General features: G+C 34.3%; 5 protein-coding genes across 6 annotated transcripts; 4 read left to right on the top strand and 1 right to left on the bottom strand.

Annotated features, from left to right (window-relative positions):
* Positions 1-7,434: 7,434 nt before the first annotated feature.
* On the top strand, positions 7,435-10,347 carry LOC112288289 (glutamyl-tRNA reductase-binding protein, chloroplastic). Its single transcript, XM_024532332.3, has 5 exons — positions 7,435-8,099; positions 8,695-8,775; positions 9,062-9,169; positions 9,331-9,480; positions 9,875-10,347. Exons 1-5 carry the CDS (start codon positions 7,605-7,607, stop codon positions 10,094-10,096), a joined length of 1,056 nt encoding a protein of 351 aa, XP_024388100.1. The 5' UTR covers positions 7,435-7,604; the 3' UTR covers positions 10,097-10,347.
* A 6,186-nt stretch (positions 10,348-16,533) lies between these two features.
* On the bottom strand, positions 16,534-19,180 carry LOC112288765 (serine/arginine-rich splicing factor RSZ21). Of its 2 annotated transcripts, none has more exons than XM_024533305.3 (6): positions 18,903-19,180; positions 18,125-18,213; positions 17,583-17,808; positions 17,362-17,406; positions 16,974-17,156; positions 16,534-16,851 (listed from the first exon to the last, which is right to left on the bottom strand). In XM_024533305.3, the coding sequence occupies exons 1-6, from the start codon at positions 18,989-18,991 to the stop codon at positions 16,800-16,802; spliced, it is 684 nt and encodes a 227-aa protein (XP_024389073.1). In that variant the 5' UTR covers positions 18,992-19,180; the 3' UTR covers positions 16,534-16,799. The 2 variants fall into 2 exon arrangements, with proteins under 2 accessions (XP_024389073.1, XP_024389072.1); XM_024533304.3 differs by lacking the exon at positions 18,125-18,213 and adding an exon at positions 17,977-18,065.
* A 2,213-nt stretch (positions 19,181-21,393) lies between these two features.
* Positions 21,394-27,599, top strand: LOC112288793 (uncharacterized). Its single transcript, XM_024533360.3, has 13 exons — positions 21,394-22,343; positions 22,505-22,604; positions 23,579-23,635; positions 24,252-24,307; positions 24,452-24,686; positions 24,950-25,036; positions 25,278-25,352; positions 25,490-25,573; positions 25,699-25,763; positions 26,016-26,280; positions 26,521-26,609; positions 26,890-27,004; positions 27,148-27,599. Exons 1-13 carry the CDS (start codon positions 21,685-21,687, stop codon positions 27,187-27,189), a joined length of 1,929 nt encoding a protein of 642 aa, XP_024389128.1. The 5' UTR covers positions 21,394-21,684; the 3' UTR covers positions 27,190-27,599.
* Positions 27,600-29,334: 1,735 nt separating this feature from the next.
* LOC112288695 (importin subunit beta-1) lies at positions 29,335-34,537 on the top strand. The gene is made up of 5 exons (XM_024533166.3): positions 29,335-29,624; positions 30,387-32,189; positions 32,611-32,847; positions 32,971-33,392; positions 33,700-34,537. The coding sequence occupies exons 2-5, from the start codon at positions 30,420-30,422 to the stop codon at positions 33,896-33,898; spliced, it is 2,628 nt and encodes an 875-aa protein (XP_024388934.1). The 5' UTR covers positions 29,335-29,624; positions 30,387-30,419; the 3' UTR covers positions 33,899-34,537.
* Positions 34,538-38,342: 3,805 nt separating this feature from the next.
* On the top strand, positions 38,343-46,501 carry LOC112288778 (NAD-dependent malic enzyme, mitochondrial). Its single transcript, XM_024533327.3, has 20 exons — positions 38,343-38,599; positions 39,316-39,539; positions 39,907-40,003; positions 40,125-40,243; positions 40,372-40,539; positions 40,789-40,917; positions 41,231-41,291; positions 41,411-41,514; positions 41,775-41,858; positions 42,108-42,214; positions 42,560-42,674; positions 42,908-43,024; positions 43,223-43,288; positions 43,721-43,793; positions 43,942-44,028; positions 44,160-44,214; positions 44,513-44,584; positions 44,966-45,028; positions 45,370-45,490; positions 45,730-46,501. The coding sequence occupies exons 2-20, from the start codon at positions 39,363-39,365 to the stop codon at positions 45,802-45,804; spliced, it is 1,890 nt and encodes a 629-aa protein (XP_024389095.1). The 5' UTR covers positions 38,343-38,599; positions 39,316-39,362; the 3' UTR covers positions 45,805-46,501.
* The last annotated feature ends 25,187 nt before the right edge of the window (positions 46,502-71,688 follow it).

The following is a 71,688-nucleotide window of genomic DNA, read 5'->3' as shown; positions in this document are numbered from 1 at the left end:
AGTTTTTCAACATTGATTTTTTCTTGAAGAGAGTGGATTTTTTTTAATGGAAATTTTTATTTGAAATTAGATGTTGTTAATTATCCTCCTCTAATTTGACTTGTGGATTTGTTGAATTTTTTGAAATAGAAGAAAAAATCATGGATGTTATACTTGGCAAAAGTGAGAATAAATTAACAACTATTGTAAATCTTTATAAACTTGTCAATATTCTTTGGATGGAAATTTTATGCATCACTTGTACCAACTAAAGAAATATTAATCCTACACCTATGGAAGAAATTCAGAGTTTGCATCAAGCAGTTGTGTAATTAAAGGAAACAAGTAGATTGACCTCATAACTAAATCTAGAAAGTTTTGTTTCTATAAGTATAGTGTGGACAAAGATTAGTATGCCTAAGAAGTTTGATGGAACAAGATCAAAATTTTGAGGATTTTTGCAACAAATCAAGTTCTATCTAAGATTGCAACTCTTGTAATATCTTGATGGATTTACTCAAGTTGAATTCATAGGTGTACTTCTATATGGAATTACTCTCTCTTGGTTTGCACCTTTGATGGAAAAGGATTTATAACTCCTTTATAATTTTAATTCATTACTAAAAGTGTTTATGGCCACATTCAAATAAAGTGGTCGAGAAAGAATAGTAGAGATTAAGCTCTTATTTTTATGACAAAGTTCATAGTCAGCCACCATATATGTTGCTAAATTTTAAAATCTTACTTGCCATGTGGACTAAAATGACAAAGCCCTTATCAATCAATTTTGATATGGATTGAAGGAGAATGTCAAAGATTTATTATTAATAATGCTGAAAGCAAAATCTTTAGAATAATTTATTGCTCAAGCCATTGCATACAATAATCAATTATTTGAAAGGCATCAAGAATAAAAATTTGGTTGGAAAAAAAAAATCAATTAATGATAGTAGCTCCTAAGTTTTCAAAAACTTATTCATGAAGGCCGAAACCAATGCAAATTGATATGGTATATTTTATACTTCTTATTAAACAAGAAAAGACTCTTGGTGGTCAAGAAGATTTTTACTTATATTATAGAGAATCCAAGCACACTACTTAATATTTTCCAAAGAAGCAATGCAATCACAAAATGAGGAACATGATTGCCAAAGAGGACAATGTCTCAGAAAATAAGTCTCTCTAATTATAATAGAAACTATACACATGGAATCTTATGCAACTGTTGGTAAAGGTCTTATTTTTTTCTCAAATCTTTTACCTTGTTTTATAATAGTAGTTTGATTAGAATCAAAAAATTACAAAGTCTTACCTTTGTTGGATTCAAGAGCCTTGGCATGTTTTATAGATAAAGGCTTTTGTTAAAAAAAAGATATATTCTTAGATAAGAAAATCAAATCTATATATGTAGAAATAATAGATAAATATTCATTGTCTTCTAGAGATGTTACATATAAAACTATTCTTGTAGATGTAACAACTAGTAATTATAATAGTTTAAATGACATCTTCATTTACTCTAAGAATACAAAAGAGCATGAAGGTCATATTTGTCATACTTGAAGGCTATAAGACAACATTTATTTCTACACCAATCTTATATTGTGACAACTTTTTGAAGGCAATCTTTATAAAAATAGATGCATCAGACTTTGCTATGAATGTTGTCTTATCACAAATGGGAGCAGATAACAAGCTCCACCCAGTAGATTTTCATTCTAAGAAATTTTCAGCAATCAAAATTAACTATAAAATTCATAATAAAGAGCTTTTCATAATCATGGATTCATTTCAAGAATAGCATTATTATCTAGAAGGCACTTCTAGTCTAGTCACTATATATATGGATTACAAGAACCCAAAATACGTCATGTCAGCATGTATTTTGAAGCATCACCAAGCCCATTAGAGCATGTCTTTATCAAAATTTTATTTCAATATTACTTATCAATCCAAAAAAATAATAAGATTTATTAAATATTCTTTTTAAATATTCTTATCTTGTACCAAAAGAAGGAGATGAAACTTTTGATGAATAAAGAATGATTCTTTTGAAGCTAAAGCATTTTTATCTTTGAATAATAAAATCAACATTGATTATTGATTCAACATTTGCCAAGCAAATTCAATGGAGTATGTCTTTTGATCTTCTCGTTTATGACATCAAAAATAATTCTTCTAAACTTCATAATACTTCTAAATTCAAGTCCAAAAATAATCTATTCTATTTCAAAGATCAATTATATATGTTAAAAAGGAAAGCATGATTATGTATTCTTTAAGCTTCTCATGACTTTCTAATAACCAAATATTTTGAATACAAAAAGACTTTAGAGCTAATATCAAGAGATTTTTGGTGGCTTCAAATATAGAAGGTAGTTAAAGACTTTATACAATCATGTGATATTTGTTCAATATCAAAAAAACTCTTTGTTATTGATCTTATGGACTTTTTTAGCCATTACCTATTCCAAAACAACTATAGTCTTTTGTTATTATGGATTTTATCATAGATCTTTCAGTCTTAGATTTCTATGATTCTATATTTGTGATAATAGGTCATTTTACCAAGATGGTACATTTTGTACCATGTACAAAATCTAACACAAGTGAAGAAACTACTAAGTTTTTTTTTGACAATATCTATTGATATCATGGATTGCCCAAAGATATTGTATCAGATGGAAGGATTCAATTTATATCAAGATTTTAGAAAATTCTTTTTAAGATTCTAAAGATGGCTATAAAACTTTCTTTGGCTTTTTATCACTAATCTAATGAGCAAATGGAATAGATGAATTAAGTATTGGAGCAATATTTGAGGTGTACTATCAACTATCATTAAAATGATTGGATAATTCTTTTGCCATTGGTAAAGTTTACATACAATAATTTGATATATCTTTCTATTCAACAAATATCTTTCTTTGCTAATTATGGTTATTATCCATAATTTGATATTTTTGACTTTTCAAAAGTTAATAATCCTACGGCAAAAGATTTGATAAATCATTTGTCTAAGCTACATGCAACAATAAAGGTGCAATTAAAAGAAGCTCAAGAATAACAAAAGAACTATGTAGATGCCTATTGCAAAAAACAACCACAATTTAGCATAGTTGATAAGGTATAGCTACTTCATTATAATATCAAGACTACTTGTTTTTGTGACAAGTTAGACTATTATCTACTTTGACTTTTTTCTATTAGTAAACAAGTCAATCTTATTGCTTATTGACTATATCTATCAAAGTCTATAAAGATCCAATGTATATTCTACGTATTTTTTTTGAGCCATATAAAATAGTGAATATCTTGGGAAGAAGAAAAATACCACTTCTTTCTATAAAAGTAGATAATAATCAAGAATTTAAGATAAAAGAAGTCTTAGATTTAAGGTGGCACCAAAATAGATTAGAATATCTTATTTATTGGCACAGATATGATATTAGTGAATGCACATGGGAGCTAGTAAAGAATCTTGCAAATACAACAAAAAAAGTTGAGACTTTTCATTAATAACATCTATCAAAACGAAGATGAAGAAGAACAAATCTTTACTACAAAAGAAATAAGATCTAAGGAAGATAGCATTCTAATTTTTATTCTTATTTATAAATTTTGTGTATTTGTAATGCTAAGGAGATAGAAAATCAACAACTAACAGATTCAATTCAATAGCTATGACTTGCTGATTTAATAAACAAGACATTGTAATTATTACAACTTTTAAGTCAATATAATCAAGATGAAGATCTTCAAGATCAACATGTCTTTCTTTAAAAAAATGGTGAGATACAACATGTTTGATATCACGACCTTAAAAGAGACTCTTGATGTTTGGTGATTTCATTAGAAGTAGAAATAACTCCTAACAATGTTTCAAATATTTTATTTGAACGAAGTAGCAAAAGCCTCAACAACGATCAAATAATAGGGTGGTTTTTTTGCCTTGGTATGGGATATTATCAATGGTTGAGCGGACCTATCAACCATCTTCAAAGAAAACAAAGATTAAAATATATAGCAAACATAATTTGCCGTATCTTAAATTTTTTCAACATATGATGACTACTCTTTGTGAAACTAGTTTCGAAAAGAGGAGACAATGTCATGGATATATTTATATATATTTACTCTAATATTTACTTATATGATTAAGTAGAAGTAAATAAAAGTAGATTTATTTCATAATTTTTTCTAAAAAAACTATGTAGAAGCTTTATAGATGCTACTTTGACTTAACATGTATTTATAGTTAATTGGTAGGTTAGAATTTTAGTTAACAAGTTAACCAAGTATTGGTAGCTTGTTCCATAAGCTAATTATATAGCGCACATATAAAAAACTTATCTTGCAAGTTAAGATATGTATCTTGCAAAGTTAACATGTTTTGGAGGTCCTATAAGACATCGCCACATAGTTCCTAGTTAAGAATATATATGGAAGCAAGAGTGAAGCCTTCTTCACTCTTTTCAATGTTTTTTTAGTCTTGAGTCTTATTTCAAGCCTTTTTAGTCTTCTTGTCTTTAATAATAGCTATTCTAATTCAATATGTTATCATCTTTAAGTGACTTTTTAATCATTCGAGTAACACAAGAATGTATTGAGTTTTCTTTATTCAAGATTCATTTCCTTAACAAGTCCATGCTTAAATAACATAAATTAATTAAGTTATTGATTTCAAGATTAATTTTTATTTGTAATTGGCTATTTAATATATTTAACAACATAAAATAGAAAGAAGCATTACATACATCAAGTTTACAATTTAAACTCTTTAGTCCCAAAAAATTAGTTGAAGAATTATTAAACAAGATGTATAAAGAGACGTAAGAAAAAATAATATCTCTTTTAGTACATTCAATAATATTACGATAATTTATTGACAAGACAACAAATCCAGTCGAAGGCAATGTTTTCAATGCAATGACTAATAATTCATTAATATATTAGCTTAAACTCATGATAATAAATCTATTACATTAAATTGCTATGAATATCTATAATAAGATATTAAATTTGATTAAACAATTAGATGAAGTAATATATACCAATTTTAATTTCATAATAGTTTGTAATATTTTGGGATTTATTTTCAATTCTCTAAATATAATATAAAATTTACAACAATTATTGATAGATAGTAATCTTGAATTTAATAAACAAACTATATTAATAATTGTGTATAGATGCCAAGTGTATTTATTTAACAACTTCTCACTTAATTGCTTGAGTTTATTGATTATGAAAGATATATAGAAGAACTACGCATTTATTGTAAATATGTTAAACAAAGTTTTCTTCAACTATGCTTACTTTAAAATAATTTATAGAGAGGTTTTAACTTAGAACTTGGTATTAATATTATTAAGTCGGACTTATTAAACAACCTCACAACTTATGTTCTTGCAATTGCTTAAGACTAAATAAACAAAAAAAAAAAAAAAAAAAAAAAAAATGATTTGGCTTAACTCAATAGTTTGTAACGGAGATTCAAATATTAATCTTTTGTATCTGTTGTAAGAGGTCTTAACTAATCACATGTATTTGAATAAATTGGCTTCATTATTTAAATTTATTGTGCCTATTTGCATTACAACTGGTTATATTAAAGGCAATTTTGTTCATATTTCTACAACATATGCTTGCTTTGTGACCTTAAAGCTTCCTCTACAAAATACTAATTTGAAAGATATCTAATGTTGTGAACAGCTAGATATAGGACTAGTAGAGTAAAAGCTGATATTGGATAAGTTGGTGTATTTTTTCAAACTTATTGGACATTCAATGCATGCATTGCTATTTGTTGTGGATCTGATATTTTGCAATGCACATCAGAACTTGATTTAGTTTGCAACATTGATGTAGTGCAAATATGTTGCAAAGCAATCAAATTTTTGAATTAAGAAGATTTTAGTATGAAAATATATTGTGCAAATTTGCATTGAATTGTGAACGTTTCATGAATAAGGATTATTTAAACTATCTAATTGTCAAAGTCTAACTAGATTTAAAGAGAAAACATTTGTCCTTCGTTGGCTTCAAAGATAGTGAATTTCAAGAGTTGAATGTCTTTTCAAGCTAATGAACAAGATCCATTCCATACAATGAGTTTGCTTAGGTGGTCAAGAGTACGCAGTAATGACTTAGCTTCCACTACCCCGGTGAAGTTAATACAGTGATCGACTGCATTTTCAAGCGCTATAAAGATTTCAGGTATTGATGCTTCCATCCTTCGAACTGTTGTATTGAGCTCAACTCTCCGTCGACAGAAGCCCCGTGAAACCCCTCTTCGCAAATCTGGTTCTGATATCTCGCTCAAATGCTGTATCTGCTCAAAGGATACAGAAATGCAATCACCAGAGTTGCAGGAGAAGACCTGAAGAGGAACATCCATCTACGAGAATCATCTTGAAGATGTGGATATCGTTCAAACTCCGTGAAGAGTGCTACTAGGGTCATGTTATAGACTATTAGTGGTATAAAGTGTCAAATTGCCTTCTGCACTAATTATCCCTCCAATAAGGAATGACCTATAGGAACAGTATAACACGACATCCGCTCATATGATGCCTTCGCACCATACATTCTTTCGTTTCAAAGAGCATACCTTTGCTAATAGCTATCAAACGGTTGATAAAATGCTTGAATCACACTTGCCAATTCTGCGAAACCAGCCGTTGTAAGCAAGTTCAACACTCTTTAAGAAAAAGCCTCCGACACATTGTGTAATCATATGAGTAAACCCAAAGCTGAATGTCGAGCATTTGCATCTCCAGTAGCTCCACCAACTACAATATGAGTCAATACAGTTAAGCCAAAGCATCAATGTAAATACCAGAACATTCTATGCACTTGTAAAGAAACTGGAAGAAAACTGGAACACCATGTCAAACGCCACTAATTGTTTCTCACTTTCAATCAGTTTTTCTTCTAGATTTAAAAGTCGTTTTTTTCCCAAGAGAATAGTTCATGTTCTTCAGGAAGTGACATGAAAACTGAAAGATGTAAGCAACTGGAATAGGACGAAAAGGTCAGAACCAGTCCAACCTCAGACCCAATTCAGGAGTGACATGGATAGTTTCACATGAAGACGAATCCTTTTACCATAGATCAGCAGATTAGAAAAGCACCTCCAATCAAAGATCGGGATGCTGCAGTTCCCATTTTAAATAAATGTTAGCCTCGATGTAATAGTTGTGTTGACAATGCAGACGGCAATGTTGGCGTTTGACGATTTGGATGAGAAATTTTGAAGACTGAAGACCGAGGTGATGAAGCAGATGTGGATGAATTCCGTAAACCAGGAAGGTGTCATCCAATGTACATACATCCATACATCCATTCGAGGAGTAAGAGGGGGGGGGATTCGTGAATGCAGATAGATGAGGTTCCTCAATCTGTCGGTGGGCCCGTCCCGGCACACTACTCTGCATCGAATTCCTCGGACCCACCCACAAATCTCAAACCCACTCTGCACATGAGTTTGCTCTCTGCCTGCCTGCCTGCTTGCCTGCCTTGTTGCTTGTTGTCGTTATCGAATTTGCTCTGCAGTTAGTTTCCTAGTTAGATAAGGGCGTGTTGCATTCACAATTGCCCCTGCGTCTATCAAGGTTGCAGTTATGGCCGCTATGGATTTGGTGCTTAATCCCGCCAGGTTGCAAAGCAAGCTGCCTTGCGCTGTACTATCCGTGGCAGAGAAGCAGCAGCTGGGTAGCTCCACAACGACAAGAGTGGCGTGGTGGAAATTGTCGTTGCATTCTTTGTTTTTGAGGCCGCCGAGGGAGCAATGTGGAGGAGTATGGGAGAGCGAGCGGGGAGCGAGGTGCAGGCAAACGGTAGCCGCTATGGCAATGGCTGAAGGCGTGGTCGCGAAGGAGAAGGAGGAAATGGAGATTGGAAAGTTGCTGCGGCCTACTCCGGCAGAGGCTGCCAGGACGGTGATGGAGACTTGCAAGGAAGGGACGTTGTCGACATTGTCAGAGGACGGGTGGCCTCTGGGAACGGAAGTGAAGTTCGTAGTGGACATGGAAGGGAACCCTGTGCTGCGGTTGCAACCAGGTGCACTGCATACCCAGCACATCTTCCAGGATAGCAGATGCAGTCTTCATGTGCAGGTAAATTATCGGACGATCTTCCTGAACTTTGAATTTCGGGAGCTGCCTCTGACGAAATGACCGAGGCAAGCTATTATTGATTGTGAGGAATATTAGTGGATTTTAATGACAGTGCATAATGACACCTTGATTTATGAGCTTTAGTCGACCATTGTGCAGTTTCTTTTGAAAGGGCTAACTTTTTTTGCAGCACCAAACGCTGCTACGAGTTTGCTTGCAACAGTACTTAATGCATATTTTTTGATATAAACCCTTGCTATGATCTTAATTATACATCAACTGGTCCTGAACTCTTAACTTGTGTCATTGATAGTACGAGAACTGTCGACGCTAGAGTTCGCTCAAATCACATTTAAAGGAAGGTAGAAATCGTAGAGTAACGAATATATCCCTCGGCTATCCTTGAAGCTACCTGCTGCGTGGATGCTCATCGAATCATTTCCAATGCCCTTAAAACAGTGAGGATTAAGGTCTAACAGATAGTCATGCAGCATTGGCAGCAGCTGATCAACCTTGGTATTCTTGATGTGGAGGTCGATGAAAGTGGTTGGGTTTTGTGCTCAAGTTGGTGGGGTTCATTTGGTGGGGAGGGCAGCTGGAGCAACCGGGTCGACGAAAGCCACAGTGCACATTGCAAGGTTTTATGCGAAAGGTTGAAGATATTAAGCTGAAAGAGGTGAGTTGGCTGTTGTAATGTGCAAGCATTGGCATATTTGGTATATACTCGCAGCTAAATTTTTTATCCTCTGAAATGTCATTTTTTATTTCGAATTGCGACGTGCTGCTGGTTGGTACTTGAAGGTTTAGTGCTAAGGGGCTGTGTTCCCAACGGACCGCAGAAGACCAAGTAATTTGGACTTTCTTAACGGTAATTAGAGTCCTGTGTTACTTTGTTTTTTTCATGCAGCCGGGTGTAACTAGGAACTGCAACATTTGATGATAAATTCCTATTTGTATCACAGAGGCTTGAAATTGCATGGGAGAGACGGTTTCCTTCAGAGAACGCAACGGATGACGTCTTGTACATTATGAGTGTTGAACGGTTTTTACAATCCCCAGACATGGGTGAGGTAATAGGCGACTTATTTTTTGTAACTGTAAGTTTTACGGATGTAAATGACCATGCCATTGCTATCTGAGGCATGGGTTAACTTCTGTGGGTTTGTTGATGAAACATGTTACAGGCACCTAAAATTGAAGCTCTTGTGGCTTTTTGCATCATGATCTGCAGGAGGAGATTTGGGTTTCTGGGTCACATTACTGGGCTGCTACAGCTGACCCATTAAGGGATTGTGCCAACCGCATTGTTGAAGATATGAACCGGCATCACTGGGAGGACATTCGTCGGTTTTGCAACGTGTACGCAAATCTAGATGCAGAGGTAAGTATTTCTACAGTTCTCTATGGGTGCAATAGATGACCGTCTAGTTGTGCCATAGTATCATTACTGTTGTCTCACAGTGTGACGGCTTCTGAAGTGTTGAGATCCTCAGTGCTTTTCAAGGGGTATTATTACTCACGGGGTTTGATATTGTCTTTGGGTTCCAAAATGGTTTGTTGAGTCACGATCAATGTTTTGAAGCCGCTTTAGGTGTTCTTAGGTGCTGTTATTTGTGTACCCTTTTCTTCTTACAAATAGTTTCGTATCATGCACGTCATGGTAAGGTGTCAGATTTGCCTGTTACAAGTGACATGTGAAGGTTGACACCTCTTGGTGAACTTGTTTACGATCAGAGTTTTGACAATCCCTTTTGCGCAACTGATTTTTCTTGCAGCTGGAGGAGGCAAGCATGACATGGGTGGACAGGTTAGGATTTGATTTGCGGGTACTCACAAAATCTCCACAAAACATTTTAGAAATTCGGGTCCCATTTACTCGTGAGGTTGCAGATGAGCGAGATGCGCGATCATCTCTTACAATCATGGCTCAAGTAGCTTGGAAACAGGAGCGGAGTTTTACTCCCTCCGAAGTTGTGTTGACTACTGTTGAGCTGTAGTTCTGGCTCATTTCCCACGGAAATTTGGTTCTTGAAGTGATTCTAGGAAGAGATGAAATTTTTATTACACTGTTTATCCAGCATCTCTTGAGTCTACGTTCGAAACATCAGGAGCCTTCATTATCAGCATGAGCAATTAGGAAAACGTGTATCTGTTTATGTTGTATATTTCAGATCTTTAGTTCTGTTTGCGTCACGATATCCCAATGTCCAACTCTGAAAGCAAACGATATCTTTAAATGTCTGGTTCATTTCTGTCTTGGAAAATGTGATGATCTACAAGCTCGTCTTGTTGGCAGAGTATGAAAACTAGACTGATTGCAATTTCAATGTGGTCGAAGGCAATAAATGTGGGCATGTTGGTGGTCAGCCCGATTTTTCATGCTTAAACTTCGGAGGCATTCCCTAAGATCATGATTGCACATAACTAGCAAGACAAGGAATACATCTGCCAGAAGAAGCTGTTGAAATGGTTTTCTGCTAACCATTTCCCATTTCAGACAAGCTACGGAGTTGTTTTTGAAAGTCCTAGTCCACCAGTCTCTCTTGTGAAGGTTTGCCTCTGGTGTCACTTCGCAGAATCTGTATCATGGAGGTCTTCTCCATTTTCTTAGACAAAGAGATATTCCATGTAGTTTCATCCATTTTATCTCACAAGTCTCTTTCAGCAATATCGTTTTACCTTATTTTATCAGCATCCTAATTTTCAGCAATTGCCGGAAAATTTTAGTTCGCTGCGGTTCTCCTACAAGTTTTCCCCGCATGCATTGGTTGACTGCTTGCGATTATCCTTCAAAGTTGGATAAAATTCCAAACCTTTAAGTTATTGGACAAGTCCCCTGGACCCCCACTTTGTCTAAAAACCACTGGGCATCAATATGTTACCAGCTCCAGCCGAACGTACAGGGAGGTGCTGCTACGTGATACAAAGAGCGTGACTGTTTTTCATGAAAGAGAAGCCCCAGAGATTAAAGCAGAGTATCACAAGGGGGTGCAAATTTACTCAAGACTGATCTTGACAAATAGCACGTCATTGAGGACCAGCTCTGAGGAATGAGCCACATCCATGAGAAATTGAACATTGCAGATAATCCCAAGTGCAGCATAGCAGCCGAAGATGATGTGATGCAAAATGGAAACTTGTAAAAAAAAAAAAAAGCTTGAAATCCACGTGATGGAACTCTGCTCTGCACTGCTCTGTGCGATAATACATTTGACATAATCCTTCTGTACTGGCATAACGGGCACTGTAGTTTTTAGAGTTCATCATATTGGACATAGAAGTAAAACTTTGATGGTGCCTCCTTCACAGAAGCACACAGTATGACACTTTCAACCCAGCAACACAGCAGATATGTGTTTTCACCATAGTTGCAGATCTATACCAAAAACACAAACTAGTGAAAGCGTCTTGGGTGGATGCCAACCCCACCCAAGTGACCCACCTTTTCACACCCATCGTGTTAACTTGCTTACTACAGAATTGTTTATGATTGACACAAGAAATTGTCATATTACAACCATATATCAATGTTCTCATTCACAATGACATTGACTACTGTTTTTTTGCATTTGATTTGGATTGTTTTCAGATACCCAACACAAGAAACATCAACCAATTTTATAAGACATTGACAAAATATACCTAATTGTTCATTGTAAACTTATAATTATCTTGAAACTATATCTAGGTCATTATATGTGTATATATATATATATATATATCTGACAGCACAACATCATCCATGCATTAACAAGATATCATTCCTCATTATATATGCCTTATATACAATGGTACAAAAAGATTTTTTTTATCAAATACAACTCTCACCTGGCTACCTATATAGTTCTCATTCTCAATCATCATTGCTAGTATCATCCAATAGTGCAAGTTTTTGCACTCTAGTGTTATTTGTTAGATATTGCACACTTACTAAAAAGACTCTACAAAGAAGGCATGTACAGACATTGAGAGCACCAATCTAGTTACAACCTCCACATTTTTTGTGTGTTGGATTATTCTTCTCATCTACTAATTTGAATCCAAAAGAATTTTTACACATTGAACTTTCAAAGGATTATCTTAGAATGTACATCTATGCCAAATTAAAGATTTTTTCTACCACATTAGAATCTAGTATAACAATTACTTATTTCAAATTAACTTATTGGTAAAGAAGCACGTTCTTTTGTCTTTTCTAATGTTATTGAAAAGCTCTTATAAATTTAAATTTATTATTTTTAGTAGACTTTCTTTGATAGAATTGAATAGAATAAGAATAAATTTGGATAACCACCAATACTAATAAAAATCTATTGCCTCAACTTCTCTTTCTCCTATTAATTTGATTAAAGGCATGGCACAAGATATGTTGATTTGTTTTAATAATATATTTATGCAATAATTCATATTGTCAAAGGATTATGATTTATGGTTTTCCTTGAGTATCTTTAAAAATATTTTCATAATAAAAATCTTACAATCTAATAAAAAATGTATAACAAAGAAGAAGCTATGACCATACATGATTTAATACAAAATAATACATTCTTAATAAAACCTCATTCCAAAGCGGATTCATTTTTTGTTAGGTTAAGATGTGTGATTTTTGTCTTGAAATTTCTTAGGTAGTAGCACATTTTTATTAAGAATTTATAAGTTATGGTTTCTCATATATTGCAAGAAGATTCTTTGTTAAAACTATTATCCATGTTTATGTTCTTGCATGCCTTTTTATATTGCAAGATGTTGTAATATAATCCAAATAAAGAATGTTCTTGATTCAAACCTCCACAAATATTTTAGTAATGGTGTCAATAGATGTATATTTTTTCCTTGATGTGATCTAGCACATTGCATGCTACATCTTCATAAACTTGTCAAATTGTCTATTTGATATAATTATAGATTTGACATTTGCAAGGACCTTCTTTTGCATATATTAAATCTAAAGTAACACTTTGTAATTCATCACCACTCATAAAGCAATAAAACTTTGAGAATGACTAATTATAGAAAAAAAATCATATCCTAAGCAATAGCATTTCATATATGTCCAATACAACAATAATCAAAAGTAAGTAATAATGTACTAAACACAATTAGAACATCACCATTTTTAAATTGAAAAAATTATTTGTTTATCTTATAAGTTTAATTTGAAAGATTAATAGAGTTTGATGAATATTCTTTGGCAATTCCTCTAATATTTTTTAGAATAAAGAAGAATTGGATAAGCTTGTCAATTTCATTAATTCTATTGTCATGCTTTATTTCTTTCTCAATGAAAATGTGCACCAAAGCTTTGATTGACTGCCTACCTCAAAAAGTTTTCACTTTTAATTAGTGCCTTTGGTTGTAGATAACTTGATACATTGCTAAGCAACTAGTGAAGTAGAAGATTTTTGCAATGATCTTCAGAGAAGCATTGGCTTCAACAATGTAGTTGTCATATGCTTTTAGTTGCCACAATTTTCTCATCTAAATTGTGTTAATTGCAAGCATTCACAATGTTGATATCACAATCATGATTTGTTTTTCAATTTCTCCAAAAGACTACTTGAAAGAGACAATCTATTCTTGCACTAATTGTATTGTTCAATTGTTATTCTTTTATTGCAAGCATTCTATTAAGCATGCAAACAAAGTCCATCCTTTTTAATTTTCTATCAAGACAATTATGCTTCTTCGCAAATCATTTCTTCCAAACCATGTACCATTTTCACTTTTGCAAAGTCTTTGACTACCTTTTGAACTTCTTCAAAGGTCATATAAGAAGTAAGAGGTAGAGCTTCTAGCAATATCATGTTTCAAGAATGTACAAACTCTATCTAACATCCTTCAAGCAAATTGATAGTAAGAAATTAGAAATCCATTTTCATTGTCTTCAACTCCATCAAATAAAGACAACAAGAAACTACAAATACCAACTTATTAGTTAACCCAAAGTATGTATCAAATCTTTGACTTGGCACAAATCTACAATTGTAGACAATCCTTTGGAAGTGAAACTCTTTTTAGATTTGAATGGGTAGGTGGTGACAACTTGAAGTACAAAAATTGTTGAGATTGTAACCAATGGATGATATTGATATACAAAATCTAGTGCAAATTAAATATAATCAATCATAAATTGTAACTTAGAAGAATTGTCTACCAAATTACATTAAAGACATACATGCATGTTATGTATAAATATAATCGATAAGACTCAATTAATTTAAAATAATCACAAATAGAAGAATGACATTAATGTAATCTTTATCAAGTCATATTATAACAATTTGCTAGAATAATAATACTTAAAGTGATCAATGACTTTACAATTATGTTATAATTACTATTAATAAAATTACATTCAAATCCAATTTTAATTAAGAAGTTTGGTGAATATTAGGAACCAAGATACTATAACTACTTGCTATTAATTATCATAAAAAAATGTACTTTGTTCAAATGGTTATAACATTTAAAGCACAAATAACAAAACTACATTCTAAAATCATAGAGATATGGATAAATAAGTTTTAAGTTTTGTAGTAGAAAGCAACATTATAAAAATTAAAATCAAGAGTACAAAAAAATTGATTTGAACAGCTTTTATTGTAAATCAACTTAATTATTTATAAAAATTTGGAAAATTTAAAACACTTTTCTTTTAAAAATAAAGAATCTTAATTTCTTAAGTAATAAACTATAAATTATTGAATTTGATTTTTTATTACACTTATTAAGTAAAGAACTTATATAAAAGACATAATTATAGATTTTTAAATTAGATTATTAAATAACTGCTTAACTTGATGTATTTATTTGAATTAAGATGATCTAGAAATTAATTATATAAATTCATATGTATACTAAAAATGTTAAATAATTTGTAAAGAATATATCAAGATTAATTGTTGCATATATTTCTAGTGTTTATACATGAGATTTTTAAAAATGGTCAAACATGATTTTATTGAAAAGTATTGTGCAAGGATGTTTAAAAGAGCTTCCTAATTTGTTTTTGTTCAAGTCCAATTACTAGAATATTTATTTTACATATTACAGCTAAATTCATAAAAACATATCTAATAAGCAATCTACGGATATAAATCAACTTCAAGTTTATGGACATAGGCAATCTCATATTGATTACAGTTTGAAAACCGTCAATTTTAGCACTTACGTCAGGTCCATCACCCACGTCAATAGCACAATCACAACACAGTTATCAAATCTCACGGTCATATCCTCGATAGATGGTGACACAAAAATAAGTGCACCCTGACACATCGAAGACCTACAACCTACACTTAGTAGAATTGATCCGCTTACAAGTTCCTCCGCAGAAAGAATAAAAATACTGAGAAGATGAGGGATATGGCTCCAGAAAACTTGATAGTTTTAGTGTGTTCAATATGGTCATGGTGGCTTTAATATTCCCAAAGTCAATGATAATTATAAATGAACGATTAGATTTATATTTTATTACGAATGAGATAATGCAACCTAAAGCACAGGATATGCTCCGCTAAGGAACTTGTCACTAACACATCAGTCATAACATAATGGATTGGGTAGAGCTAAAAATAAGGGAAGGTCCAAAGACAGTTCTTCGAAAACAGCAGATCTCCATTTGAACTGCAAAAAAGTAGCTAAACGTAGAGGATGCAGATGCAGATCAGTTCGTGATAACAGGCTTCAAATATCCTTCATATACACGTTTCCTGCCGTGTTTAGTCCACGTAAGAGCTTTGAGAAGAACTCTTCGTCCAGACCTATTAGTGCAGGTTTAATACATTATTAAATAACGAAACTTCGTCAGCCACAATATAGTGAGTTGAAGTAAAGACGAAGGTGAGAGGTCCAGAAGAGAAAGACGATCCATATGACCCTTACCACAGCTTAATGCTCAGATAACACAAGCTTCATTGTTAAATATTATACGTGAAACAAAACAACTTACTTGAACTGAGAAGCGAGCTGGTGATCTTAAGAAGCCACATGTTATGCAGATTTCAACAACCTTCCCAGAAGCCAGAAGCACCGACATTGCCGGATGAGCCGAGCAAACATGCGATGAAAACGATGCAGGCAAATGACACCCAAAAGACTGAGGGAAACTCTGAAGTATATCGCAGAAGCCAGGAGGAAGAGCAGAGCAGAGCAGAGCAGAGCAGAACATGCAGTATATCGTGGAAGCCAGGAGGAAGAGCAGAGCAGAATAATGTCGTGCCCTGCCGTTTCAGGCAACCACACCTCACAAAACACCAACGAATGGCACAATGCCATGGTAAGTTTATAATCCTCATGACGGGACAAAACAATTGATTTCAGACATCCACCGCAAAATATTTACGAATGTTACAGCATCTTCAATCATACGAGAACAATGTTCCATCCGTTGACAATATCAATAAAAACAACAACCAATAGAAAAGAACACAGGTCGGTGGTAGCTGAAGCTTCGGCACAGGATTGTTCTACTGAAGCAGTCAGCAAAATTTGAAGGAGAGGTCCAAAGCTTTCACATGTCTAGTATCGCGAGCTCATGACAACTCAAAAATTAGTACCAAGCCCACCTCAGCATGCGCTCTAGGACCTGCGAGGGCGTGAAAGTGCAGACAGCAGATGCAGAAAAGACTGTTTCCTGACAGACTAACTCCAGAACTTCAAGGGAGCATAAATTGCATCAAAAACTTCAGAAAAGTATCTTCAAGGACTTCTGCTCCTGCTCCTACGGCGATCCCGAGCTGCTATTGGGCTCCTACAAATGAGGGCGATTACACATAGTTAGGCTTCAAAATCACAAGAGACAGTAACCACCAATGTGTGTAAAACCATTTAACGCCATAAAAGTAGAGGAAAGGCACAGCCAGTAGCACATACCCATTAACAACTGGGGACCCACGACGGTCCCGTCTAGGTGACGCAGCATACCCATTGCCTACTGGGGAACCGCGGCGATCACGTCTGGGTGGTGGCGAACGGCTAGGGCTTCGGCCGCGGCGGGCAACAGGCGAAACACTTCTAAGGCGTGGCGAAGATTTGCTCCTTCCTCGAGCTGGTGGACTGCGAATAATAGAGTCGACAAAAATCAGAAAATCATAGCATAAAACAATCATGATACGAAACCAACCGCGGAGGAAGTCGGAAGAATCTCATTGGACGACTTGGAATCAAGTAGGCGGAGCTGGAGGATGATCGACACCAGATAAACGTAGACTTCGAACCAAGATAAAGTCATCAGAGTAATCAAATCATACGCTAGACGTACCTTCGAGCGCCGTAACCATAGCTTGGACTGCGTCGATATCGTGGGCTGGTAGAGATTTTAGACCATGGTGCACCATTAGATTCAAGGGAAAGGAGAGTATAAAGAAGAGATTGAAAAAATAGTAGCATAAAAAATCAGAAACTACTTGAACACCAAAATACAAAGTGCGTTCTCCGTTCACTGTAATATTTTCCTCGCACATATTTGGAAAGAAGAGGTACCTTCGGGCACCATAACTTGGGCTGCGACGATATCTTGGGCTAGCACGAGGGCTCTTACCACGGCCTCCAGTACCCAAACCTCCAGCCCCAATACGAAGACGACACTCTCGTGCAAAATGACCAGGCTCTCCACATTCATAACATTTCATATCATCTCCTCCACGACCGCGGGGCCCACCGCCTCCGCCTGAGCTCCGAGAAAGCTCAACTCGCCAACCATTCTTACCTACATGACGATGTACACAAGACAAAATCACAACCCCCATGAAAGTAACCGATTACGGTCTCCAAAATACCGCCTTTACTGCGAAAATCCAGCCAGACTGCTTGACGCCCTGTGCCTGCCAAGACACCTATACTCCTCTACGGGACCTCTATCTGGCTGCACGCTTACCGTCCAGAGCCCGAATTGCATCCCGAGCATCTCGTATGTCATCGAACTCCACAAAAGCAAACCCCGCCGGTTTCCGGGCTACCCAAACACTGTGTCACCAGATACATACAGTACATCAAAACCATGACAAGGCAAAACGTGAACATACCATTCAAGGCACGAATGGCATCATCTGCATCTCTTCGATCTTCAAATTCGATAAAAGCAAAGCCCGGCGGTTTGCGGCCAACCCACACACTGAAATCCATGGGTCAGACAGGAATGGCTTTCAGCAGCAGATTTTCAAGACAAAAGGAGGACAGTCCTTGCATGAGAGACGAATCACTGGGACAGAACTGTGAAATCTTATGTACAACTTGTAGACGATTCCTTCCTGACAAGTTAGACAAGTTGTACTCATCTCCATCAGTCTTTGAGATGTGGACCCTAGTTCCAATAGCCTTCATGGGAGTATTCGGGCAACAGATCAGTAGAGCTTTCAGAAATGCTTCTTCCATGCGAGTTTCTAAAACTGACGATTATTATTTCTCTAACAAGGCTTTTAAAGGAGGAACAAGTGTATACCACAAAAAAATGATAGGTTTAAGATAAGAAAAGTGGGGATCTTAGCCAAGAAACCATCCTACTGTCCGAAAAAAAAGATTAATCAAAGCGTCATCAAACCAAAAACTAAGCACATAGACCTCCACAAAAATAGCCCGCAGCCGCGTCGAGCAAATAAACCATACCTAGCACGCAGGCATAACTTACTTTCCGTAATAAATCTTGGCTAGGAAAAGCACAACACCTATCTCCAACCAAACCCTCATGACACAATTCCTTCAAGCAATTTAAGAACAAAAAACAGGTAGAACATTTCATACTCAACAAAAGTGAGTAAATAAGTAGATAAGATGAGATGAGATGAGATAAGCACAATAACAAACCTGCGTAGCACACCGTAAACTCGAAACTCATCCTCCAGCTCCCTCTCGGTAGCCCGCGGGTCCAAGTTACCGACGTACACACGAGACATGATGCACGAATCGGCAAAACGGAGGAGCCCTCCCTGCACAACAGCTAAACCTGACGAGAGACTCCAAGAAAAGGAGAAGAATAAGCTCAAGGCGTCGAAGCCGACTCCAAGACAAGACCTCCAAAGCCGACGACGACGAAACAAGAAAGGACAGATGCGTGCGGGGTAGGGAAGCCGAAAAGGATGAGAAGAGGGAGGAAGAGGGAGGGAGAGGGAGGGAGGCGCAAAAAGGGGGGGGTTGAGGGAGAGAAGGACGGAAGGAAGGAGGGAAGGAGAGCAGGAAGAAGAAGAAGAATAAGGAGAAGAGGAGGAAGTGAAGAAGAAGATAAAGAAAAAGAAAAAAGAAAAAGAAAGGAAGGGAGAAAAAGTAGAACAAGCATGCAAGTGGGGAAAAGGGGGGCAAAGAGCGTCTTGGAGGTGGCATAGAATTAACATCCTCTGTTTTTTATTCATTTTTTTATTATTATCATTATTCTAATAATAGTGCGCGGAAAACACCCTCTCTCTCCTCGCCCTCCCAACCCTAACATCATCCCCACTCCTCTCCCGAGCCTCTCTCTCTGTGTCTCTGTCTCTGTGTATGTCTCCGTCCGTCACACCTTCTTCACTTGAACTGTGCCCTAAACCCACTCACTCACTCTCTCTCTGTTTGCACTTGTGCCCTATGCCCATGTCTACTATTCCTCTTCCTCTCACCTTGCCTGGTAGCCCCACCTTCACCTCTGTTTTCTTCTCATAGACAAGTTTATCACCCTCCAAAATATCTCACTATGGTTATACTGGATAACTTTAGTCTGTTAACATATATTATTTGTATTTTTATTATTATTATACGAAGCTCTTATCTATTTATATTAATGTGATTTTCTGTATTTTCAAATAACAATATTTTATTTAAATAAAAATTAGTTTGATATCTCGTAGTAATTTTATTAAGTCATGACACCAATCTTGATGATGCAATGGTTTTAGTTTACTTTGTAAGTTTTAATATTAGGAAGAAAAATGTCTTTTCAGAATCTAATATGCATATACACATTCAGAGAGAGGTGTTCAACGATTCCGATTATTTTCCAATCATATGAAATTTGCTAATCTTATCCAGCTTTTTTCAAGAAAAACACGTGCTTGTTCAACCAGTTTTTAATTCGACCATTAGTGAGGATAAGTTTTCCATATTTGATGGATCCCATTCGCTTAAAATAAAATGTTGTTATGCTCTTAGTTATCTTAGAAAAATAATCACATAGTTTGAACGTTGAAACAATAATCATAATGTTTTTTATGAAGAATCGTAAGCCACAAATGGGATGCTACAAGTGCAATAGATCAAAAAGAAACAACTAAGACTGTAAGCGACAACCTTACTATTGACTTTCTGAATTACTGCTTGAATGAAGATGGTGCTCCTCCTAAAATTAAACTTAGTTGCAAACAGAATATCATAACAATGATTGTTTACAGTTGTGAGATAATTATTTGGTTTCAAGTCTTCATTGGATTTAAATATTTTTTAAAACTGTAGAAGTTGTTCTATCTTTCTGGGGTAGGTGTTTATTACTTCAAAATATTCATTTTTCTCTAAATCATTTAACCTGTGCAATGTAACACAACCTGTTATAGTGCGTGAAAAATAGATGAACCCTATAGTTTTTAACAAGGTGTATAAAATACGAATGTACAAGTCAATTAGTTCATTGCTCGATATCACATTTATTATTTTACATTTGGTGTATAATAGCAGTGACATATTCATTTGATTTTTTGAAATTCAATATGCTGGTGTTATGTACTTTGTGTAGTGTTTGAGAATGTAAAGTACCATTCTTCCCAAATGTTAATAAGAAACAAAGAATAAGTAGCTTTACATTCTCTAGAGTTGTGGTGCGTGTGTATGTGTGTAGCTTTACATGCATCACGGAGTCCCCTCCCTTCCCCTGTGAAGTATATGAAGGGGGGGGGGTGCCAACGGCCCCAAAAATGTTTGAAAATATGCCGCGCCAATGGAAGTTGGCCCTCGTCGGAAGGAAGGAAGGGCGCGGGGAGGAGGAAGAGGGTTGGGGCGCGTGGGACGATAGTGACTTCTAGATTGCGACGGACGCAGGAAGTAGATGGATGAGTAGTAGATGAATAGTCGGATTGGATGAATAGATAGGAGAGGGGGATTGGAACTGCCAACTCCCTTCCACGCCTCCTCCTTCGAGGGAAAGCGTGAGGCGACAGACAGCGTGATGCATCCCAAGCCAAGCCAAAGCAGGCAAACCCTTTCTCAGGAAAGCGAATAAAGAAAGAAAGAGAGAAAGGTAGAGAGAGAGGCGGAAAGAAAAAGAGGAGGGCGAGAGAGCTATGGAGCAGACAGAGAGAGAGGGAGAGTTAGTGGGAGAGGGGAAGGGAGGGTGGAAGGAAGGAAGGAAGGCAGAAGGGAGGGGGGGGGGTTCTCAGTGGGGATTCAAGGGCGACAACGCTTATGTGCCTCTCAAGACTCACTCTCTCTCTCCGCTTTCACGGATTGTGCGTCAGTCAGTCATCATCTTCCTCTCTCTTGGCCTCCTTGGCTTCGGCTTCGGCTCTGACTTCTAGGGTTTGGTTGCGGCCCGTCTGTCCCGTCTCTTGTTGTCGTTGCTGTGTGAATCACACCTCCTCCCCTGCTGCGCCCTCTTGCGCGCGGTGAATATAGGAGTGGCGGTGAAATCATGGAGTTCGATGAGTACGACTACCTGGAGAAGATGACGGAGGGCGGGGATGTCAAGGTGAACAACCATGAGGGGGGCAATGGGCACGATCGAGACGGTAGGGATCGACGAAAGTCTAGTTATAAGCGTCGCAGTGGCGATAACGATACGCACGACCACCAGAGCAAGCGTACTCGCGCAGAGGATGAGGAGCGTGAGCGCGGCGACCGAGTGGACAAGGACCGGGAGAAAGAGAGAGGCGTGGAGAAGTCGGAGCGCGATCGGTCGAGGAGTGCACGGGACGGCGGTCACGGCTCGCCTGGTCGGACGCGGGAACGAGGGTCTGAGAAAGAGAATGAGAAGGAACGGAGTAGCAGGAGCAGCAGGTCGGACAAGGGAAGAGACAAAAGCGACAGAGGTGATGGTGAGCGCGCGGAGAAGGAGTCCAGGCGTGAAGGCAGAGAGTCGAGTGTCAAGAAGTCTTCTGATAAGGGGAGGTCACGCGAGAAGGAGCGGGAAAGAGAGAAGGACAGGGAGAGAGACAGGTCTCGTGACCGGCATCGCAGCAGGGAAAAGGACCGCGAGAGGGAGCGTGAGAAGGAGCGAGAAAAGGAGCGGGAGAGGGAGAAGGAAAAGGAGAAGGAGAGGGAACGAGAGAAGGAGCGCGAAAGAGAGCACCGGTATTTTTATTTTTATTTTTGTTTAGTCACTATTGTCCTTCTCCTTTATCTGCTTAAGCATAGTATTTTGTATTTGTAGCGCCCCATGAGATTATTTCCCAAGAATGATTTCTGTCTGGATATGTGAAGGCTTCTAATATTCGTTTTTTCGAATTATACAGGAAACGGTCTAGGGAGCTCAAGGATCGCAAGGAAGAGATTGTGGCGAATGAACCTGAGGCTGACCCTGAGCGGGATCAAAGAACAGTTTTTGCATATCAGGTGGAGAAATTGAACATTTCAACTGCTTATGATTGCTTCAGCTCCTCATTTCCTACTTCAACATAGTTTTAGTGCTATTAGGGTTCTTTAATAGACCATGGTGTCGGCTCTGTGAAGCTCCTTCCTGGACAACGTATAGCCGAGTTGTTTTCCTACCTTAATGAATTTGCTGATTGAGTAGTTGTACACATCAACAGTTCGGCTCGTAGCATTATTTCATGAGCGACGTCTTTGTACGTAGATGGATGCCAGGGGAAGTAGTGTTTGTTTTGGCAACGAGTCGTTTGTACTCTAGTTACTTGCTCACAGAGCGATCGTAGTTAGGAGCACAAAATGGAAGAGAACAGTTTGAAGTATCTAATAGTGAAAGACACAACACATTTCTAGGTGTTAGTTTCCCCTTTTTAAGGCGAGCAGGTTGCCCTGAAACTGATGGTAGTGGATTATCCCCACATGTAAATGCAGGACTCGATCCTTGTGACTTTGGGAATAATTTGCGCCCGTGGTCACATTGAGTTGAACATAAGGGGTTCTTGCACTCTGGAGATTGTTAATTTAGGGGCACAGGAAAGAGACCGTGGGGGGATCTGGTCATGCAGGTTTATTCGATTGGTCAAATAATCTTAGCCCTGCTTCAGGCAGTGTAAGCTTCCGCTTCCTGTTGTATCTGCTCGAGGGCTTTTAGGAACCTTCATTGCTACACGCAGGTGCTATCTCAGCAGTTACCTGGAAGCTAACCTGTCCCCTCTTACTGGTCCGAGTTGCTAAAGTTCAACTCTGGCTTCCGTGAGTCCAAGAAGTCGCCATAATTGGCGGATATGTCTAGTAGAGTCCGGCATGTTTTATTCATAGACGCAATATCGTATGAAACATCGAAATATCCATCTACGTGGAGTCAAACGTTCATCCAGTGATATTCGCTTATCTTCCATGACCGTGGGCTGACTGGTGGCATCATCTTGTTTATGACGCAGATTTCATTGAAAGCGGATGAGCGGGATGTGTACGATTTTTTCTCTCGGGCTGGAAAGGTTAGGCCTGATCTCATGACATACCTTCTGGGCATGTAGACGTTATCATGTGAAGAGTTACAGGAACTTAAGTTTGTAAGCTCTGTGGTCATGCTGTAAGAGAGAGGCCTGTCAAAGCCCGAAGCTGTGCGCACAATTATAGTGTTGTGGTCTCTTTGGTAGATTACGTGTGTGCTTTAGAAATTTATATCTCATTTCATACCCTGCGCCACAAACTCTGACCTGGGTTTATATGGAGAACAAGGTTAAAGGTTCACTAGGATGCTGTTGCTGCCTGACTCTATAATCTTCTGTGGAACACAACGAGTTCATTGATTACACCATGAGTATGAATCAAACCCTCTGCTTCTTTGCAGTGCACATACCTGAGTTTGATTGCAATGAGGTCAGACTTGTGGCCTTCTTTGTGATTCTGGACCGGAGCTTGTGGTGAGCGCTAAACTGATTTACTTACGTAAGTAGCTTCTTTGGGGCACCTCAGCTATGCGAGGTTGAGAGGCATGAGGATGTCAGTGTAATGTCAAGATCCCATGGTTTGGATCCTTTCTACTCGCACTCTTTTCCACTTAAAGGTGTGACAGAATGTGCCAAGGTGCTAACAGTGTATGGATTCTAGGTGCGGGATGTCCGGCTTATCATGGACCGGAATTCGAGGCGCTCCAAAGGAGTTGGGTACGATTCATTCATATCATTCCTGTCGTCGACTTCCACTTTCGTGCTTTGTGATTACCCTTGTTCCGCGAGACCTTTATTTCCTATGTTCTTGGTTTTACTTGCATTAACTGACCAAGCCATCGCGGGGGTGCTTTGTTACAGGTATATTGAGTTCTATGATGCCATGTCAGTGCCAATGGCTATTGCTTTGTCAGGTCAATTATTATTGAATCAGCCGGTCATGGTAAAACCCTCTGAAGCTGAAAAGAATCTCGTACAATCTACAACTGCGGTTCCAGGAGTTACTGGTGGCTTCATCGGTCCTTACTCAGGAGGCGCTCGTCGTCTTTATGTCGGAAATCTTCACTTCAATATGACTGAGGATCAGCTTCGTCAGGTATCGTGGATATCTTCTGCTGACGTCACTACGTAGTTATTGTAATAATTGGAGTTTCATTCATTAGATTTTTTTTTGATATTGGGTATTTTAGGTTGCGGCTTTTATTGGCTCTTTAAATGGATGTCGGCACTCGTACATATGAATTGCACCAAGAAAATTACTCAGTAACATTTTGGAAATTCTGAAGTTGACATGATCAATACGTGTAATTGTGATATCCTTAAATCTGCGGATTTTCAATTATTACATGCCATTTTCAGGTTTTCGAGCCTTTTGGGCCAGTTGAACTCGTGCAGCTACCCTCTGATATTGAAACCGGACAGAGTAAAGGATATGGATTTGTGCAAGTAAGTGTTTCCATATTGTTCAATTCTTCATGCTAGTTATTGTTTCCAATTGCTGCTCAGTGTTTCTACACGTCGTGCCAATGTGTGGTTTTTGTCTTGTTGCTTGTTAGTCAAGTTATTTTCTTGGCATTCTGGTGCTTAAGTAGTTACGCTAATGAATAAAGTTATCATCTAATCTTTTCAAAATGATTTGAAGAACATAACAATTGATATGCATGTGATTGTTTGCGACGTAATTCAGTATGCAAGGTTGGAAGACGCTCGTGCAGCGCAACAGAATCTCAATGGACTGGAGCTTGCAGGACGTCCAATTAAGGTAATACTTTCCTCTTTGAAGAGTGTCACTTACGTTGTATTGATGTGGAGGTTCGTGCATGTTGTGTCATGTGCTTCAATTAATATGAAGCCAAAACTCTTATAGTTCGTTTTTATTTTTATTTTTATTTTTGTCAGGTATCAGCCGTCTCAGACCAGATTGGCATGGAAGACATGGGGGTTCATCCTGGCGAACTTGATGATGATGAAGGAGGTGGTCTGGTGAGTCTTCGATTAGTTTCGATGTTTGCATCTACTGTTTTTGGTTTTCATGACGCAACTTTTCATTTCTAAGCTTAATTTAGTGTTCTGATCTTTTTTTTTTCTGGATATAACGTTGGTTGTAGTCGTTGAATGCTCGTTCGAGAGCCCTTCTCATGCAGAAGCTGGATCGGAGCGGAAGTGGAACAAGGTAGTGCTTCACAGCGATTTTTTTCTCTAGAAATATTAATTTACTGTTGGGTTGCTAAAATTGTCTGATTACATCATGTTGGATAATATCCTATCTGTTTGTTGATTCTTCCGTACGGCTGCCTTACTACAACTGATTCCAACAATCAAATTTTGTGCTTTTTCATGTAGTGTTCCTTGCGCTCCTGTGGCTTTTACTGACAGTGGGTTTTTTTCCCCTGTTTTTTGTTTTGTTTTGTTTGGTGTTCATCAGCAATACTGGTGCTACCTTGCCTGCCGCCCCAGTGCCAGCACTTGGTCTTCTTGGAACAGCTGTGCCTACTGGTGTAACTCCTTTGGTGAGACCCCCTTTCTTCGTTCAGAACCCTCTGGTCCTAGCAGGAGCCGCTACTGGATTGGGGGCTGCTGCCCTTGGTACACCTGGCCTCGTGATGCCTCCGGTAGTTGGTGCAGTTGACGCAATTGGACAGCCAAGTGAATATCTGCTGCTCAAGAACATGTTTGACCCGAGTACTGAGGTCAGCCTTCTCTACTTTGTTTTTTCAAAAGAAATTTTATTCCCTAGTGCCGTAAGACACATAGATTCTTTAAACGAATTTTATTATCATGACTCTGGGATACTGTTTATGTTCTTATTTTGTTCTTTCATTGACATATGAACTCAATGTTCGCGGTCCCTTCTTGTTTAACTATTTTATTGAGTGAAAAGTTTGAATATCCCGTTTTCTTACGCTAACATAAATTTTGGACCTGTGCAGTCTGATCCGGAGTTCGACTTGGATATTAAGGAGGATGTACAAGACGAGTGCTCAAAGTTCGGTGCTGTCAAACATATCTTTGTTGATAAGTAAGCTAGCGTTTTTCTCCAGTTTATTTCCTTTCGAATCCTCCTCTTTAGCGGGACTAAGAAAATATTGTATCGAAGCTTATTTTCGTTATTTTTCTCAGAAATTTCTTTTGAGTTGTTCTAAAACGTCTGTGCGATTATCTCCTTTAGTTTCAATCGTTTCACAAGCATTTGCGATGTTGATCTTAAATTGTTAGACTGATTTTGTTTCATGTCAATGTTCGCTCATCTGGCATGCTTTTAGGATTGGTTGCTTAGTTTCCTTGATTGTCTTTTTCAGGAATAGTGCAGGTCATGTTTACCTGTGCTTTGAATCAACACCCGCGGCCATGGCAGCTCAACGGGCTTTGCATGGGCGTTGGTTTGCGGGTAAAATGATTACTGCAACGTACATGGTAAGTTCTGTCTCAGCTTCCAGACGTGTCACTTAAATGGCTTAGCTTGACACTTCTGCAATAGTTTACATTGGTAGCGTGGCAATCTGTTTTCAATTGCGTCATCAAGAGAGGTTTTTAACTTGAGAAACTCTTTGTTGCAGAGTGCGCTCGCATACCAAACGAAGTTTCCAGATTGCAGATAGATGAGCATCTGCTTACTCGATTTTGACTAGCTTTGGGGATGCTGAAACCACTCTCTCTTGCATTACATGTGTGGGATTCCGAGTTCTTTGCTGGTTCTGCGCCAGAAATGGGCCCGAATAGAAATGTATTTGATGTCTGTCGCCAACCTTTCAAATACACAAGTTTCACAGTTATTTTGATTATCGTGCTTGCACTTGTTTCTTGCTTAAGTTTTCCTTCCAATCTGATTAATTCTGGATCGCATAGGTCATGGGGATAAGGAATTTGGACAGTACGACGAGCTGCAGATTTTTTCGAAAATGTAATGCAAAAGAGAAGACTTCCAGCGAGAACTAAAACTGCTTTTTTCTGCATTGAGGATGCAGTGTAATTTCGGTGCATTATAGATGTATTTTTCCCCCCCTTTTAACTATTCGTAAGAATTGCATGGTTCCAAATGTGTTTACGTTTACTTTAAGTCACAAATGTGTTTCACTTCAAATTCTGATACTATCATGTCGTACATCTCATTCACAAACTTATTTCAACCTCCATTGGACTTTTCTTTGAGCACATGGCATTGATCAAAGATTATGGCAGTATTGGATAACTATGCATTTTATACTTGTATTAGTAAGTAATTATATATAGAAAATACTTGAAAAAGTACACACAAGAGAATAGGAAGGCCTGTTTCACTTGAAATCTCCTCATTGCCAAAACCATTAGTGAAACACGAAGTTATGGAGTCCTATGGCTGTTTGTATGGAAGTATTTCGACGTTATTGTAAACTTTTTAAAACAAAAGTTATTTCTTTATTTGAAAGTTTTAAAGAAAATCTGAATCCAATTATGCAGAATGCATCGAAATATATCTCGGACAACCAATATGAATCACATGTCACACTTGCACATGAGCTTGAATATATAAAACCTTCAATTAGAATGATATCAATTTTCATCAAATTCAAAGTCAGACTTTCTTTTTTTAGCTTGATACAAACTGATTTGTCTCAAAAAATTTAAATTTGGTGAGTAATAGATGCATAAGCTTTGATTAAATCTTAAAAAGTAACAAAAAAACTATATAGCACATTGATGTGATTCTCTCACAGTGACTTCTACTTAGCACCAATCTGCATATCCATGCAGAAATAGCTCTTCTCCAATTCCATTCTGTGTTTCACTTTTTGATTATTCCATTTTTTTTAATTATTTAATTGTTGGCTTATAAAATTAAAAGTTAAAAGTAGATCCTTAATTATGTCTAAGAACTCAGAATTGCTCTAGAACTCCATTGTTTTGACTATCCTTGATGGTGCCAATCTTTTATTTGGACCTAGTTCTTTGAATTAGTACAATATCCTTCTTGATTGTCCAATATCATAGAACCCAAAAGCCATACAATATAGGTGGAAAAGGTATCGTTTTTATATACAATTTTCATTTTAATATTTGTTTATAATGAATCAAGTAACTATCATGTTTGTTTGCTTGTCTATCTATTAATTTAAATGCCCGAAGGCACATATAGATATCATTGAAACAAGAATAAAAATGTCCAATAACAAAAATCAGCACACTTTGAACAAAAATATTAGTTATAGTTCTGAACATCTTTTTGAGAAGGATTGTTTGAATCATATCTGGTTGTATTTCTTCAAATATGTAATGACAAGAAAAATACATAGTAATTAAGGTTTGGGTTCAAGGGATCAGAATCTGGTGTAATTTGGTTATTAAACATGATTGGAATTTCTTAGAGAGCAAACCAAAATATAAAACAACTGGATGTAGTAGTTGGAAAGATTAGGTCGTGTTGTTTCGTCACAAACTTGAAGAATGCAGAAGCAGTAGCAGCAATATCAGGAGGAGAAGGAGGAGGAGTCATTATAACGGTGCCGTGTAAATCCAAAGTGGGTTGTAAGGAAAGGAAAAGCTAAGCAAAGTGTGGGCTGGGAAGGTCGGGAATGGAAAGAAAGGAAGGAGGATAAGGGAAGGTTGCACAAACGTAAAGATTTGATCGTTCGTTCGTTCGTTTGTGAACCCTTCGTTGGATTTGATCGTTCGTTCAATCGTCACACCAAGTCTTACTTTCTCTCCTTGGGGCACTTTCCGAATCCTTTCTTTAGTGTTGGCTTTTCCTTCTCTTCGTGTTTTCGTTCCTTTCGTTCTTTCTTTCCTTCTTTCTCTGTGAGTGAGAGAGTGAGTGTGTGTGTGTCTCTCGGACCCTAATTGCGTCCCCGCACTCTCGGCTGCTACAAAGCCTCGCTCCTGTTGTCGTCCTCCCCCCCACCCTCCCCTCCCCCCCTCTCCGCTCTCCCCTGCTCCCTCCATTCCTGCTGCTTCTTCTTCTTCTTCTTCCGCTTCCTCTTCTTCTTCTGCTGCTGCTGCTGCTGGCCTTGTTCCCTCCTCCGTCGATCGCATCGCATCGCCTAGCCTCGCTACGCCTCAGGTACTCACTCTATTGCATCGCATCGTATCGCTATGCTTTCCCTGCCCTTCTCTTCTTCTTCCTCTGCGTGTTGACTTTCTTTTACGTTCATACATTGCCATCGTCTTCCCTTCCCCTTCCGCATACACCTTTTTTTTTTTTTTTTTTTTTTTTTTTCTTCTTCCTCTTCTGACCCGCATCCCCCCCCTTTCATCTACAAGCTCTTGTCTTCGATCGCATTGCGTGTCTCTCTGGATGCGTGGATACTCCATGTTCGCATCCTTGTTTGCTTCGTATTGTATTGTATTGTATTGTATTGTATTTTTTTTTTTTTTTTTTTTTTTTTTTTTGTTTTGTTTTGTTTTGTTTTGTTTTTTTTTTTTCTTTTTTTTCTCCCTCTCTCACCCTGGCGCGGACTAGATCTGCAGCTCGCATGTTGTGTTTTTCTCTACTCTTGTGGTGAGGGATCGCGTTTGGCGGGTGAGATTTCGTTCTTTGTAGGATGTGGAGCGTGTTCGCATTGTTAACGTCTGATGCCTAGTGCTGGTCATCTCATTTAGTGAGTGCTGGCAAACGTATTTGATGAGTGGTTGTAAATTTTTAATTTGAGTGTCGTTATTTTTTTGGACAATGTTGCATCGACTACGTCTGTGTGTTTTTAACTTTGATTTTGATTTTTTTTCCCTTCTCTCTCTCTCTGAGGTGTTGCGGTCCTTTCTTATTGTCGTACAAACATGATTTTGCACGTGGTGATTTGGGACCACTGTGATATCACTTTTGCAGTGAAGGCAGGGAGATACTTCCAGCGGTGTAAAGATGGCGCTGGAGGTAACACAGATACTTTTAAACGCTCAGTCTCCTGATGGAACGGTCAGGAAGATTGCCGAGGATAACCTTAAGCAGTATCAAGAGCAGAATCTCTCTGCCTTTTTGGTATCTCTATCTCATGAACTTGCCAATGATGATAAGCCGCCTGAGAGTCGAAGGCTGGCTGGTTTGATCCTCAAAAACTCGCTGGATGCTAAGGAAAGTTCTCGGAAGCACGAACTCGTGACAAGATGGGTGGCCTTAGACTCTACTGTGAAGGCTCAAATCAAGCCTGCTCTTTCTCAAACTCTCTCCTCCATGGTGGCGGATGCTCGTCACACAGCTGCGCAAGTTATCGCTAAGATTGCTGCTATTGAACTGCCTCAGGGCGATTGGCCTGAGCTTGTGGGGTCACTTTTGGCCAACATGGGGGGCCCTCAAGTAGAGCAACCCTCACATCTGAAACAGGCAACACTAGAAGCTCTTGGCTATGTCTGCGAGGAGGTTTCTGCGGAGATCCTTGCTCAAGAGCAGGTGAATTCTATCCTGACTGCTGTGGTCCAGGGAATGAACTCATCCGAGACGAGTAACGACGTCCGACTTGCAGCCACTCACGCTCTGTACAATGCTCTTGACTTCGCGCAAACGAATTTCGAGAACGACATGGAACGTGACTACATCATGAGGATGGTTTGTGAGGCCACGCTCTCACCTGATGTTCGAGTTCGTCAGGCCGCATTTGAATGTTTAGTATCCATTGGATCTACGTACTATGACAAGCTCGCACCGTACATACAAGACATTTTCGCCATCACTTCTAAGGCAGTCAAGGAAGATGAGGAGCCGGTTGCACTTCAAGCCATCGAGTTTTGGAGCTCTATTTGTGACGAAGAAATTGAGATTCAGGAAGATTACAATGTTGATTTTTCTGGTGACTCGGAGGTGCCGTATTTCCAGTTCATCAAACAGGCATTGCCTGCTTTAGTCCCTATGTTGTTAGAAACTCTTACAAAACAAGAAGAGGACCAGGATTTGGATGAAGGGGCGTGGAACTTGTCCATGGCCGGTGGGACGTGTCTGGGTCTGGTCGCTCGTGCCGTCGGGGACGATATTGTGCCTCTGGTCATGCCCTTTGTAGAACAAAATGTCTCAAATCCATTGGATTGGAGATGTCGTGAGGCGGCCACATACGCTTTTGGTTCCATTCTTGAGGGTCCTTCTTTGGACAAGCTGACTCCTCTTGTAAATCTTGCGCTCAACTTCATGTTGAGTGCAATGAAAGATGTAAATAATCACGTCAAGGATACTACAGCATGGACGTTGGGAAGGATCTTTGAGTTCCTTCATGGACCTTCGCTTGAGCCTCCAGTTATCACCCCAACCAATCTGCCCTTGATCATTGCTGTGCTTCTCGAGAGCATCAATGATACACCTAACGTGGCTGAGAAGGTTTGTGGAGCAATTTATTTCCTGGCACAGGGTTATGAGGACGGTGGGCAGTCATCCACTCCTCTTTCTCCTTACTTCCCGAAAATCCTGGAAGCTTTGTTGGCTGCGACGGCGAGAGAGGACAGCGTAGACTCTCGGCTTCGAACTTGTGCATATGAGACTCTAAACGAAGTTGTGAGAATATCAACGGATGACACTGCCCCAATCGTTGTGCAGTTAGTGCCTGTGATTATGGAGAAACTCAATCAAACTTTGGAAATGGCCGTGCTTTCTTCTGACGATCGGGAGAAGCAGATTGAACTGCAGGCTCTTCTCTGTGGTGTTCTCCAGGTGAGCGAAAGGTTTTTGAACTCAGTTGCCGTGTCTCAGTTTTAGTTTATTTTGTTTTTGTTATCATTAAATTAAGTCTATTCCTCCTTTCGGCATACGTCGTCACTGCTTTGTGAATCCCTAAACCCGAAAACCTAAAACCTGGTCACTGCTTTGTGAATCCCTATAGTTTCTTATCAAATAAGTAGCGACTACTTACAGTTTTTCTCTTAGTCGTAGTAGAAGCCTTAGAGTCTTGGTTGGCAGAATCTTCCTCACATAGGTTAGATTGTGAACCTCACTGACATCAACTCCTTATTTTTTTATGCTTTCTTTTCTTTTCTGAGGGTTGGTTATCTTTTGAGCATGTGCGGTTTCTGCTTAATGTACGCGTAGTCCAGAGTTTTGAGTTCATGCCGAGATTTGGACTTCTTATGTGCAGGTCATCATTCAAAAGTTGGGTGCATCTGAGCTCACAAAGTACGGCGTCGTACAGTTTGCCGATCAGATGATGGGTCTGTTCCTCCGCGTCTTTGCTTGCCGAAGTGCCACAGTCCACGAGGAAGCTATGCTTGCAATCGGAGCTTTGGCATATGCAACGGGTGCTGAATTCGGAAAATACATGAGCGAATTTTACCGGTACTTGGAAATGGGTCTTCAAAACTTTGAAGAATATCAGGTACATGCATCTCCTGGCGCTAGCCATGGATACAGTTTCCTGGTCATCTGAAGTTTGGTGCACTCATCTGGAGTTTGAAAGGACATGAGAATTGAAGGAAAAAATCTCTTCGCTGTCTTGCAGGTGTGTGCTGTTACAGTTGGTGTGGTCGGGGATATCTGTCGCGCCTTGGACGAGAAGGTGCTCCCCTACTGTGATGGAATTATGACCCAGCTTCTGAAGGACTTATCAAGCAATCAGTTGCATCGCTCAGTGAAGCCACCCATTTTCTCATGCTTCGGGGATATCGCCCTGGCTATCGGGGAGCACTTTGAGAAATATTTGATTTACGCAATGCCCATGCTCCAAGGAGCTGCAGAGCTTTCTGCCCAACCTACAGCTGGTGATGATGAAATGACCGATTACAGTAACCAGCTACGCAGTGGTATTTTGGAGGCATACTCCGGTATTTTCCAAGGTTTCAAGTCAAACAAGGCGGACTTGATGGCACCTTATGCTGCGCATATTCTGCAATTTATTGAGAACGTTTATCAGGACAAAGACAGGTATGGGAAATACTAATTCAGAACGAACCGATTGTTTTTTTATTTTGCGTTTTGTTTCCCAGCTATTTGTTCAAGGTGTCTATTGTCAAGTGGTACAGTGGTTGGAGAAGCTGGTAACAATTGTGTCGTATAGCAGGTGTCCGTGGTTGAGTGCTCTGTATATCGTGATTGACGAAATGTGATCGGCATAGTAGTTGATATTTCTATGCCTTGGACGTCAGTTAAATCTGCTTGTATGACTTTTGTGTTTATTTTTATTGTTTCGCCTGTTGATCCTTTTCTAACTCATGTCCTTTGTTCATTGCAGGGATGATGTGGTGACGAAGGCTGCAATTGGAGTTATGGGTGATTTGGCTGATACGCTTGGAGCCAATGCTGCGGCTTTGTTTCAATGTACAGTATTCTATAAAGACTTCCTTGATGAATGCATTTCTTCAGATGACCAGCAGCTGAAAGAGACAGCTGAGTGGGCTCAGGGCACAATCACACGCATTCTATCTGGTTGATAGGAATGTTTCGGATTGGAGGTCGAATACATCCCAGTTGTTCCATATGTGATTGATTGAGAATTGTTGCACACATTTAGGAGATAGTGGAGGCATTTTGCGCGGTAGTCGATGATAGTATATTTGCGGGGGTTTCAATGTGTTAACGAACACAGACTCGGACTCTACGGGGTGGTTCGCGTCGTTTGAATCTCTTTTGGCCTGGGTACCTGTGCTCGTTTCGGAGAGGATATCCTTCATTGAAGCTAATGTTTAGAATGAAGAGGAGCTACCTTGTTCAAGTATCTAGTCTGGACAATGTCCAGCCAAAGTAGAAATCTTTGATTCTCAGTTGTAGCACAGGTGGAGGCAGGAGCAGTTCATTTGACTGTCTCCTTGAGGTTTGATTTGGAATTCATCGCATTGCTAATGCTAAGCATGTTCTGTACACGTAAATGCTTCTAGTGTTCGGGATGAACTTATTAGCATATTTGTGACATCCGAGACTTCCTGGGACTTAACGTGGAATATTTTGTAGCTAGGAACAGATGTCATATAAGCTGTACCTCTGAACAGGAATAGGTTCAAAGGATATGTGGCAGTTGTTTTTGTTCATACTGCGTCTTGCGTTTCAAGTAAAACCGAAGGTTTATTTATTTATTTTCCTCGTGTATGTTCTTCACTCCCGATCATCCGCACTATCATTTCTAATTCGAAGGTAATCAACTTGTTCAGGTGTATCTGGGTGGTTGTGATTGAGAAGAAGATAATATGTAAACACTGGTGTGTTACAATTTGATTTTTTATTCATTAAAAATTGAACAAAAGTGCAGGATGTTTTAATGAAGTGTTGTGATAAAAAATCAAAGGTCCTGTACTTTTTTGTTGTATCGACAATCAGATCTCTTCTGTCCTAACTTTTAAAATAAAGTTATTCCTTCAGATTAAGTAATTAGTTTATCATATGGAAGCGCAGGTACCTGGGTTTGGAATTAGGATTTTACATACCAAATGTTGCCAATGTCATGTCACCACATTTTTTGTAGATATTGCCACAATTCACCGCCCATTCAATATATATTTTTAATTACTTCAAACATAATTTGTGAATGCTAGTAATGCGTTTTACTTTTTCAAATTACATTTAAAGTAAATTTAGTTTTATTGCAAAATAATTAAAAAGTTCAGAAAAATAAATTTGTGGTGGCAATAGCAAAAATTATGATGACATTTGGTAGATTACAAATTGTAGGTATTACAATTGTGGTGGTAGTAGCCAAAATTATAGTGGCATTAGCAATATTTTACATATATTGTAATTATTATTATATTTCTTATTATTACACTTTTTTATTTATTTATTTATATATGCTTTTCAATTCTAATATCTTCATATACTACTAGGGTGATATTATTTTTTTTTCTAACATGTATCAAGATATATATATATATATATATATATATCCAATCTTGACACAACAACTACAAAAGAAAATATCATGGATCTTCAAGCACACAATGCAAAACATCTTGACATACATAACAATGTTTTATTAACACCTTGTATATTGACAACAAATGGAGTTTTTATGCCATTTATATATTTGTTAATTCTTGTAAGTCAAGAATGGAGTGACTTTATAAAAGCACAAAAGGTTGCTTTAAAAGTGAATAGCTATCAATAAAATATGTATTTCAATACCATGTTTCAATTTAACATAAAAAATCTGAAAAATATTATGAAGTTTATTAGAAGGGTAATATTCAATTAATCCTCCAATTTAAAAAACTATTTAAAATTTTTAATAGTTTTGAACCACAAATTCCTATCCTACTGTCTATTCTTGGAGGTACTACAATCCATATTGCTGAAAGAAGAGATAGATGTAACACATGATAGGATGAAGAAAACATCTAAACAAAAATAATAATCAATAGTTGTTTATAGTTAAACCAAACTTCTCATATTATCTCAAGGAGCTTCTTTATACCTTGTATATACAAGAGTTGAAGCTGAGAAGATCTTTAGTTTTGACAACCCAATTCTCGTGGCTCAAATTAAGCCTTTTGGTCTTATTCTTATGCTTTATTGCAGCTCCTTATTTGGGATATAAAGTGAATCTCTTTTGTTTCATTTCCTTAAACTCTTGGAGTCTTTTTTTACTTAATTGGTGAGTCTACAACAATTTTTTGAAATTGACATAATACAATGTTAGAGTTTGGTTTTTTTTGGATAAAAAGTAGATTATCCCTCTTTTTGATAGTACTACAAGGCTCTAAAGGTTGTGGATTACCCTCCTTTAGACTAATATTACTCTTGATTTTTCATGTATGTATATATATATATATATATATATATATTTTCTTCTTATTTCATTTCTACAGTAAGACCATGAAGAGTTCTGGTAATTAGAGTATGATATAATTTGGAAAGATGAGGGATTAGTAAGCTAATTTAATTGGAAATTACAAGACAATGTGATGGACTTATTTTTGCCTATGATTGATCCTCAATCACTCAATAAAGCCGGTTATTGGACTTCATTGTTTCTTAATTCTAGCAAACATTCTATCAAGATTATTGAAAGTAGAGACATCTTGATTTATTTTAAGACTCAAAAAGAGCATAAACAAAAGATCCCTTTCATCTTGAAAAAGTTACAAGATAGTGGAAATACACCAAGTTATATACCAAGTTATACACCAAGTTGGAGATATATATATATATATATATATTATATGAGCTCAAAATAGAATTTTTTGACTATATCATATCAAATGAAGGCTTAATAATAGTTCAAAATAAGATTAAGACCATTAGTGAATGAACAAATTTTTTTATAGAAACTTATCTTAATATAAATTTAGTTTAATAAATAAGAGAAAAAATAAAAAATTATGCTAATATATATTAAATAATATATATATATATATATATATATATATATATTTAAATATATATGTAAACATCACAATATTTTAAATATTTTAAATATTAAACAAAGAATTTTAATACCAAATAAATATAATTTATGTATTTATTAGTTTTATCTTTTTGCACTACTAGTTTATTAAAAGAAATAGTGCACATGATTGTAATAGAATATTTTTAATTGACACCCATTTTTCCTATTGTATTTTTATTTTAATATCTTGCATAGTTGTTGTCTTATTCATAAAATAATTTTAAGCTCTAAAAATCATGAATGAATTTTTTCCAATATCTACTTAGCAACAGGTAAATTATAGCCTCCAAGATACCACCATACTTTTTTTTTTAAAAAAAAAAAAAAACAAAATAAAAAAACAAATTTTTTGTGTATGTCAATATAATATAGACTAAGCTTTGATGTATTTTGATAATAATTTAATTTATTAACAATCCTATTTTGGTGCTTCTATTTTTCTTTTTCTTTAAAATTTTAAGAAGTATATTTAACAAGAATCCCAAATCGGATAATTATGCTAAGGAATAAGAAAATGTATAATTCTTAAGACAAGCTAAATTCCAGATGTAAGTTATAAAAAGTAAGGATTAAACAAGTTTTGCCTTAATCTCTATTACTTGTAAGATTATCAGAATTTTTGTCCAACATTTTCTAACTTATCACATAAGTTACAGTGTATCATTTATTCTCTAATAACCACCACCATCTAAATTAATATACAAACTTACAAAATTTCCAAATAAACATGTATGTATATATGTGTTTGAAAGAGTGGAGTGAATTCCAAAAACATATTTTTCGTAAGAAGATGTGGAAATGAGTCTCGGAAAGGACTAGAATTATGTTGCATGATCTTGAGTAAACTTCAGATGCAGCTTATAAAGAGAGTAAGTTAACAACATAGAAATATGATCTGTGGGATGAATGAATACAGATGACACTCATCCGCCTACTAGGCTGGCAGTAGGGAGCAGGGGATGGATGATTGTCCACGAGGGCAAGGAAGAGTCCAAGGCTGCCTAGCTAGGTTCGGGTATCTCCCAGCACTCACTCACTACCCCTCTCACTCTCACACTCGTTCACTAACTCACTCACTCACACACTAACTCGGTGTCCCTTTCCTACAGCGCCGCCGTCTGTTGACCAGACAGAGTGCTGTTGAGTTGACTGGCTGGGGGGCTCGAAGGGAACGGGTTCCGAGGGGGTGGTGGGAACGTGGCAACGGAGCCCTTGACTGGATAATGCTAGCTACTAAAACTGCCTCCATGAAAGCCTGGCTCCCTTGGAGGCCGAGTCCACGCGGTCTCATGAGACTCCACCCGGTGTCCGTGGGTGCCACGTCAGTGCCAGCTCAGCTAAAAGGACCGCCCCCCGCTGCTGCTGCCACCCCGGTGCTTTTACGAAGCAATTAGGAGGTGGTTTCCGTGGGCCTGTCCACCTGCCTGTCTGCACGCCCTGCTCGTCGTGCTCCTGTGGAAACAGGTCTTGGCCTTCATTTCCTCCCATTGCCTCCTCGCATCGCATGCTCGCCCACTAGCTGCCTTCTCCCCCTCTGCGTCCATGCATGCCCTCACCCTGCTATCTGCTGTAGTGTCGGGAAATTTCTGGTGGTGATGTGCGGGCCTGTGTAGGAGAGGAGACCAGTGTATGAGACGGTGACGGGGGTGGTGCCGCTGCTGTTCCTGAAGAAGGAGGAGGAGGAGGAGAAGGAGGAGGAAATCGCGGAGTTTAGTCGCGGGGGAGTGGATAGTGAGCAGTTGCCTTACTCGTACATGTAGGTTCTTGAGGCTCTCCTGTCAGTTTTGTTTGTTTAGGTTCATGTGGTTTCGTGTGAATTCGTTATGGAGTAAATGTAGACATTCGATGTGATGTCCTGGGATACTGTAGATTCGAGAGTCTTAAGCTCCGAATGTACCAAGATATTTTCATAGTGCTTGTTGGTTTCGTTCAAGTAAGGATGTTGTGTCCGCATTTGCTTACTGAGATTATTGTATTATCGTAATCGTGACGGCCTTTTCGAAGATGGGTTTGATGGAATATACTCTGTCGTTTCTGGCATCATTCTTTAGTTACGATTTGCAGTAGAATGTGGCCGACAATCATTGTCGATTCTCACCGAGCTTGTAGCTACTTTTGATGGTGAAGTTGTAAGCTTTCTGCTGTAAGCTACGTAATGGTATGGTGCTGTAGACGGTCAGATCTGTAGGAGCTTTATCTGTCTATTGCCTCGCAGCTTGCTGCAAGTTGTTTGATCGTCGTTAATAGATCTCGTAGTGCATGTGTTTGGTGCAGTTGTTTGGCCATGAATTGTCGAAGTAAAGTGACCTCATTATCGATATGCTCGTGGAATTGGGGTCTTAGGCTTAAAATAAGCTAGAAAGTCTCAGGTCACTGTGTTCTGAATTCATGAGAGGCTTTAAAATCTTTGATTTGAGTATTAACGGTGCAATGACAGCTTTTTTCACTTGACTTTTGCATATGCACATGCAGGATTGTGACTACACAGGTTAGGAATCGTTCGATACTGCATTACAGCCATGTCCCAATCCGTGCAGGGAAGTCAGCTCCGCAAGATCGTGGCTAGAGCTGTACAGCAATGGATATGGTCCCCGAGCGTGGATGTTGGCCGCCGCTCGCTTCACAAAAATGTGAAGCGGCCCGTCATTGTGAATAAGCGCAGCACAGACATTCTGCACGATCCCTGGTTCAATAAGGTACGTCTTACTATTGTTTAATTGGCTTCTTGCAGACTTGTTTATCTGATTCCGGAAATTTTAGTGTTCATGCTTGTGGGAGAAGCTTTTCAGGTTTACATTGCTGAACTTTAGATTAGGGTGAGGCTCAAATGACCAATCTAAGCTAATACAGTTGATTTTTGTGAGTGCAAGCGACCTATTGGTCGTGTAAAGTCTCGGGATGCTATGTTAAATAGTGTTATTGCCGACGGTCAGCTTGTGATCAAGTTTCTCGAAAAAGCGGCAAAGTTTCTTGCACTTAAAATTTGCATTTAGTTGGACTGTATCATTATTTATTTCCATGTGGGCATCCTGACATCTCACAACCGCTGCATGGTGGGTTTAGGGTACCGCATATCCACTCGCAGAAAGAGATCGACTTGGTCTACGTGGCTTGCTACCTCCACGAATTATGACCTTCGACCAGCAATATGAGCGATTTAGTAAGTGAAGGTCACCTCGAATTCTTTTATGATTATCACCCAAGTCTTAAGAAAGTTGTTGCTTTGACTGAAACGTGACCTCTGAATCTAACACCCTGAATTTAAAACGTGAATCTCGCAGTGGGAAACTTTCGTTCCTTGGAGAAACACACGAAAGATGGAGCTGAAGATATGACTGCACTTGCAAAATGGCGTATCCTTAATCGGTTACACGACAGAAACGAGACTCTTTATTACAGGGTCAGCTTCTCCTATCAATCAGTCTTTGGCATTTTTGATTTGTTGACGTGTATGTCTTTGGTTGATATTGAAGCTGGCGATAGACTGGTTCTTATTGGTTTGTGATGAATGTTTTATGTTTAGTGCAGGTTCTGATCAGCAATATTGAACAATTTGCGCCCATCATATACACCCCAACCATTGGATTGGTGTGTCAACGATACAGTGGTCTTTACAGACGGCCTCGAGGAATGTATTTCACCGCAAGGGATCGCGGCGAGATGATGTCAATTGTGTACAATTGGCCATCGACTCAGGTCTTGTTCAACTCTTGCCGTCTACTTTAATTGCATTACAATGTGGAAAGTAATATTTTTTTCCTGGTACAGTTACATGTTCAAATTTAAAAGTTTTGTAGTTCAATGTATTGATGTGATTCTGTTCATAGTCTATTTCTCTTCGTCACATTCCATAAAGAAATCAGAGACTAATTGTAGCCTACACATCTATTACTAGAAATTATTTGGCTAACTCTATTTACTCTATGCAACATTTGTTTCATACAGGTGGATATGATTGTAGTTACAGATGGCAGCCGTATCCTCGGTTTAGGCGATTTGGGAGTGCAAGGTATTGGGATACCAATTGGAAAGCTGGATTTATATGTTGCAGCAGCGGGCATTAACCCTCAGCGTGTAAGTAACTATTGACTTGTGACGAATCAAATCATTGAAACTTACTTTAGGATCCTTTTGAATCATATATGAGATCATGAGTCATGCAGAAAGTGATGATGTATGTCTCATTTGTTCGTTCCTTGGTATCATCATTGTTGTATGTTTGTGCTTTCATGTCTAGAGAGATACGCTCCTGGTGATTTGTTTTGTACACTTTCAATTACTCTTTCAATTGCTACTCCTTTTGGGAATTGAGCAATTACAGGAAAAAAACTAGATTTATTTTCTATTTGATAACATGTGAATAATTCTTCTCATGGCACATATGCAGGTTATGCCAGTAATGATTGATGTTGGTACAAACAATCAGGCCCTTCTTGACAACCCACAATGTAAGGCAACTTCCTGTGTCGCAATTTGGTACACCCTTAGAATCTTGTCTATAGACAATGTTCTCTATTAGGTATCTTGATGATATGTCTGACTGGAATTTGGTTTCTATACATCATAGACATGGGACTTCAACACACACGGATAGAAGGCGATGACTACATTTCTCTCATTGATGAGTTTATGGAGGCGGTTTTTACTCGATGGCCAAATGTCATCGTTCAGGTATGACTTACTAGAAGCGCTACATTTAAGTTTGGGACTTGGGCTTGTGAAAAAGTCGCATGGAACAAAAAAAATTCAAACATGTGGTGAATGATCCATGCAAAAATATTGGTGGGGAGTTTAGTTTTAGGTAGATCTGATTGATTTTCAGAATGCCATCCACAGATGGTGATTTCCAACAATTTGGGTATGTCATAATATATTTTTAATGATTAATATTTCAAATCCTTATTCCTATAAAAATCTGTACCTTGTGACAGTTTGAGGATTTCCAAAATAAGTGGGCCTTCAAGTTGCTGCAGAGGTACCGCAATCAATACCGCACGTTCAATGATGATGTGCAGGTAACTTCTACACTGTTTGTTTGATTTTCTGATGTGCTGATGCCCTTATTCTTTGAGGATGATATTGCGCTTGGTGCAAGTGATTTGTAGTCCTTGAAATATCTCGATAACCTTCCAACTCCAAGAATTGCAACATGTGTCAAGTAACACATGAAAAAGTGTTGAGTTGATGTGTACCTTAAGTGAGGCAAAGATTTTTAATTTCACATAATAAATCACTGTTCATTGATGATGTCGATGTTTCATCAGGGAACTGCTGGGGTAGCACTTGGAGGTTTGCTCGGAGCAGTGCGGGCGATGGGTAAACCCATGGAGGATCTCGTCAAACAGAAAATCGTTGTCGTTGGTGCTGGAAGGTACACAGCCTTCCACCAAAATTGGAGTTATTTGCGTTAGGATCATTCATTCGTGCAGCTTCGATGGTACCTTAATGCTTTTCTCTAGATCTTCATACTTTTTCTATGTGTTAGCAACGCGATGCTGTTTTTTTAACGTCTGTCTTTTTGCCTTATCAAACATATAATTTATGTCATGTGAGGTTTATTTCCTTGTGTACGGATTGATTAGGAATTTAACATATATGTAGGTTTGTGTCCGAAAGTATGCACGATGCCTAGACGTTTTTGCTTACATTGTTGAATCTGGAGGCGCTTTTTGATGTGTATGTTTGGTATTTGTTTCCTCTGTTGTTCTCTTTGCAGTGCCGGTCTTGGGGTTGTGAACATGGTGAAGAGTGCAATGCAAAGATTGCTTGGCGGTCATTCCTCTGAAACGCATAAGAAGGCCATCGATCAGTTCTGGATTCTGGATAAAGATGTAAGACTATCAGCAGCTCCGCATTAATCTTGTTGAAGTTAAAGTTCTTCACCTAGTTTTCTCATCCAAAAAATTAAAAAATGGCATCTGTAGTTACTTGAATCAACAGGTGGAATGCTTCCTAGCTTTTTGATTCAAAAATTACTCACTGCTTTCATGATGACTGAATTAATCGGTCTCGAGATGGTTTTGCATATTCAATTGCCATATCTTTTTGTCATTTTTTTGTGCAGGGATTAGTGACGAAAGCACGAGATAATCTGGCATCTGATGTGGAACAATATGCAAGGGAGGTCGAAGAGTCTGAAGGATCCGGTAGTTTGAAAGATGGTGCAACGCTGTTGGAAGTGGTGAGTCACCACTACATTCACTGGTCATTTTTTTTAGTCTCTTGCTGTTTTTCTGCTAATAATCATGACATTGGTTTGAGAAGAGTTTGTGTGGCATATATAAAGCCAGACAAACTAGTAATGCCAACATTTTTTTGCCTCCAATTTTTGTCTTTATTTCAATTCCCAGGATAACTCTTGTGCCTTATGTCCTGTTAGGTTCAAAAAGTGAAACCTGATGTACTTTTGGGACTTTCTGGAGTTGGAGGCCTTTTCACCCAGCAGGTGTGCATGCTGTGTTCAAGTAATCTTTTTGCATGCATACAGAGTAGCATGATGATGGTACCTATTACCTAAAACTAATTCATCATCAATATAGAAGCAATTCAAATATCCTATCCTGTGAGCTCTCGTCTGACGAAAACGAAGAAAAAGCATCTTAAGAGGAAAATAAACTGCAGAAATCTTTCAACCTTTTAAGCACTAATTTATGTAGTTTATTCCGCCGCACACGTGTGTCGTTTATTATAACCACCAGTGTGCGAAGTATGGGGCTGGCTGTGGAAAAAGAAAGTGTAGCATATATAAATCCAGACGCAGCAGAAACTATTCCGACAAGACGAAGTTTCTTCGGTTTTTTGAGAACAGTTTGATGCGAAGCTTCTATGTCTGTTTTGAGGTTCTCGAATAGAAAATGTAATTTCGAAATGTTCGCAGGTTCTGGAGGCAATGAAAGAATCAGGGTGTCCAAGGCCAGCTATTTTTCCTTTGTCGAATCCCACTGCCAATGGTACATTTTCTTAGCCAATCGGACGTTCAACCACCAGTACTGTTGAATAATGATTTGTGTTGCTCAATGTAAGTCTAAGATTAGAAGAAATTGCAGATATTAATGATTTTTCTGTGCTTAACTTGGCGTTCTTTGATTGGTTTTGCAGCTGAGTGTACAGCCAAGGAAGCATTTCAACATGCTGGACCAAATATTGTCTTCGCAAGCGGTAGCCCGTTCCGGGATGTTGATCTTGGTGTGGCTTCGGAACCTCTTGATGTGGAAACTTGGTTATTTTTGCATGTAATTTCTCTTGTTGACCAGCTATGAACTCCTTTTATCTGGATTGTTGTTGTTTAATGAAGAAAATGGCGTGTTGATGTGCAGGAGGTGGTCAAACAGGTCACTCGAACCAGGGCAACAATATGTACTTCTTCCCTGGGTATATTTCCTTGCTGACAATCCAGTAGTAGGACGTTCAACATTTGTTGTTTTTTTCTAGATCTTGTGGATATCCTCTTATTTATTTTCATTGTTCTGAGATACTTGAATGTTCGAGTCCCTAATTGTTTCACACCGCAGTCCATCTTGTTAACCTGCTGTGATTAAACAACAATTCCGAGGCTAACATAGTATTACACAGAGTGGAATTAGACCACGTCGGCCTGCTTCACATGTTGACGTTGAGCACATCGGCTACAACAATCTTTTGAACAATGTTGCTTTGACAATGTTTGCAGGATTGGTCTTGGTACCCTCATGGCCGGTGCTCACCATATCTCTGATGGTATGCTACACGCTGCTGCAGAAGAGTAAGCACAAATTTTCTGATTCAATTTGCTACGTTTCAGATGTTTTATAATATTCTAAATTAGAAATCTGTGCACGAGGTTGACAGCTAGTGCTTGAGCTTTGTTGCAAATATCCCCCACTAGTAACAATATACTTCCTTCCAGATAAAACTCTGAATTCTGCATTAGATGAGTTACAACAGCTCGATAATATTTATAATTTATAGAATGGGTAGAAACGTGCTTGATTTTGGGGAAAGAGTCGTTGATTGATGGAGCTGAGTGTTTATCTCGGCTCTATAAGGAATTGTTTATTTGTGTGGTGAACATAATTGAAATCACAAAGATTGTGAAGGTAAACATTGTGAAAGTAAACATTGTGAATGTGTGAACCTGAATTAGGCTTGCTGCAATCATGACACCGGAGCAATTGGAAGAAGGGATCATATATCCTGCTGTATCCAGGTGTGATCTTTTTCTTGCGTATCAGCCAATGGTTATGAATTTTTTCACCAATGGCTTTACCTCAAGTTAAATAGGGTCTTAGTTGCTGCTGACATTGTGGATTGTGTACATTTCGAGAAGATTGTTCAGGATTCAGCATGCACGCCAAGTTTCCTTAGAATTTGAAATGTAGTTTAAGTGTATGTCCAAGTAAGATGATTAAGTTGCTTCACTCGATCCTTGTTGCATACGAGGTGAATTTAGGGAAATAGAGGTGTAAAAAAGATTGGATAAATACGTCTTTTCCATGCAGTTTTGCGTATTTCATCTTCTGAGTGGCGAATCTATGTGTACTTGAATAGGATTCGGGAGATCACAGCTCGAGTGGCAGCAGCAATAGTGAAAGAGGCAGTCAAGGAGGATATTGCTGAAGGATACAGAGACACTGATATCAAAGAACTCAGGCGTCTGGTTCAAGATGATGTGCGTCTCTCTTCTCATGCCATCTCATACTTCATGAAGGAAAGAGTAGTTCTTAATGCAGTTTGTCATTAGTTCAATTGAACGGTGATGGACATTGAAACAATTAATCCAACGTAGCTCCACTTACTTTTTCTGCGTTCTAATAGAATAAACACATGGTATTATTGGTCGTATAAGCACATTAATAACACTCAACGCTACAAATTCTGTACACTAATCTCAAGCTAATTCTTTTGCAGGCTGTATTGTTGAAGTACATCGAAGACCACATGTGGATGCCCGATTATTCGCCGCTGGTATATCCACATGTTTAGCTTCCTCAAGGGCTGCGGGGCGTTCAGCTACACATGTTTAGCCAGTCTAACTTGCTCAGCTAATCCAAGCACAAAGATCGCATCCACGAGATTATAACTACTTGACATTTTTGGAGGTTTCCGAGTTGAGAATGCTCACTCGCTCTTTGTTTATTTTGCTAATAGCCGTTTGTGTTTGCTGTTGTCCAGCCACTGTGTATAGTTTACCTTGAATCAGACGTAGAAGCTGAGTGGCTAAAGGATATGTTATTATGATGAAAGATTTGCAGTGTGTGCTGATTATCAAATTTAGAATGTTTCATGTTCTGAACCTCTCATCTAAAGCAAGTCATCTCATGTAGCATCGTCTTGGAACTGCGCAAGTATGAGCTAGTAATAATAAGCAGGTTCTCATATAATTCAAGGGGGTTTTTGGAATATATAGTAGTGGTAGGAATCACTCAACAGTAGCGATTCCCTGATAATCGTTTTTGTTACCTCCATGGTGATGAATTGAGGTCACTCAACAAGCAATGATGTAGTAAAAAATGTGTTGTGAGAAGTCTTCAATGCTGACATGATCGGTTGGCATCAATTTCAAAGCGAACCTCCGAATAATGTCAGTGAGGACCGAAACACTTAAGCATTGTTAATTTATGTTTGAGTGGCTAATGTCAATTAGCTCATAAATTGATTGGTGACAATTGACTCATCAAAATAGCGTATGTCCATTTTCGGTATACATCGATTTTGAGCTGATAAATTTGCATTTCGTTAAGTCTACAGCATTGTTTTGTGTGCGTCCTTGCATTATTTGTATCCAGTGTATGTTTACATGCTCTTTTGTTTCGAATGGAACAGCGTTGAATTTTGAGTCAATATCTTGTAGTTAATGATATATATACATGAAAAAATTACACTTGATTCAATTGAAGAGTCTTGTATAAATATAAAGTTTTATAAATTATAATTATGGTAGTTATAAGATAAGACAAATAGTGGTTAAAGCACCTTTTAGAATCTTGTGAGTTTTTGTATTTTTTTGGTAGAATTTTAGAATCTTTCGAGATCTTCTAAAACTTTCATTAAAATTTTATAATCTCCTACAGACTTTTGTAAACTTTCAAAGCTTTTTAGAATTATCTAAGAGTATTTAACAAGAGTATTTTTTATTGAATTTTATTTTTGATATCTATTTTTAGTAAATACATTACTAAAAAAGATACCATTGTATACATAAATTTGTGGATTTTCTACCTTTGACATAAAGTCTTATTTTATGATGGTCAATTTTTTTAAAATAAAATTATTTCTATCTTATATGGCAACAAAGTCTAGGTGAGCACACGTCTTGGTTTTGGATCTGAAAATGCCTACAGTACTAGAGTCCAAATCAAAGGTCCGACAAGAAAATGCCCGGATTTTGGACCAAGGGTATCTATTTCTTTTGTTTTGGCTTCTTTATTTTGTATCCTTTAACTGTGATGGTTATTTTGGACATAATATCCTTCCAACCATTCTAAAATATAATGTTAACAGTAGCACACATTAATTCAAAACACTACAAGATATCACATATCAATTCATTACTATCTAATAAAAATTAATAAAACTTGGATTCATTTTTTATATTAAAAAAATAAAAAATAAAAAGTAAATAAGTAAATAAATAAATAAATAAATATTCATACTTCATCCTAAGCTTTAGCTTATAATTTTAAATATGTTAACGTACAACAAAAAAAACTTAAAGAATTTATTTTAGAAATTAGAAAATTAATATGATTAATTAATATATACATGATTAAAAAAATAATAATAATTCTAAATAATATCTTTTCAAAACTTGTTGATTAAAATAATAATATATTTGAAGTGTCATAAAATTCTATAAAGAATAAAAAACTACTTAAAAAATTATAATAATTTAAAATTTGTATGTTGTATTTAAGATCATCTAATTTCTTAATAATCTACTAATTTTCATATTACCATGGTTTGAGCTACATAATACAAAGATACATTGTTCAATCCAACAAATTTCTATTATCAAGTATGTATTAAAGGAGGTAAAAATAAATACACATTATAATTTTTTGGAAGCAAAATTATTTACATGAGAAAATTAAATAATTTTAATTCCTAAAAATTATGCTGTGCTGCTTAAAAATTTAATCAAAAAGTTCAAAGTTTTATACTAAATCAATAGAACATAAACATTTTATTAAAAAACTTACTATTTTATTATTTAATAAGTTAAAAATAGAATGACAACTTCAAATTAGATAAAGTTTTAACTTAATTAAATTGAATATTATATTTGTAAGAATTTTTGATATTTTTTTCAAAAATGGAACTTTTTAAAAATACTATAGAATGAAGATTTTATTTTAACAACTAAAATATATTCTAGAATTGATATAAATATATTTTTTGAATTGAAGGACAAATTATTTTATTGCAAGAAAATATTCAAGATACTCTAAAGACTTATATACTTCTAAAACTTTTAAATACATTATAACAATTTTTTAGCCAGTTATCTTTTCAACGAATGATTATATTAATATATAAAAATAATTAGTGGCTACTATTAACAAGGTATTTAGTAGACCAAGAGTTTAGGTCAATAAATCCCATTATGGTTGCATAAACCTTGGGTAGTTATTGCCTTGAGGGAAGTAATTGAGTTTAGTAAATGGATGAAGACCAAGATGGATGAAGAATATAGTTAAGACAAAGACTAGGGGGGTTAGGATGTTGACTAGGATTTTTCAGCCCTCTCTGCTTAGAGGAGAGAGTAGTGTGTGGGAGTAAGGGAGCAAGAGAGGTTAGAGGTCAGAGGAGGCACTAGAAGAACTAAGAAGAAAATTGAAGAGTCTAGTTTAAGACCATTGTATATTTAATTCCTAAACATTCAATTAATATGGAAAATCTTAAATCTAAAAAGATAAATCTATATCTTATTTATTAGCTCTTGGATGAATGGACAATAAAAAGATTAATCTAGTAAGTCTGTATTATAGCTCAAGTGAAGGTACACATTGATTAATATTAGACTTAAGTGAATAGATTACAACTAACTATAAATTGGGATTTTAGAGGTGTAAGACAATGAACAATGATATGAATATCAGCTTATTTTTTTGAAGTTTTGATAGAGAGTTAGTTATTATCATCATTTAAGAGTGGAGAAAAAACAATACTTTCATAGCTATAAATATAAGAAATTTTAAATCTTATAATACATGTCCAAGATCAAAGTCTTTTAGAATATAAAAAACTTACTTGTAGCTAAACTAAAAACTAAAATATATTTTATTCATAAAAAATTCAAAGTCAAAAGAATAGAAAATAATAATTATTATTTTTAGATTTAAAATAAAAATTAAGTATGGCTAATTCAAGAAAATATATAAATAATATGGTCATTAAAAAATTTGAATTATTAAACATTCGATTTATTTATAATATGTAATTAAATAATTTTAGTTAGTTTTTTTACTTCAATTACCTATACTTTTATTTATTTATTTATTTATTTATTAATTATTTTAAAAACCTAATTATCATTTTATATTTAAAAAAAAAATTTCTACAAATATTTCTTCTTGAATCTAATTTAAATACTAAATTTGAACCTAATAAAATATTTAGTACAAAAATTAATTCTAGAAATTATAAAATTTTAATATTTTTTAAAAAATATAGTATAAATAAATATAAAAGCCATGTAAAATTGATAAAAGATGCTTTTAATGTTAAACTATATAAAATTATTAATAATATAACTTTATAAAAAATTTCACTTAATAAAATGAAAAAAAAAATACTAGAATATTAAACTAAATGGATTTCAAGGATATGAGTTATAAATAAATTTTAAAGAAAAAATACACTCTTATGATACTTAGAAAGAGAAAGTAGATAATTTATTTATAAATATAAGATAGAAATTAGAATGACTATTGCCAAATACAAAGAAACTAGAGATTTTAAAATTAGGACAAGAATACAAGAAAGAAATTGACAAGAGTGAAGAAGGCCTTTCTCTTACTTCTATATACACTATCTAATTAAGTAGCTATGCTTCAATGTTCTATAGGTCATTGAACAAATATCTAACTTAAGAGACATATATCTAACTTGTATATCAAGTTTTTCATATGTGCATAATATAACCAATTTGTATCACAAGTAGCTAATTTACAAAACAAGTGGTGGACATGTGAAATATAAGGCTGATTTGTTAATAAAGTTGTCAATCTATCAATGACCTACAAATACTTGTAAAATAAAATTTGAATCTTCAAAGCTTCTAAGAAATTAATTTATAAAATAATTTAAAATTTTATTTATTTTTATTATTATTTTATTTATTTATTTTTATTTTATATTTTTAATTAATAATTTTAATATTGATGTCTGTGACATTATCTCTTATTTTAAAGAGAATTTCTATAAAGAGTGATAATTACATTTTAAATAAATCAAAGATGAAGCAAATTATATTAGCTATATAATCTAATCTTTCTTTTCTTTGAAGGTATTTGATAAATATTTTCAACTATTAATAGTATCTTATACTAAGGTAAGAAGATTAGTTTGTTATTTGATCATTGTTAAAGCCTTCATAATTTTTTTTTAAATAAAATATTTGTAATACTATAAAAAAATGGTTTCTATCTTTAATAATATCAAAGACATTGAGAGTCTCTTCAATGGTCATGATATCAAATGTGTTGTATCTTGCCATTTATTTAAGAAAGAACATATTATTGTTAAAGATCTTCATCCTTATTATGACATCTTGAAGGTTGTAATAATTTTAATGTCTTATGTGATAATTTAGCAAATGATAGTTTTTGAATTGAGTTTATTGGTTGTTAATTTTTCATCTTTTTAATACCACAAATATACAAAAAATCACAAATAATGATAGGAGATAGAATGCTATCTTTATTAAATCTATTTTTTTTACAAAAAAGAATTTATTGCATCTTCATCTTTGTTTTGATAGATGTCAATACTAAAAAGCTTTGATTTTTTGTGCTACATTTGTAAGATTCTTAGATAGCTCTCTAATATCACATCTATGCTAATATATAAGATATTTGAATCTATTTCAAGAATGCCTTGAATCCAAAACGTCTTATATTCAAATTCTTGATTGTTGTCTACTTCTATAAGAATATGTAGCATTTGCATTTTTTTTGGTATATTCAATATCTTGATCTTGTATAATATTAATATTAATTTTGTCTAATATAATATTATTTAATAACCTATAATAGCAATGAATAGTATAAAAAAATCTAAATATTTTATATTCATGATAGTTTATTTATATGGTACAAAATATATTATCTTTGTGAAATAATCTATTATCACAAATATAAAGATATGAGAGCTCAAGATTATAAAGTTTGTGATAAGATTCATAGAAAAAAATGACCATGATTTTCTTAATTTGGTAGTAGTTAGAGAAGTCCATAAAGTCAATGACAAGGAGTTTTTTTATTTTAAATAAATATCACATAATTGTACAAATTTTTTAACTTCCTTCCATATTTTATTCCACCAATTTTTTTTAATATTAGTTTTAATATTTTATTGTATCTAAAATATCATATAGCTAAAAAATTATAATAAACTTAAAAAATATATAATTATACTTTGTCTTTTGAAATATATAAGTATTACTTGAAATAGAAAAGATTATATATAATAGGTTATAAGTAAGATAATTATATTGTTGATACAAAAGAATAGATAGTTGGAATCATGTTTGAGAAGTAATGCAAGTTTTTAAAATTAAGGCTAGGTTAATATACTATATAGGATCTACGGTAGAATCTTCTAGAAATGGCTTTGGTGGTTATCTAGGTGGAGCCTATCATAAAACCTTCTTGATAGAATTTAAGGTAGTTATCTAAGTGGAATCCATAATCTAAGAATATTCTAGAAAGTCCAAAGTGTTAGAACAAAGTATAAATAGGACTGGATAGGGTCTTTTGGAACATCTAGTTAGGTATGGCTTTGGATGCTTTCTCTTAATATAATTAGATTTTGCATCTTCTTATTTTGATTTGTTCTATTTTTTTCTAATTTTGATTGCTTAGTTTTGTCTTTTGTATTTGATTTCATTTGATTCTATTCAATTTTGTTTTTTGGTCCAATTTGTCGTACTTTGTAATGATATTTTATGTTACTATGGATTAGAAGGAACTTGGATACTTGAGATAGACCAGTCCTATTTCATTTGATATCAGAGCAAGTGTTAGACTGTTCTTTGGTAATGTATTGATAGTCATCATCTAATCCAAGGTCAATTGTTATGATTACATTGGGTATAATGTTGAAGCTACGACAAGCTAATCTTAAAAAATCGAGTGGGAAGTGAGAAGGCATTACAATAGTAGATTCCACCAAAGAATTTTCAGCATAGAAGATATGGCAAAGCAATCCCAGATGGAGGCTCAAATATAATATTTCTTAGGCTAGATAGCTACTTTACAAGGGCAAATAGAAGCCTAGAAGACAACGAAGTCGATATGTGCTACACCGAAATTGAGTAAGCCTTGTATATACTTTGGAACTTCAAGACAAAAAGATGTATGTCAATGGCTCTTTAATATGTGACAATACCTCTAATTATCTTAGACAAATACCATTGAAGGAATTATATATGCAGCCAGCTATTTGAGAGATGTTGCAACCATTTAGTGGTGACATTGAGTTCAAAGCTATAGAACTTAAGGTAGATTTTGTGATTGGAAGGAATTTGAGACTAAGTTTAAGAATCAATTTTGGCCCATCAATATAGAGAAGATAGCATGTAATCAATTGATAAATCTTATACAATCTAAATCAATGCAAGATTATGTCTTTTGATTCAAATTTCTATGTCTTCAAATTGATAATATTTTAAAGGTGAAGATGATAGTTTGATTCCTATGAGGTTTAAAACCTTGGGTTCAACAAGAGGTGGAACTAAGAGATCCACAAACATTTGAAGAGCCAATTTGGATTGTAGAGAGGATTGATACTATAGATTTCAGAAATCATAAAATATGACCTATAATACGAAGTCTTATGCTGCTATCTAATATTATAGCATAACAATCAATGCCAATGGAGATTGATGCCATACAAAGATTATTGAAACTACAAAGACAACAAATATTTGTAGAAAAGGAATTATACTTCTATTGTCAGAAGTCACGCCATCAGATTGGAGGTTATCCAAAATATCAAAATTCAAGCACCAACAAAAGAAGGTGAGTTCACAGTCTCAAAATTCACTAAGTCAATAATAAGACAAAATAAGAAAATGAGGCTCCCTAGCAAAGGTACCGAGGACCAGTACTGGAAATAGCTACTGCCTCTCAAAGACAAATGGCATGGCCTTGGACAACTCTAAAAAGAATAGATTAGTGCATCTAACGAGACTACTAAGAGGACAACTATGTCAAGTGCTTGTAAATTGTGGCTCTATAAAAAATTATATTTCAATTGAAATTATCAATCGACTTGGAATTAAAACTAAAGTAATCAAAAGAAGGAATATATACCTTATAGATGATTAAGAAAACATATTGAGTAAAACATGTGATGAAGAAATGTTAAGATTGATTGATATCCACGTCTTAAGAGAGAGATTCAAAATAACAAAGCTAAGATATGATATTATCTTTGATATGTCATGGCTAGAAGTGAGAAATAAGCAAGTTTATTAGATAGCAAGGATAATCTCCTTCAAAGATGGTTGACACAAGGTGATTCTTCATACTTCTACATTGAGTGAAGCAGAAAAATAATCTGCAACTAAAGACTTACTTGTAGGAATGACTTTTATGAAGAAGCAAATACAACATAAGCATTCGATATATATGGTGGTACCAAATCTTTCATCAGTAGTGAGAAAGAAAGCCAAAAGAATAGAACAAATAAAACAATTCATACGGGAATATTGAGATGTGTTCTCAAATGACCTACCTACTGGCGTGCCTCTTGATTGACGTACCTCCTTTCAACTAGAACTAATGTCTAGAGTTAAACCAATAGGTCGGCAAATTTATTACCTAATACCAAAAGAACTTGAAGAGCTATAGAAGACATTTGAAAAACTCTTGGAAAATAGCGTCATTTAAAAAAGTTCATCACCATGGAAATCACTTGTATTCTTTACATCCAAGAAGGATGGTAGACTTTGGCTTTGCATCAACTATTGAGGCCTTAATAAATAGAGTATTAAAAATGCATATCCACTTCTATGTATGGATGACTTTTTTGACCAACTTCAAGATGTGATCATCTTTAGTAAATTGGATCTTAGGAGTGGCTATTAGCAAATACCTATTGCAAGAGGAGATATAGAGAAGACTGTATTTTGTATGTATTATGGATATTTTGAATGGTTGGTTTTACCTTTTGGCCTCATCAATATTTCAGCCTTTTTCATGAGTCACATGAACAGATTGTATCAAGACCTTTTGAACAAGTATATAGTTATTTTCATTGATAATAACTTTATATATAATAAAATCCTGAAAGAGCAGGAGCATCACTTACAAAAAGTGCTGCACCATCTAAAAGATAGTCACTTTTATTGCAAGCAATCAAAATATGAACTTTAGAAGTTGAAAGTCACCTTTTTGGGGCATGTGGTGTCTTCCAAAGATGTGCATATGGAGCAAGATAAGGTAAAATTGGTAGAAGATTGGCCAACCTCTGAGGACATTTTGGAAGTTTGCTCATTTTTAGGTCTTGTTCGATATTATCGCCATTTTGTTTGGTAATTTGCATACATTGATACCTTATTGATAAACCTATTGGAGAAGGATGCCCTATTTGAATGGAAACCAGAGCAACAAAGCACTTTTGATAGGTTGAAGGAAGTACTCATTACTACTTGAATATTACAACCGTATAATCTCAACCTTCTTTGTATACTTAACATTGATGCTTTTGACTTTGCTATTTGAAAGATCCTTCAATAAGACTTTAGTAGAGGCCTTCAATCTGTGGCGTATGATTTATGCAAGCTCAGAAAGGCAAAGTGCAATTATTTTGCACATGATCAAGAGCAATTAGTAATTGTACATACTACAAAGGTGTGGTAATATTATTTGTTGGAAAAGCAAGTAGTTGTTTGGATTGACGATTGATTCTTGCTATAAAATTTGTATCTAAAAAATATAAAATCACAACATCATTGTTGAGAAGAATAGTTACAATTTTTTGATATGCAGCTTAATTACAAGCAATGGCAACAACATAATGTGCTAGACAACTTATTGGAGAGATCAGACTTAAAAGCCAAATTGAGAAACAAGGCAAAATTTGCTACCATTATTAATGTCATTTCAAATCTAACTAAAGAGACAGAATTGAAGGAAGCTATGCATTGAGATGCTTAATTCAAGATGGTTATCAATTGGCTGAAAGGAGGGTGATATACAGTATTAAGATTACAATCTTAGTGATGGATTGCTTTATTTCAAGAAGTAGATTTATATATCTGACAATGCTATACTTTGGATGTGCATACTTAAAAGAGACATGACATGCCAATATTTGGACATCTAAGGTGAGAAAAGACTCTAGAATAGATCTCAAGGATATGAATTTTGCAGGTTTAGATTATGATGTTTGAGCTTTGTACACTCTTGCAAGTAATGTCAATGTAATAAAGCACACAACGTAGTGTCTCCTAGACTATTACAGCCAATTCCACTACCTATGGCATGTTGAGAATAAGTAACTATGGATCTCATTACGAGTTTGTCGTAGATACCTTATAATTATATTACAATTATTGCCTTTATGGATTGAATCTCAAAGCAATTGTACTTAGCCATAATATGCTCAAATATTTATGCTTCAATGCTTGTATGAATCTTCTTTGATATTATCTTTTGTCACCATAGATTATCTAGTGTCATTGTTTTGGATTGAAATCCATGCTTCACAAGAAATTTTTGGTAAGCCTTATTCAAGCTATTAGGCATATGACTTGCTATGTCTATAGCCTTCTATTTCCAAACAAATAGACAAATAGAATATGTAAATTGGACCTTAGAAGATATGCTAGAGGCATTTGTGGTGATTCATCATAATGATTGGAATGAATATTTGATGTCCTTGGACTTTGCTTACAATGATAGTATTCAAGCAAATATCAATCATTCACTATTTTTTCTTAATACCAATTAACATCCGATTATACTAATAACTTTTCATTGTTCCATCAATACCAACAACTCGACAATAGAGGAATTTATATAATGGCATATAATGGCCTTACAAAAGACACAACACTGCCTCTTTATTGCAAAAAATTGATAATAGGAGTATACAAATAACCATCGGCAATATAAGACCTTCCGAAAGGATTATCACGTATTACTTTCCAATACGAATTTGATACTTGGTACATCAACTCAAATCTATAAACTAATACCTTAGTGGCTTGAATCTTTTTATATTTTTGTAGTGATTTTTGATGTCACATATTGCTTCAAGCTTCCACCACATATTTGGATCCATCCAATCTTCCATGTTTTGCAACTAAAGGGATTTTATACCAAGCCAAAGTACTTTTTGGATCGATACAAGTTACCACCACTACCAATTGTAATTGAAGACCAACAAGAATATGAAGTGGACAGCATTTTGGAGCATTGCTACCTTTGATGTGGCAATGGATGTCTTCAACTTCAATACAAAGTTCTTTACAATGTTCTTTAAAAAGTTCCTATCCATGATGGATCGTGGGAACCTACATAGAACCTCATCCATTGCTAAGAGATAATTTGGTGATACCATCGGAAGTGAAAAGAAGACATTTTGCATTAGTAGAAGATGATTAACTGTAACATGATATAGATAAAGATAATTATATTATTAACACAAAAGAATAAATAGTTTGAATCATGTTTGAAAAATTATATAAGTTCTTAGAATTGAGGCTATGTTAGTCGACTATGTATGATCTACTATAAAACCTTCTAGAAATGACTTATGGTGGTTATTTAAGTAGGGTCCATTATAGAACCTTCTAGATGGAATTTAAGGCAGTTATCTATGTGAGATCTATCATCTAAGAACATTTTAGAAAGTCCAAGGTGGTAGAACAAAGTATGAATAGGAATAGCTAGGGCTTTTTGAGGCATCTAGTCACATATGGCTTCAGATCTTTTTTCTTAATACAATTGGATTTTGTATCTTTCTATTTCATTTTATTTTGTTCTCTTCTAATTTTGGTTGCTTAATTTTGTCTTCCGTGTTCTATTTTGTTTGATTATGTTTAGTTTTATTTTGATCCAATTTGTCCTATCTTGTGATGAAGTTTTATGTTATTGTAGATTAGAAGAGTCTTAGATACTTGAAATAAATTAGTCTTATTTCATCGTCTTTGAATTCAAATTTAGAAGTATCATGAGATTTAAAAGATTTATTTTTGATATCAAGCACAAAAGATCTAATAATATACTTAATTGAATTTGATTAAAAAATATTGATTTAATAATTAATATTTATTTCATTATTCAAAGATTAAATTACTTTAATATATATATATATATATATATATATATATATATAAATTTATAAATCTTTCTTTTAATGAAAGATGATAGTATCTAAAAAGACTAATTTATAAATATGTATTTTTTTGAATCAATAGATAATATGTAATAAAAATCTTGACAATAATATCTTCTAATAAATTTAGTAAAAATTTAAAATATGTATTGAGATAAAATATTTAAGGTTCTTATAATCTATAAAATAAAAATCACAAAGTTAGAAGTATCTTTCAAATAATGGTATCATTCTTGAAATAAATCTGTAATTACAAAACATTCTCTATCATGGATCTATTAGAAATATCTAATAAAAATATTTTATTAGATTCTAGAAGGTTCTAAAAGATTTTTAAAATATTCTAATAGATTTTAAAAAGTTTTAAGATGATTAAAGAAGTTGCTTGAGAAGCTTCCAAGTATTACTTCATCTTCAAGCAACATGGAAACTTCTTGAGAAGCTTCCTAATATCTAATACATATTACAATCGAAACTGAAGGTATCATTAGTTTCAACAAAATATCTATTGAAGTTCTAGCTCACCTCTCTTGATATTGATCATATATTCATCAAGTTTAATGAAGTACTTGTTTGCTTTCTTGTTGAAACTCTTTTGTTCAACTTCTTATCTAGTCTCTTATATAATATATCCGTGATAATTTTTTGGAACTCCCTTCTTATCAATATTAAAGCTTGATTTTTTTAATAGAGAGTAGAGTTCTCATCTTCTTGAAGGTATTTAAGTGCTTTAGAGATTGCAAAGTATCATCTTCTAAACTAATATTGTTTTATTTTGTTTTTTTGTTTTTTTTGTTTTTTTTCTAAAATGGCTGGAAGTGAAGATATTAGTATGGTTGACTCTCTCAAGTCCAAATTAGATGTTATTATAAACACATTGAATTCTTTAGTTCATAGAATTATTGAAATTGAAGAATTTTTTACAAGATTTCATAGTGATGCAAGACCTTAAGCAGGTTAGTCTATAATGCAATCACTTTCTTAAGCTTCTACATTCAAGGAGGTAGTGGCAAATGTATCTCAATAAAAAAATTTACCTATTTAACAATATAAAGAGCCTTAGATTAATCTTCTAAAAAAATTTGATCGTACATACTTAAATTCTTGAGGATTTTTTAACCAAATTTGATTGGTAACTTTTCTACAACCTAAGTACTATCCAAAAAAATAGTTGCAATTTGATTTAGTTAGAACCTTACTCACAAAACAAACCTTATCTTGATTTTTTCTTTTATTTGAGAAGAAATGTCTAATCTTGAGTAACTTTGAAGCTTTTTTAGAAGCATTTGTGGAGGCATTTGAAGAACATGATAAGGCTCAATGGGCAATAATAAAGATTTATTCATTACATCAAGGATCACCTTTTGCATAAATGTATGTATTTGATTTTAGGCAATTGGCTTGTGACATTAATTGGAATGAATTAACTCTAATAAGCCAATTCTATTGAGAATTAAGAGATGATATAAAAAAACTATTATTATCATTATTTCATCTTCAAATATTCAATGAAGCTATTATTTAAGTTGTGAAGTACAATAATTGATTATTTTAATGCCATCAAGAACAATACTTATGGACTTTGACAAAAAAATGCACTAAAAATTGTACTCTATTACATCAACAAATATATTACTTTTATACTTCAAAATTAAAAATATGCAAATTAATACAATATGATTCAAACTTCTTATAGTAGAAAAAAAAGTATCAATTTCAATAAGGCCTATGCTTGTATTGTGGTAAAGAAGATCATAAATTTGATTTTTTTTTTTTTAAAAAAAAACATAAAATTATGATTAAGAATGTGATCAATTAGGATAACAAAGAGGTCAAAGCACAATAGAGACCATGTAGCTAAACATTTTAATATCTCAAATTTATCAAGGTCCCTCTTTCTATATTCAATCTAATTATTTTTTTATTATTTAATTATTTCTTTATTCACAAAAACTTCAAAGAAATGCCTTATTAGATTCAAGAGCATCTGCTTATTTTTTAAATAAGAAATTTTTGAAATTTCATTAAAATTCCTTAAGTACAGGAGTCAAAACCTACACATGTAGAAATATTTGATGGTCAATCTTTATCTTGAGGTGATATTACTCATAAGACCATACTGCTAGAAATTACATTTAAAGACCATAGTATCAAAAATATTATCCAATATTATTAGAATCTTATCTAATCCTATTTTTTTAGGACTTTTGTGGTTAAAAAGATATAATCTATCTATAAATTGGGAGTATCATAAGATTGAATTTCCTATAGAATTCTTTTGATAAAAAATTATTAAAAAGTTATTAATAATAAAGACTTTATTTTTGGAAGCAAGGACTTTTATAAAAAAAATCAATATAAAAATACCATTTTTTATTTATACAACTCCAACTTATAAAGAAACAAGCTCATTAGTAGCTATTTTAGAGTAGTATAAAGAGTTTCAAGATATCTTCTAAAAAAAATATAGACATATTATTGGAGCATCAACCATATGATTGTACCATCGTTCTTTAAGAAGGGGCTCAACCACCATTTGGTCTAATCTACAATCCATCACAGTATAAGCTTTTGACATTGAAAGATTACATTGACAAAAATCTTGCAAAGACATTTATTTGAAATTCTAAATCTTGAACAAGTGAAATAATACTTTTTATGAAGAAAAAAAATGGATCTTTATAAAGATTTATTGATTATGATGGCCTCAACAAAATAATGGTGAAAAACTATTATCCATTATTATTGATATTAGGACTTTTAGAGCAATTTGTATTGAAGAACAAGCACTTTGAAGTCATAACACTTAGCATCAGTAAGGTTGCACACAAAAGGGAGTATGGAGTAAGATAACTCTTACTTCATACACTTGTTACTTATAGGTGGTGGTTGCCAACCAACGAGACAACTTCCATCAACATTACATCCATTTCTACTTCATTCAACTAAATCCTAGATTCTTTCTTAACTTAGCCAACACCTACGAATCTTAGAAGCCACCATAGTAACTTCTTTATACTTTTTGCTATCTTTTGATCACTAATAATTTACTTAAGGTAATATCTTTTACTAAATGACTTACTTCAATATTTCCACTCTGCTATTGGTCAATGGACTTTCAATCCTAATGCCTTTGTCAACATGTGGTGTCTATCCTTTACTAATGCCTTTGTCAATAAATCAACAAGTATGTCTTCTATTGCACAATACTTCATATCAATCACTCCCATTTCAATTTTTTTTTTTATGAAGTGATGTTGAATGTTAATGTATTTTATCCTTGAATGATACTTGAGATTCTTTGCAAATGTAAGACATTCTTGATTATCACACTCCATTGGAGTTGCTTCTATTTGCACATCTCCAATGTCCTCCAAAAGTTTCCTTAGCCATATTTCCTCCATTGCACTATGGCTTACTGCCATGTACTCTGCCTCTATTATTGACCTTGCAATTATTGGTTGTTTCTTGCAATTCCATGATATAGCTCTGACTCCAACAAAGAATAGATACTCTATTATTGATCTTCTATCATTTGCATCTCCAGTCCAATCCACATCACAATAACCATGCAAAGTAATGTTATCACCTCTAAGGCACAATTTGAAGTTTAAAGTGTCTATTAAGTACTTCATAATTCTTTTAATGGTTGTCCAGTGGATTGGTCCAGCCTTTAACATGTGTTGGCTCACAACATTCACCGCATATGCAAGATCCACCCTTGTGCCAACGATTGCATTCATTAGTGAACCCACTACTGCCTTGTATGGAATTCCTTGCATTTGACCTTCAACTTCACCAAATTCTTCATCCATGACCTTCATCAACTTCAAATTGGCCTCCAAAGATGTTCCAATAAGCTTACACTCTTTCATGTTGAATCATTTCAACACCTCTTCAATATACTTACTTTGGCTCATTATAATGGTCTTTTTAGCACGATCTCTTACAAGCTCCATTCTTAAACAATAGTGAAGCTCTTCCAAATTACTCATCTCATATTTTCTTTTAAACTTTGTCTTCAACCAATCCATCATCTTCATAGTATTGGTTAAGATAATTAGATCATCAACATATAAAATAACAATCAATATGAACTCATTTGGTTACATCACATATAAGGAATTATCAACCTTATTTCTTATAAATCTTTCAATTACAAAGAATGTATCAATACATTGGTACCATGCCCTTAGAGATTGTTTTAATTCATACAAAGATTTTTTCAACTTACAAACAAAATGTTGATGGCTTTCTTATACAAATCCTTGAAATTGATCTATGTAGATGTCTTCTTTCAAGCTTCCATTCAAGAATGCCGTCTTTACATCCATTTGATGCATCTCCAAGTCCATTGCTGCCCCAATTGCTACAATGGTTCTAATGGTAGTGAATTTGGCCATAGGAGCAAATGTCTCATTGAAATCAACTCCAATAACTTGTAAATATCTTTTGGCAACTAATCTAGCCTTCTATCTAAGAATATTATCCATTGCATCCTTTTTGGTTCTAAATGCCCACTTACAATCAATTGAAGATCAATTTGATGGAAGTTGAGTCAATTCTTATGTTTCATTATCCATGAGTGATATTTATTCTTCTTCCATAGCATTCTCTCACTTCATAGCATCCGTGGACTTGATTGCATCACACAAACTCAATAAATCAACAAGAAAAATAACATTGGCATATTCTTCACTTACTTGATGAAAAATATGGTTCTTCTACCATTCACCACGTGGCTTTCTTTCTTTCAAAGGATATCTTCTTTCATTTGGAGAGGCTTCATCTTCTTGCACTTCATGCTCTCTTCCAAGCTTCTTCTTCCTTAAACCTTGTCTTTTCTCACTTAAAGGCTGATACTCGTCATCATTATTATAATCATCGATATTTTCATTATATTTACTATTGGTTCTAATAATTGAAGGCATACTATGGTCTACCTTCTTTGGCACTTCACCTTGATTTACATTTCTTTTATTTTTATTGTCACCATCATCTTCTTCTTCTTTCTTTGTTGAAATTAATGATGTATCCACAAATACACTATTACTCCCACTTGGATACTTTTCCAAGTGCTCAAAAATACTCTTATGTTCCCAAAACTCAACATCACGATTTTTGATGATCTTCTTGGTTTCTAAACACATTAGCAAGTATGCCTTTGTACCTTCATAATATCCAACAAATACACATTTTGTACTCTTTGCATCAAGTTTGGACCTCATGTAATTTGGTACCTTTGCATAAGCAATGAATTTAAAGATCCTCATATATGAAATATAAGGTTTTTTGCTACTCCAAGCTTTTTGTGGAGTCATTGATGTGAGTACACTTGTAGGGCACCTGTTCCTTGTGTACACTAAAGTAACAACGGCTTCAGCCTAATATTCATGTCCAAGATGTTGTGCATGAAGCATACTCCTTGCCATCTCCTATAATAATGCAATTTGCTCTTTCAGCACCTCCACTTTGTTGTGGAGTATAAAGAATAGAGGTTTATCTTGCAACACCTTGAATCTTAAAGAATTCATCAAAATGCTTTGACATATATTCACTTCCATTGTCTGTACATAATACTTTGATCTTGCACTCACATTATTTCTCTACAAGAGCTTTAAATTCCTTAAACCTTAAAAAATACTCACTCTTAGATTTAATGATGTAAATCCATACTTTTCTTGAAAAATCATCAATGAATGTGACAAAATACCATGTTCCTCCAATTGATGGTGTCTTCATTGGTCTACAAACATTAGAATACACAATCTCTAATAATTTGGTTGCATGTGTTGCAACTCCATTTATAAATGAACTCTTTTATTGTTTGCCTTGTATACAACCTTCACAAGTAAGTGTCATGGCATTGTGGCTGAAATGATCAAGATCCAAGCCACATACCATGGATTGAAGCTCTTTCATGCATTTGGCATTTAAATGATCAAGTCATTGATGCCAAATTCCAAACTTATCTTGATCTTGTGGAAAATTAGCAAATGTAGCCACTTCAACTTGATTCACCTTCTTACAATTGATGAAGTAGAGATTTCCATCTTTAAGGCCTTTGGCAACATGTTGTCCACCCATTGTCTTCATAAAGTATCTATTCATGTCAAATTGAACCTTACAACTATGTGATATAAGTTTGCTCACCAAAAGAAGATTCTTTTTTATCTTTGGTTCATGTAAGACTTCCTTCAATCTGATCCTCTTGATTTGGTCCTTCACAATGATCTCCACAATAATTGAGTCAATTCCAATAGCTTATACCATGCCATTATCTCTCAACCAAACTTTGGTTGCTCGAATTTCTTCATAAGTCTTAAATGAACACTTATATGGTGTCATGTGCTTAGTAGCACCTAAATCTATAATCTACTTAGACATCGGAGCCATAGAGGCTCTTTCACTTGCCATGAAAACATAGTCATCTTTACCAAAGTTATCACAAGTATTGTTTGCATTCTCTCTATATCTTTTCTTGGCTTTGTAGCAATTCTTAGCAAAGTGACCTGGTTTTCTATAAATATAGTAATTTTTCATATTGCTCTTTGAACTATCACATTGATGAGAATAACTATCTTTGCCTTGTCTTGAGAATAGAGTCGAATCCTCACTTTGATGCTTTTTTTCTTTCCTCTTGGTTACTTCATGGACAAGTCTTGACATGACATAATTCATAGTAAGCTCCTTCATGTTGATGGACTTCAATGCCACAATGAGGTAGTTGTAGGACTCAAGAAGGCTCATAGGTAATGCCAACACAATTTCTCTATCATCAACTGACGTGTCAACAATGGCTAGTTGATTTGCAAGTGCTTTTACATTGTTAACATGAGCCATGAAGTCATCTCCTTCTTCTATCTTTACTGTTAAAAACTTCCTTATTATCTATACAATGTTAGCAAGGTTTCTACTCTCATAGATGTTACAAAGAGTCTTTTATGCTTTCATTGGTCCAGTGCAAGCAATTACATGTGAAAAGTTGGCATCATCAAGATTTGTTGCAATCATACTAAAAGCCTTCTTTTCACGTCATCTGTACTCCTTCTTCACCTTCATATCAATATCATCACTTGGAAGATCTTCACTTTCATTAACAATGTTCTAAAGATCTAATGAAGCCAACAAGAGCTCCATTTTCTTCTTCCAATGGTAGAAGTTGTCACCTCTAAACTACTCAATTACTTTCAAATCCTCACCCTCACTTGCAGCTATGTCTAAAGAAGGGGTGTATCAAAGAAAATCAAGAAAAGAGAAGAATGAACTATCAAAATCAACAAAAAGATGTTGCTGCCTTAGAAACCTATAATGCCCTCTTAATGAGTAAACTATTGTTTAGACTCTTCAATCACTTTCAACTTTACTTATAAGACTTCTCATAAGTTTGATAACCTCTTGAATAAGCTTTCTTTTCTTTAATCACCTTTCTTCTTTCACAAAATACTTCTAACCTCACAAAGCACCTCTTATCACAATAAGTAGAATTTTTAAGGAGATTAATATATAAAAGTACAAAATTGAGCACCAATGATGAAATTGAGCAAGCAAATACAACACAAGTATCCTTAAACATGAATTTAAGGTATCTAACAACCTCCAAGATTATGAATGCACTTAATAAGAAGTAAGAACATAACTACATCAACAACTAGATACAAAAAGAGATTTAGAAGATACCAAATCCTAACATCAGCAACAACCATAAGATCTACTCTTAACACCAACAAAGACTTCAAAGAACTTCAAAACTCACAACTAAAGGTATGTGGGCCCATAATCTATTGAAGAATAAGCACTTTGAAGTTACAACACTTACCATGAGCAAGGTTGCACACAAAAAGGATTATGGAGTAAGATAACTCTTACTTCATACACTTGTTAATTATAGGTGGTGGTTGCCAACCAACGAGGCAACTTCCATCAACGTTACATCCATTTCTACTTCATTCAACTAAATCCTAGGTTCTTTCTTAACCTAGCCGCCACCTACAAATCTTAGAAGCCACCATAGTAACTTCTTTACATTCTTTGCTCCCTTATGACCACTAGCAACTTACTTAAGGTAATACTTTTTACTAAGTGACTTACTTCAATAATTTGATCAAGCTAAGATCTATATTAAAATAGATCTCTATAGACCATAAAATTTAGTATAGATTAAAGAAAGAGATGAATAGAAGACATTATTAAAAATAAGGTATGGACATTTTGAATATAATGCCATGCCTTAAGGATTGACAAATGTTCTAGTTATATTCTAATATTTGATAAAAGATATTTTTTAAGAATTTTTAAACAAGTTTATTATTTGCTATCTTAATGATATCTTAATCTACTCAAAGACTCTAAAAAACATGAATAATATGTGATATTAGTCTTGCAAAAGTTACAAAATATAGGATTATATGCCAAATTAAAAAAATGTTTATTTTATCAATTAAAAGTAGAATTTTTTAATATATTATATCTAAAGAAGGCTTGTTGATAGACTCAAAGAATGTTCAAGCTATAACAGAGTAAAAAAAAAGTCTAAAAAAAATATAGGATGTATAATATTTTCTTAGATTTGCTAATTTTTATTGAATATTTATCAAGAATTACTCCCAAATTGCTGCTCTTATTACTTGGTTGATATCTAAAAATAAATTGAAATAGAAATTTCAAGCTCAAATGATTTTTTAAGATTTAAAGGCAATTTTTATTATAATTCCAATCTTACTCCATGTAAATTTTACAAAAGCCTTCTATTTTAAGATTGATGCTTTCAACTTTGTATTAAGATTTGTATTATCACAATTAAAAAATGATGGAAAATTCCACCCACTTGTAATTTATTTTAGAAAGTTTTCACCTAGAAAAATTAATTATGAGATTCATGATAAAAAATTCTTTTAATTATAGATTATTTCTAAAATTAGCATCAATTATTAAAAGATACTATATATCTTATGATTATATATACAAATCACAAAAAATTGGAATATTTTATATCAACTTAAATTTTAAAGCTCTACCAAGCTTGTTAGAATATGTCATTAGCTCATTTTGATTTTGTAATTATATATTAACCAATAAAGCAACAAGAACTATCAAATGTTTTATTAAGGAAATCATATCTTGCTCCAAAGGCCAAAAAAATAACATTTAATCAACAATATATCACTCTCTTGAAACCAAAATAATTTCAACTTTATGCTATTTTAAAGATTACACTTGTTAATTCAAATTTTCTTAAAAAAATTTGTATAGCATCAACTAAGGATTCATTAGTTTGTAATATCAAGAAGTACTTTGACAACAATAAGTTTAAGTTCATGGAAGATCTTTTATATTTTAAAAATTGTTTATATATTCAAAAAGAATCAATACAACTTTGTGTTTTTTTTTAATCTTGTCATGATTTTTCAGTTGGATGACATTTTGAATTTAACAAAACATTAGAGCTTATCTCTTAAGATTTTTAGTGATCTCAAATGTAGAAGACCATGAAAGATTTTGTCTTCTTTTGTTACATTTGTTCAAGATCCAAGAATTTTTGACATTGTCCTTATGGACTTCTACAACTACTACCAATTCTAAAGCAACCATGGTCTTTAATATCAATGGATTTTATCATTGATCTATTGCCATCAGCTTCATTTGATGCTATTTACGTTGTTGTGGATTGACTTATAAAGATGGCACATTTTTTCCTATATAAAAAGGTAATTTTTTGAAGAAGAAACAATAAGACTCTTTCTTGATAATATATATTAACATCATGGCTTATCTGATGACATTATTTTTTGACAAGTACCTCAATTTATATCAAAGTTTTAGAAATTATTTTTTGACAATTACCTCAATTTATATCAAAGTTTTAGAAATTATTTTTTGAGATATTCAAGGTGGATATACAACTCTTTTCTACCTTCCACCCTCAAGTAGATAGTCAAACAAAACGAGTCAATTAAATTTTGGAGTAGTATTTTTAATATATCATCAATTAATAATAAGATTATTGAATCTTATATTTATTTATAGTAAATTTTTTTTATAATAATATTGTTATGTTTTGACTAAAAAAACATCATTCTAATCCAAATATAGTTATCATTTGAAGCTTGATTTGTTAGGTACATCAAAAAATAAAAAATGAATAGTTGAAGATCTTGCAAAATAATTGTTACAGCTCTTGCCAATTTAAAAGCTCTATTCATAAGCAACTTAAGATTCTTATAAAGCATCTTTTAATAATTTTTTTAAAAAATCCCTTACTTTTAAAATTAGAGATAAAATATGGTTTCTTTGACAAAATAGAAAGATCAATCAATCTTGAGATAATTTCGACTGTTAAAAATTGGAATCATTTTGTATTCAAAAGCAAATCAATCCAATGGCTTATTAGTTAGAACTACTGACATCTATGAAGGTACATGTAGTCTTTTATATTTCTTTCTTGGAAGCTTATTCAGAATCAACTATTCTAAAAAGAATACAACCATCAATGCGTTGCATTGACATAGATAATCATATAGAATATGAAGTAAAAAGATCCTTGATTGTTAGCAAAAAAGAAGTAAGTTAGATTATTTTATTCATTGGTGTGGCTACAATATCAATGAGATTATATAGGAATCAATAGAAAATCTAATTAATGTGCTCTAAAAGGTACAAGAATTTTATTAATGCTATCTTTAAAAACTTAAATTTATTTTAAAATGACTTCTCTATCAAGCTATTCCTAAGATGTTATATATATCAAAGAAAGCAAATATAAAGGCGATGCTCTTTATAAAACTTGAAGTTAGGAAGAAAGATGATATTAAAAGTATTTAACAAGAAGATTCTAAAAATATTCTAAGAAGATTTTATTAAATTTTAGAAGGTTCTAAAAGGTTTTTATAATATTCTAATAGGTTCTAGAAAGTTCTAAGAAAATTAAAAAAAAAAATCTTAAAAAGCTTCTTACGATTGCTTTATTTTTAAGCAATATGAAAACTTCTTGAGAAGCTCCTTAAGGTTGCTTCATCTTTAAGCAACATGAATATTTTTTGAGGAGCTTCTTAAGGTTGTTTCATCTTCAAGTAATATAAAAACTTCTTAAGAAGCTTTTTAATACTTAATATATATTAGAATTGAAGATGATAGTATCTTTAATCTTGACAATACATCTCTTGGAGTTCTAGCTCATCTCTCTTAGTGTTGATCTTATATTCTTTAGATTTAATTAAGTTATTATTAGCTTTCATATTGAAACTCTTCCATTTAACTTCTTGTTTGGTCTCTTGTATAGTGTATCTATGATAGGATCTTGTAATTGATCTTAGATATTGAAAGTTTTTTTGAATAAAAAACTATTTGCTGAAGTTTATTATCTATTCTAATTGATAATAAACTTATATCTAAGATAAAATTATTATTATTTTTTTTTATAATAAATATGTTAAAAAATCAACAAAATATAATAGTATTGTCATAGTAAAATTTGTTTCTTAAACTTCAAATGTTGCTTTAGCTTCTTTGTTCTACTTTAATTTTTTTTAACAAGTCAAAAATATAAGTAGAGCTATAACTTGAAAAAAATATTAATAAAGATTAAATTTTAATTAATAAAGTCTAAATAATATTGAATATTTTTTATTTTTTTTTAAATCTTTCAATTTATGATAGTCTAAATGATCTAAAAATCTGTTTTAAAGCCATCATTTGAAATAATATATCTTAAAAAATAAACTTGAGTATTGTAAAATATAAACTTCTTTGTCTTAGTATAAAGTCTTTCATCTTTGAGGTACATATAAGAAACGTGTTTTACAAGTTAGACATATATCTCATAAGTTGGATATATGTCAAAGGTTTTATAAAACATCACTATGTAGTTTTTAGTTAAATAGAATATTTAAAAATAATAGTGACATATTATTTACTTTTATCATTGTTTTTTTTATTCTTAGTCTTGTTTCAAGAATATGATGCATTCTTTGACTTCTTATCTTAATAACATAAATCATAATTGATTTTGATCCTTGAAGTAAAGATATAAGTTTAATTTATTATTATTATTTTTTTATCACTTTTTTCAAATATGATTGTAAAATTTTTTTAAAATAAATTTAGATTATATAGGAGTCAAAAATATTTTTTCATCAAAGATGCAAACTAAGAGAAATTACTTTCAAATAGGAGTGTACCTATAAATTTAACTTGAATGAGTTTATCAAAATATTGAAAAAGATGTAATCTTGAATACAATATGACTTATTATAAAAAACCTTGAAATTTTGTTCTTATTCTATTAAACTTCTCCAACATACTAATCTTTGTGTCTTTTATATTTGCAATTATAAAGCCTTTTAGATTCACTTGTAAGATTAATCTGCTTATTTCTTTCAATTATACAACTTCTTGGCATAGATATTTGACCTCATTATTAATTTCATTGATATACATATTAATAATATTTCTATAACTAATATCAATAATATATGATTTTTTTTCTAAGAGTATTGAAAAGTTTAATAAGATTTACTATAGTTCTAAATCAATTCTCACTTCTATCAAATATAATATCTATAATTTATTTTATTTTTATTTTTATTTATATAATAGAAAACTTAAATAAATCTATAAGTTAAATTGAAAGAAAATAATTTGAAATATTTAATATTATATTAATTTTTTTATAAAAGATAAAATCCATTCTTTTTACAAAAAGAATCACTATTAGAAAAACAAATAATGTAAGCTTTAATATGAGCAGTTTGCAACTTTTAAAATACCACAATAAGAAATAAGATAATCTACTTACTTTAAAAATAAATTAATGATATCAAATTAATATTCTTATAAAATCTTCAAAGATATGAATCATAATTTTTTTTAAAGAAATAACTTATTCTTATAATATTTTATAAGAAAAAGTAGACAAATCAAAAATAAATATAAGATAGTAATTAGAATAAATATTGCCAAATACAATGAGACTAGAGATTCTTAAATTAAGATAAGTATAAAAAAAAGATCTTGACAAGAATGAAGAAGGTATTACTCTTACTTCCATATATATTATCTAACTAAAGAGCTACATTGCAACGTTTTATAGGTCATCTAACATATATCTAATTTGTAAGATACATGTCTAACTTGCAAAGGAGGTTTTCTACATGTATGCAATATGGTCAATTTGTACCATAAATAGCCAACTTACAAAATAAGTAATGAACATATACAATACAAGGCTAACTTATTGATAAAATTATTAACCTATTAATGACCTAAAAATATTTATAAAGTCAAGATCTGTGTCTACAAAGTTCCAAAGATGCTTCTTTACAAGATAACATCAAATTTGTTTAATTTTATTTCTATAAATTTTTTCTTATCTTCATAATTACTAATGCCAATACTAATTTTTGTGACAATGGCATATATATAAAGACAATTTTTTATCTTCACAATACAAATATGTCAAATTAAATGAACTTTGTATAATCTTAATATTCAAAATTTGATATTTTTTTGTTGTCATTATTGAATCAAATAGACTGATTGTTATAAACTTTAATATCACATAAATTCTCTTATAATAAAGTAAGATCTATAAAATCATAAGTACCACTCTTTTGCATATTTTTTGGCAAAGAAATCTTTAAGAATTATTTTTAGTCTTAATTATACTATTCCAATAATATAATGATAAATTTAGTGGCTAAAAAAATTCTAATAAGTATGTTTATTAATTAATAAATCAAAAAAGATAAAAATAAATAAGTATTATAGAATAGATAAATAAATTTTGTGGTAAGTTACTGGTTGGTTATTAATAACTTTGAGAATTAGACTTATGGTTAGGTAGTTTAGTTGATAACAGTAGATTATTAGTGGAACAAATGGTTAAGAATTCAAAGGATCATAACCTTTGAAATCTGCTGGCCAACGGATCATCTTTTGGTAGGATAAAGAGGTTGAGAAGTGGAAGATCGGAGCCAAACTTAAAAAGTCGTAAGCCTGAGTAAGCTTGGTGCTATCTCTTTATTTTCTTTGCTTTTATTATTTGCTTATGAAGAATTGTGATTGAGAGAAGTATTGTTGAAACTGTAATTAGAATATTATGGAATATGACTTTGGACTGACCAATTCGGACAAAATCTGTGACCTTGAGAATTAAGATTATCAAATTGTGTTGTGTTAAGTGAAGATATTAAATTTTGTTTGATGAATTGAAAAACTGAATATAATAAGTAAGTTAGAGATCAGTAATTGAATATATATAAATTGCAAAGAGAGTAAGTGGGAGATGAACGGATAAGAATA

Source organism: Physcomitrium patens, chromosome 11, assembly GCF_059467195.1.
Source record: "Physcomitrium patens ecotype Gransden chromosome 11, ASM5946719v1, whole genome shotgun sequence".
Classification (NCBI taxonomy): domain Eukaryota; kingdom Viridiplantae; phylum Streptophyta; class Bryopsida; order Funariales; family Funariaceae; genus Physcomitrium; species Physcomitrium patens.
Note: the sequence above shows the minus strand (reverse complement) of the source record. Positions and strands in the feature narration are given on the sequence as shown.

Excerpts from the sequence above, each read along its gene's own strand:
- LOC112288289 (XM_024532332.3), top strand. The coding sequence starts at position 7,605 with ATGGCCGCTATGGATTTGGTGCTTAATCCCGCCAGGTTGCAAAGCAAG. Across the intron at positions 8,100-8,694 it reads GATGCAGTCTTCATGTGCAG|CTGGAGCAACCGGGTCGACG; the intron begins GTAAATTATCGG and ends TGGGGAGGGCAG. Across the intron at positions 9,170-9,330 it reads AATCCCCAGACATGGGTGAG|GAGGAGATTTGGGTTTCTGG; the intron begins GTAATAGGCGAC and ends CATGATCTGCAG.
- LOC112288765 (XM_024533305.3), bottom strand. The coding sequence starts at position 18,991 with ATGTCTCGTGTGTACGTCGGTAACTTGGACCCGCGGGCTACCGAGAGG. Across the intron at positions 17,157-17,361 it reads TATGGTTACGGCGCTCGAAG|TCCACCAGCTCGAGGAAGGA; the intron begins GTACGTCTAGCG and ends TATTATTCGCAG. Across the intron at positions 16,852-16,973 it reads GGGTCCCCAGTTGTTAATGG|GAGCCCAATAGCAGCTCGGG; the intron begins GTATGTGCTACT and ends CCTCATTTGTAG.
- LOC112288793 (XM_024533360.3), top strand. The coding sequence starts at position 21,685 with ATGGAGTTCGATGAGTACGACTACCTGGAGAAGATGACGGAGGGCGGG. Across the intron at positions 24,308-24,451 it reads AGGCGCTCCAAAGGAGTTGG|GTATATTGAGTTCTATGATG; the intron begins GTACGATTCATT and ends GCTTTGTTACAG. Across the intron at positions 25,037-25,277 it reads AAGGATATGGATTTGTGCAA|TATGCAAGGTTGGAAGACGC; the intron begins GTAAGTGTTTCC and ends GACGTAATTCAG.
- LOC112288695 (XM_024533166.3), top strand. The coding sequence starts at position 30,420 with ATGGCGCTGGAGGTAACACAGATACTTTTAAACGCTCAGTCTCCTGAT. Across the intron at positions 32,190-32,610 it reads TTCTCTGTGGTGTTCTCCAG|GTCATCATTCAAAAGTTGGG; the intron begins GTGAGCGAAAGG and ends TCTTATGTGCAG. Across the intron at positions 33,393-33,699 it reads GTTTATCAGGACAAAGACAG|GGATGATGTGGTGACGAAGG; the intron begins GTATGGGAAATA and ends TGTTCATTGCAG.
- LOC112288778 (XM_024533327.3), top strand. The coding sequence starts at position 39,363 with ATGTCCCAATCCGTGCAGGGAAGTCAGCTCCGCAAGATCGTGGCTAGA. Across the intron at positions 45,029-45,369 it reads ATATATCCTGCTGTATCCAG|GATTCGGGAGATCACAGCTC; the intron begins GTGTGATCTTTT and ends GTACTTGAATAG. Across the intron at positions 45,491-45,729 it reads GGCGTCTGGTTCAAGATGAT|GCTGTATTGTTGAAGTACAT; the intron begins GTGCGTCTCTCT and ends ATTCTTTTGCAG.